The 66,131-nt window shown below is 50.5% G+C and overlaps 10 protein-coding genes across 12 annotated transcripts in view; 6 read left to right on the top strand and 4 right to left on the bottom strand.

Moving 5' to 3' along the window:
* Window positions 1–1,371, top strand: part of DNTTIP1 (deoxynucleotidyltransferase terminal interacting protein 1) — a 24,989-nt gene extending 23,618 nt beyond the window's left edge. Inside the window, exons 10-11 of one of the 2 annotated variants that reach the window (XM_023724409.1) lie at window positions 834–889; window positions 1,008–1,371. In XM_023724409.1, the coding sequence (XP_023580177.1) occupies window positions 834–889; window positions 1,008–1,143 (192 nt within the window). In that variant the 3' untranslated portion in view covers window positions 1,144–1,371. The remainder of the gene's footprint in view (window positions 1–833; window positions 890–1,007) is intronic. The other variant, XM_023724414.1, reaches the window with a different exon arrangement.
* Window positions 1,372–2,193: 822 nt separating this feature from the next.
* Window positions 2,194–5,641, top strand: UBE2C (ubiquitin conjugating enzyme E2 C). The gene is made up of 6 exons (XM_004370298.3): window positions 2,194–2,414; window positions 2,846–2,873; window positions 3,594–3,680; window positions 4,365–4,569; window positions 4,677–4,736; window positions 5,346–5,641. Exons 1-6 carry the CDS (start codon window positions 2,314–2,316, stop codon window positions 5,402–5,404), a joined length of 540 nt encoding a protein of 179 aa, XP_004370355.1. The 5' UTR covers window positions 2,194–2,313; the 3' UTR covers window positions 5,405–5,641.
* A 5,198-nt stretch (window positions 5,642–10,839) lies between these two features.
* On the bottom strand, window positions 10,840–13,591 carry TNNC2 (troponin C2, fast skeletal type). The gene is made up of 6 exons (XM_004370297.1): window positions 13,524–13,591; window positions 11,978–12,029; window positions 11,666–11,809; window positions 11,459–11,573; window positions 11,185–11,321; window positions 10,840–10,929 (listed from the first exon to the last, which is right to left on the bottom strand). Exons 1-6 carry the CDS (start codon window positions 13,524–13,526, stop codon window positions 10,898–10,900), a joined length of 483 nt encoding a protein of 160 aa, XP_004370354.1. The 5' UTR covers window positions 13,527–13,591; the 3' UTR covers window positions 10,840–10,897.
* Window positions 13,592–18,607: 5,016 nt separating this feature from the next.
* Window positions 18,608–24,472, top strand: SNX21 (sorting nexin family member 21). Its single transcript, XM_004370295.3, has 4 exons — window positions 18,608–18,661; window positions 18,897–19,155; window positions 19,643–19,800; window positions 23,562–24,472. The coding sequence occupies exons 2-4, from the start codon at window positions 18,903–18,905 to the stop codon at window positions 24,234–24,236; spliced, it is 1,086 nt and encodes a 361-aa protein (XP_004370352.1). The 5' UTR covers window positions 18,608–18,661; window positions 18,897–18,902; the 3' UTR covers window positions 24,237–24,472.
* A 143-nt stretch (window positions 24,473–24,615) lies between these two features.
* On the bottom strand, window positions 24,616–35,166 carry ACOT8 (acyl-CoA thioesterase 8). The gene is made up of 6 exons (XM_004370294.2): window positions 35,031–35,166; window positions 33,678–33,814; window positions 30,077–30,302; window positions 26,887–27,044; window positions 26,173–26,367; window positions 24,616–24,836 (listed from the first exon to the last, which is right to left on the bottom strand). The coding sequence occupies exons 1-6, from the start codon at window positions 35,147–35,149 to the stop codon at window positions 24,718–24,720; spliced, it is 954 nt and encodes a 317-aa protein (XP_004370351.1). The 5' UTR covers window positions 35,150–35,166; the 3' UTR covers window positions 24,616–24,717.
* Window positions 35,167–35,601: 435 nt separating this feature from the next.
* ZSWIM3 (zinc finger SWIM-type containing 3) lies at window positions 35,602–49,619 on the top strand. The gene is made up of 2 exons (XM_004370555.2): window positions 35,602–35,809; window positions 47,675–49,619. Exons 1-2 carry the CDS (start codon window positions 35,655–35,657, stop codon window positions 49,617–49,619), a joined length of 2,100 nt encoding a protein of 699 aa, XP_004370612.1. The 5' UTR covers window positions 35,602–35,654.
* Window positions 49,620–53,776: 4,157 nt separating this feature from the next.
* On the top strand, window positions 53,777–55,490 carry ZSWIM1 (zinc finger SWIM-type containing 1). The gene has a single exon (XM_004370293.3). The coding sequence runs from the start codon at window positions 54,120–54,122 to the stop codon at window positions 55,488–55,490; it is 1,371 nt and encodes a 456-aa protein (XP_004370350.1). The 5' UTR covers window positions 53,777–54,119.
* Window positions 55,491–56,631: 1,141 nt separating this feature from the next.
* On the bottom strand, window positions 56,632–57,712 carry SPATA25 (spermatogenesis associated 25). Its single transcript, XM_004370292.1, has 2 exons — window positions 57,658–57,712; window positions 56,632–57,283 (listed from the first exon to the last, which is right to left on the bottom strand). The coding sequence occupies exons 1-2, from the start codon at window positions 57,710–57,712 to the stop codon at window positions 56,652–56,654; spliced, it is 687 nt and encodes a 228-aa protein (XP_004370349.1). The 3' UTR covers window positions 56,632–56,651.
* A 1,084-nt stretch (window positions 57,713–58,796) lies between these two features.
* On the bottom strand, window positions 58,797–61,411 carry NEURL2 (neuralized E3 ubiquitin protein ligase 2). 2 transcript variants are annotated; one of them, XM_004370291.2, is made up of 2 exons: window positions 60,506–61,411; window positions 58,797–59,215 (listed from the first exon to the last, which is right to left on the bottom strand). In XM_004370291.2, exons 1-2 carry the CDS (start codon window positions 61,245–61,247, stop codon window positions 59,100–59,102), a joined length of 858 nt encoding a protein of 285 aa, XP_004370348.1. In that variant the 5' UTR covers window positions 61,248–61,411; the 3' UTR covers window positions 58,797–59,099. The 2 variants fall into 2 exon arrangements, with proteins under 2 accessions (XP_004370348.1, XP_023597531.1); XM_023741763.1 differs by having other exon boundaries at window positions 59,061–59,238; window positions 60,506–61,247.
* Window positions 61,412–61,615: 204 nt separating this feature from the next.
* Window positions 61,616–66,131, top strand: part of CTSA (cathepsin A) — a 6,264-nt gene continuing 1,748 nt past the window's right edge. The window contains exons 1-11 of the mRNA XM_004391228.3: window positions 61,616–61,662; window positions 61,870–62,051; window positions 62,219–62,330; window positions 62,602–62,652; window positions 62,749–62,835; window positions 63,065–63,220; window positions 63,552–63,643; window positions 64,241–64,325; window positions 64,896–64,987; window positions 65,069–65,147; window positions 65,238–65,377. Of these exons, the coding sequence (XP_004391285.2) occupies window positions 61,870–62,051; window positions 62,219–62,330; window positions 62,602–62,652; window positions 62,749–62,835; window positions 63,065–63,220; window positions 63,552–63,643; window positions 64,241–64,325; window positions 64,896–64,987; window positions 65,069–65,147; window positions 65,238–65,377 (1,076 nt within the window). The 5' untranslated portion in view covers window positions 61,616–61,662. The remainder of the gene's footprint in view (window positions 61,663–61,869; window positions 62,052–62,218; window positions 62,331–62,601; window positions 62,653–62,748; window positions 62,836–63,064; window positions 63,221–63,551; window positions 63,644–64,240; window positions 64,326–64,895; window positions 64,988–65,068; window positions 65,148–65,237; window positions 65,378–66,131) is intronic.

The following is a 66,131-nucleotide window of genomic DNA, read 5'->3' as shown; positions in this document are numbered from 1 at the left end:
CAAGGATACATAAAATACAGCATAACTTGAATAAGAAAGAGATGGGGGAAAAAAGGAAAGACAGGACCTAAAATTAAGCCAAGAGCAAGACTATTTTAAAAAAAAATTTTTTTTTTTTTTATTGCCGACCTCAGTGACCTGAGCACTTGTAGGGGTGTTCACAAACTCAGCTCACGGTCCTTCCTAACGACACCGGATCTGTTACATAGTTCACCGGGCCTATAACTTAAAAACAGTCAAAATACTCAAGGGACACACAGTTTCTCCTGACCCTAAGGCTGGAAAGAAATGTCTCCGACAGAAGACTCCAATGTGATGAACAGTGTCCCCTATGTGGGAGGTCCCAAGAGGGCTTCCTCCCAGCCGGCCTTGGCCTTGTGCCACAGCAGTTCTACACCAGGACGGTACAGCCCAGTACTAGACAGCAGTGCAGATTATCGTGGTTTCCTTTTTGCCGTGAAGCTCAAAACCAAATTGTCTTAGTCCCCAGAATTAGCATATAGTTTCCTCTTCCTGGCTTCCTGTTACCATGTATATTTTGTTAGCTCTCCTACCATTTTGTTGTAAGCCAGCTTGGGTCTTTTTTTAAAAGAGGGGGAGGCATAGATAAATAGTCACCAATTTCCACTACTCCATCCATAAAGTTTCTATTTGAGTGAAAGATTATCTCAAGGAACCATTCTCAGACATCTGACTGTCGTTCCCTATGAAATTGTAAAACTCCCCCCTTTCAAGCCTAGTAGCAGCCCTTACATTACGCAGATGTTTAATAAAGTGCGGTTGAGTTGGAGTGAATCAGGCGCATTGACTGCTCTCCTTTGCTGCCGCCCCAGGCCTACCTTCTCATCGAGGAGGACATCCGGGACCTCGCTGCCAGCGATGACTACAGGTAAAGCCAGTGGGTCTCCTGTCCCTTACCTTGCTCCCTTCCTTCAGAGTAGTCCTGGGGATGAGGCTGGGCCCACATCCTTCTTTGCTTCAACTTCCCTCCTCAATATCTGTTGCAGGGGCTGCCTAGACCTGAAGTTGGAGGAGCTGAAATCCTTTGTCCTTCCCTCCTGGATGATTGAGAAGATGCGAAAGTATATGGAGACACTACGGACAGAGAATGAGCATCATGCTGAAGCACCTTCACAGACCTGAGGCTGGGTCCCTGGCAACACTTGGATGCCCTCTTCCAAGGCCCTCTCTCCCATGGCTGAGGCCACCGCTGGGCCTGCTCCCAGCAGGGATCTCGGCAGCATTACGCTGTGCCTGGGCCAGCTTGTAGTGACTCATTGCACAGCACCCCCAGACTGGCATGTGGTTCTGTATTTGTAAAGTTACTGGGATAAGAAGCAATTAAATGGTTTGTAATAAACACAGATGGTGCGCCTGCTCAGTGCGGTCTGCCCTGCAGGGCCTGAGAAACATCAAGGGCGCTAGGAGTGAGTGTAAGAAAAAAGAACCAGCTCCCCACCCCTTCTCAGATTAGACCTGGGAAGGGCCCACTGCTGCATGCATATCTGCTTTATGAGACCAACTTCCCCGTCCTTCTGTTTCTTACCTCTTCACTCACCTAAGGGGTGGAGGTGACCGAATGTGATGGTTGGCCCCATGGCCGTGGATGAGGGACTATATGAAAAAGGCAGAGTGGCATTTACTATCCCCATTTTACAGGCTAAAACACTGACAGGCCCAAGGTCGTGCAGCGAAGCGGCTGGAGAAGCAGGATATGAACCCGTGTTTCCTGATAGGGAGTCTGCTGCTTGGCCGTTGGCCTCTGGTCCTCCCCGCTTGCTGAAATTTTTAGACACCTGGCGCCCCAGCAAAGGTGCCCAGGCCATTATAAGGGGATAGGAGTAGGGGTTTCAGTTTCGGGGGCAAGGTACTGGTTCCTGAAGACTGCAGACACTCCCCCAGAGAAAACTTTAAGGATCACGGCTAGGCGTGCCGGGTGCATCCGAGAGTAGCAAGACGTTTGACTTTAAGAGGTTCATCTCACGTGGACTTTTTCTTGGCCCTTTAATGGTCGGCGTTCTCCAAAGGCCACCAATCCACTACAGATTCGTTAGGTAATGGCAGCCTTTCCTACCAATCGGTCCTCAGAAGCAAGATTCCACCGCCCAATAATGGCGCGTTGGTGGGTGGGTGCAGCAGTTGCGCGGTGACGGAGCGTTCCGGCAAACCTCATTGGCTGGATCAAACCCAAGCGAGCCGCTGATTGGCCGGCGCGGCCAGAGGGTTACAATTCAAACGCGGGCGGGTGGGCCCTCGGCCCTGTAGTTGCCGTCTTGTCTTCCGAGTTTCTGTCTCCCTGCCAGTGCCGCCCGGATGGCCTCCCAGAACCGCGACCCAGCCGCAGCCAGCGTCGTCGCCGCCCGGAAAGGGGCCGAACCGAGTGGGGGCGCCGCCCGGGGCTCCGTGGGCAAGAGGTGAGCGAGGCGGAGGTGAAACACCCGCCGGGGCCCGGCATGCCGGGGCATTGGGGCCGAAAGCGGGACTTCCGGACCCCCACCTCCTTCTGGGGCGGGGGAGGTCTGGCGGGCTGCGGCAGCGACACGCTCGGACCTCAGGCTGCCCTTTGAGACCTTCCGAAGCAGGACGGGAGAAGAGCGACGCTGCCGATATTCTCCGGAGGCGGAGCCGACATAAGGATGCGCCGGGGTCCCTGTGGCGTGGCGTGGCGTGGCGTGGGGTGGGCGGAGAGGGGGAGGAATTGAGAACATGCCAGAAGCTTCCTGCAGAAGCCTGGAATTCGGGAGAATGAGGACTCACTCGGATCCTACGGTGGAGATGAGATGAGGGGGAAGCCTCCCTTACTGCTCCTCCAGACCCCCAGGTGACCCCAATGCTCTCTCTGCAGGCTACAGCAGGAGTTGATGACGCTCATGGTGAGTGACTGAGCCGCCCAGATCCCCAGTCAGGTAGTCCAGTGATCAGTAGCCTCCCTCCTATGTCAGGCCCTTTGCTGGACATGGGGCTAAAAAGATGAGCACCCTCTGCTGACTTCCGAAGTTCACACACTCCACTTACACCCTTTCTTCCGGCAGTTCCTTCTCCCAGTCCCATCCCCTGACAATGAAGTTATCTCTACAAAGCCTTCCTCTGTCCAGCCTGGCTCTCCTTCCCTGCCCTGAGCTTTAACCCTGTGCAACTCCCCACTTTTCTTAGCATTTGTAGTCCTATCACTTCTTGGAGTGCTGTCTTCCTAGACGTCCTTTTCTACATCATCCATGAATATTTAGTTGAAATCCTCCAACTCCCACACTGTATATCTCCCTGGTCTGTGAAGCCTTTTCTATAACCAGTCCTGAGCTTTATATGAAACCAACACTTGATAGCAGGTTAAGTGAATTCCCAGCAACTAACATGATTCTGGGTCCAGAGCTGCCTCTTGCTTCCTTGCATAACCTCTCCCTCCTCAGCCTGGTGACGATTCTCTATAATCCCAAGCTAATCACATCCCCCAGAAGACTCTCTCAACTTGGTCTGGTTGCTTTATTTTGGATCAAAATGTGATCAGGTTGAGGGGAAGGGGCTTGCCCACTGACCTCCATTGCTATTCCCAAAAAGTGTACTTAGAAGTCCAGTGAGCGTTGTTTCCTCCCCAGATGTCTGGCGACAAAGGAATTTCTGCCTTCCCTGAATCAGACAACCTTTTCAAGTGGGTGGGGACCATCCATGGAGCAGCTGGCACAGTAAGTGTACAGTTGGGGTGCAATCAGTGTGACTTTGCTAAGTCGGGGGTGGGTGGGAGGGGAAATCCAAGTGCCCAGTCTGCTTCAGCTGGGCAAAACACTCCCCCGAGTTGTTCACTGCTGTGAGCCTTGTGGCTTCCTTCTTTTCATGTCTACAAAGAGTGTCAGTTTAAAGCAAAACTTTAAATGCCTGTGGGAGGCCAGACAGCAAAGTAAATGAACGGAGTACAAATGAGCCTTTTGGGAAGGGGCGGGGTGGGGGAGAGGGGCATCACAAATCTCAAAGGGGTTGCTTCCTATTGCTGCAGATCTGATTTGAGATAAATTGAAACAGAGACCTGTGTGCAAAATCTCGGAATTTTTACTTCTTAGCAATTTATTAAAATTCTAATTAGTTTACAGCCTTGGACCAAAGGATCGCTGCTGTTCCCTCTAACTCCTCTTGATTCTCCACTGACGCTCCAAGGGGGCACTTTCACCTCCTGCAGGGCACCTCACAGTTGTAACCAGAGCCACCAGATGGGAGAGACAGCACCAGAACCAACCTGGAGTTTTGTCTTTTGTCTTTAATTCCCAGACAGAAATTCCCATGTCCTAGCAAACCCCCTGGTCTGAGGCTTGGATTGGGATAATGACGCTCAGGGTAGGGCTGCTCACTCTTGCCTCTGTTTCTCCAAATGCCAGGTATATGAAGACCTGAGGTATAAGCTCTCTCTGGAGTTCCCCAGTGGCTATCCTTACAATGCACCCACGGTGAAGTTCCTTACGCCTTGCTACCATCCCAACGTGGACACCCAGGGTAACATCTGCCTAGACATCCTGAAGGACAAGTGGTCTGCCCTATATGACGTCAGGACCATCCTCCTCTCTATCCAGAGCCTGCTAGGAGGTAACTTCTGAGACCACTCCCTCCCTCTGCACACTGGGAACCTACCTGGGACTCCCCTGGGCCAGCCTTTTCTACCCCTTGACCATTCTTTTTCTCTTCACCCACAGAACCCAACATCGATAGCCCTTTGAACACACATGCTGCTGAACTCTGGAAAAACCCCACAGGTGGGTCCTTTGTCCTCAGGCACAGGGTGCTCCCTGCCCAGTCCTCAAACTAAAGGATCCCAGTGACTCAGGACAGTGTCCTGAGGACGGTTGTGGGTCAGCCCAGCTCTGCCCCTACCTTGGTGCTCCTGGTGTGTCTGTTTGTAATGAAACCGGGAAATTAACCCCCACCCCATCCACGTTGGAGGCGCCCTGGTGGCGCAGTGATTAAGCTCTTGTGCTAATTGAAAGGCTGGCAGTTCAAACCCACCAGCCGCTCTGCGGCAGAAAGATGTGGCAGTCTGCTTCCATAAAGATTACTGCCTTGGAAACCCTATGGGGCAGTTCTACTCTGTCCTATATGGTCGCTATGGGTTGGAATTGACTCGATGATGATGGATTTGGTCTGGTATTTTTGAACCCCATCCACATTGATGTAGGTTGCAGGGCTTCTTAATAGAAGGCAAATGACTGCCCTCCCCAGGCTCACTGGAAGCAGAGGCGGTCCAGGAGGGAAGCTAGCCTCTCCCCCACCTCCCGAAGCTTTGTTTCCCTGGTCAAGCTGCCCTCTTGCCCACCTTCGCTCCTCCTGTCCCCATCACTCACCGAGACCTACCTATTCTCTTCCAGCCTTTAAGAAGTACCTGCAGGAAACCTACTCAAAGCAAGTCTCCAGCCAAGAGCCCTGACTCAGTCTGTGTAGGCTCTCTCTTTGTGTTGTCTTTATTTTTTTTCTTTGCTGGTCTGTCCTTTCCTTGATTTCTGTGTAGGACTCTGTATCTTAAGCTGTGGCATCATTTTTGTTTTGTTTGTTTTTTAAATTATGTCTCCATTTGAGCCCTTTGTGAATATATTAAATAAATACATTTTGGGTTTTGTTTTGTTTTCCTTTTGCAAGTTGCTGCCTTGCAGTTACTCTAGAGTTGGAGGTGGGACCCTTGGCTGTGGAGGTTAGGCTTAGGATCTACCTGGGCTCTTCTTGCCCTGCTCTTTTCCCCAAAGACGAGAAGCAGATGCTAAGCTGTAGGGCCCAGCAGTGGGGTGACTAGTATTTGTTCCCTTGTGACCTTATTTTACAACTCAGCATCTCTGTCCTCATTTGTATAATGGGTGTCACAATAATGCCTGTTTCTGTGGGGTTGTGATGTGCACCAGGAATGTTCGTGGAGTTTGTTCCAGTGTGCTGCAGATAAGGCTGAACCAGACCTTAGGCTGAAACAGCAATAGTTGTAGAAAAGTGTGTGTGTGTGTTGAGGGTGAAGTGCGACCAGATATCCACCTTCTGACACTAGAAGGCGTTCTGGCCCTGAAAAAGGAGAGAGAAGGCTCAGGCCACCCTACAGCAGGCCCAGGGTCTGGGGACACAGTGACAGGAAGCCAGTTTCCTGTCAGAAGCCTCAGGACTGAGCGAGCTCTGGGCTCACTTCCAGTCCCAGGTCCCCCATGGACAGCTCCATCTCTGCCAACAGCTCCTCCAGCCCCTGCACTCTGGCCCAGGCTCCTAGCCCCTGGAGTCACTGGCTTGCTGCAGGCTCCAGTCTTTGGGCCCCTGGGAGGAGACACCAGTACTGAGCAGCTGGGTCTATGCTGGGCCAGGGCAAGGCAAGGGGAAGAGCAGGCTGAGGTGATCGGCCAGGCCCAGGTCCTGTAGGAAGGTGGACAAGTACAGCACCCAGGTGTGCTCCAAGATGGCCCGGGTCTTAGGCTCAGCACCCAACCTGGTCAGCTCCCCCAGCAGCTAGTTGTGCAGGCCTGGGTGGGGTGAGGTGGGGGGTGGAGACAGCAGGGGCAGGTCCCCACCCAGCCCTGTCTCCAGCTGCTAGCCCAGGCCCTTCTTGCCCTATCCCCACATCAGGTAACCACATGTGAAAAAAGATCAAGCTGTCGGCTGGAATTGAAACACAGGTGTCTTCTCGCTTTCCTCACTGTACTGTTGGCCCTCTCCTGGGGCTTGGAGCAGTGCTTCACAATCCAAAGTGGGGATCTTGTTAAAATGCAAATTTTTATTAGGTTGGTCTGGGATGGGGAGAAGGGGGGCCTGAGAGTCTGCATTTCTAATCCGTTCCCAGGTGATACCATTGCTGCTGGTCTAGTTAAACAAAGGTTTAGAGCAATTCTCCAGGTGTGGTCCTTCCAGCTGCTCAGGCATCAGCTGGCAGCTTGTTAGAAATGCAGATTATCAGCCCCACTCTGTTACAACAAGCTCTCCAGGTAATTCTGATACTTGATCAAGTTTGAAAATCACTGGCTTAGAGGATGTCTAAAGAGCAGAGCTCAGTACCTGACGCTAAATTGGTTCTTCATAGGTGGTGGCCGAAGGGGCCGGATTTTTGTCTGCCTTTGAGGAAATCTCTCTGTGTGGTCATCGGTCGGTCATGGTGTTTAGTCCCCCAGATTGTCACATGACCTACTTTATGTCAATCTACTCTGTCGTTCAGAACCAATCAGAGTCTTTCTTAGAATTAATCAATGGTAGAGAAATTATTTTACTGATTGGGTTGCTAAAAGATGGGGCCAGCAAGTCTGGGCTGCTGATGGAGACAGCTGCAGACAGAAGCCACACAGAGGCCAATAGCTGAGAGACAGGTGACACGTGAGACTCTAGCCTCCATGCCATGACTTCTCAGTTTCGTGAGCCAAAAAATCCCTTTGTGGTCTGTTTCCATGAAGAGCACAGCCTTGGAAACCCTATGGGGCAGTTCTAGGGTTGCTAGGAGCCGGAAGTGATTCCATGGCAACAGTCTCTATAAAATGGGAAGTACCTGCCTCACAGAATAGTCATAAGGACTGTAGAACAGTGCCTGGCACATAGTAAACAATCAATCAATGTGTACGGGACTCACAAATCGCTATGAAAGCACAGAGGTGGGGCACTTAAGGCAAAATAAGAGGGTCAGGGAAGGCTTTCCAGAAAACGGCGATGGAGCCACAGGGATATATGATAGCATGGGGAGATGAGGAAGACAGGCTGGTGGAATAGCACAGATGTCCGATCACAAGGGGCCTTGCCTCTAGGGTTGTGTGGGTGAAATGAGACAACGCGTGCAATGCATAGCACACAGTAGGCACTCAATACATAGTGATGATAAGTAAACTCGAGCACTGATTCCAGCTAGAAATACAAACTGGAGACTTATGAACTGGACAGAAAGGGGAAAAGAGAACATTAAAGAGAGGGAGGCCTGTAGCAGTGAGTAAGAACCGGAGAGTTCAGAGTTTTAAGAATGAGGATGGTGACAACAGCAACTCGAAAGATTAGACAGGAACCTTAGGGGGCAGTAAGTTTATGTTAATGAGGGAGGAACAGCTCAGAAAAGGAGGGTCAGAATGGTCGCACAACTCGAAGAATGTAATCAGTGTCACTAAATTGTACATGTAGAAACTGTTGAATTGGTGTATGTTTTGCTGTGCATATTCCCAACAGCAACAAAAATAAAACTGAGAAACAAAATGATGATGATGATAATGATGATAACAACTGATTCATTAAAAGCCATCCCTGGGTGGCACAGATTTTTTTTTAATTTCATTTTATTGTACTTTAAGTGAAAGTTTACAATTCAAATTAGTCTCTCATACAAAAATTTATACATACTTTGTTAATTGACCCTAATTGCTCTCCCTATACTGTGATAGTACATCCCTCCTTTCCACCCCGGATTTTCTGTGTCCATTCAACCAGCTCCTGACCCCTCTGCCTTCTCATCTGACCGCCGGGCAGGAGCTGCCCATTTAGTCTCACATATCTACTTGAGCTAAGAAGCACACTCTTCATGAGTATCATTTTATGTCCCATAGTCCAGTCTAATCTTTGACTGAAGAGTTGGCCTCAGGAATGGTTTTAGTGCTGGGTTGACAGAGTCGGGGGGCCATGCTCTCTGGGGTTCCTCCAGTCTCAGGCCATTAAGTCTGGTCTTTTCACTAGAATTTGAGTTCTGCACCCCACTTTTCTCCTGCTTCAACAGGGACTCTCTGTTGTGTTCCCTGTCAGGGCGGTCATTGGTGGTCGCCAGGCACCATCTAGTTCTGGTCTCAGGCTGATGGAGCCTGTGGTTTTTGTGGCCCTTTCTGCCTCTTGGGCTAATGCTTTCCTTGTGACTTTGGTGTTCTTCATTCTCCTTTACTCCAGGTGCTTGGGACCAATTGATGCATCTTAGATGGCCACTAGCTAGCTTTTAAGACCTCAGACGCCACTCACCAAAGTAGGATGCAGAACATTTTCTTAATAAACTTTGTTATGCCAGTTGACCTAGATGTCCCCTGAAAGCATGGTCCCCAGACCCCTGCCCCTGCTACTCTGTCCCTCAAAGTATTTGGTTGTATTCAGGATACTTCCTAGCTTTGGTTTAGTCCAATTGTGCTGACTTCCCCTGTAGTGTGTACTGTCCTTCCCTTCACCTAAGATAATTCTTATCTGCTATCTAGTTAGTGAATAACCCTCTCCCTCCCTTCCCACCCTCGGAACCATCAAAGAATGTTTTCTTCTGTGTTTAAGCCTTTTCTTAAGTTCTTATAATAGTGGTCTTATACAATATTTGTCCTTTTGTGACTGACTAAATTCATTCAGCATAATGTCTTCCAGATTCCTCCATGTTATAAGGTGTTTCACAGATTCATCGTTGTTCTTTATCGTTGTGTAGTATTCCATTGTGAGTGGCACAGATTTTTAAGTGCTTGGCTATTAACTGAATGATTGGTGGTTCAAACCCACCCAGAGGCACCTTAAGAGAAAAGCCTGGTGATCTGCTTCTAAAAGGTCACAGCCATTGAAAACTCTATGGAGTACAGTTCTTCTCTGAAACACATGGGGGTTGCCATGAGTTGGAATTGACCCCACAGCATCTAGTTAGCATTTATTAAACGCTTACTAGGTGCCAGGCACTATTCTAAGCACTTTGCACACAACGCTGTGAGGTAGGTCCTACTGTCATTATCTGCATTTCTCAGATGAGGAAAATGAGGCACAGAGTGGTTTAATGTGTCACAGGCAGTGAAGATTTGAACTCAGGCAGCCTGACTCTAAAGCTTAACTACCACTGCACTTGATTAGTTATGGCCTGATGCCTGCTGTAATTGTGTTGTGTACAAAGGGCTCCAGGAGCCAGAGCTGGGAGCCAGTGCCATCAAGGAAGGAGAAGATGGTATCTGAAGATGGTGTCTTGTGAGTTAGAGTTTGTAAGGAGGAAAGGCATTTCAGGCAAGAACATTTGCAAAGGCCCAAGGCGTTCAAAGTGTATGCACTTCCATATCAGGAATGGTCAATTTCCCAATGTGGCTGCAATTCCGAAAGAGGGTTATGGGGAGGCGGGGAGCAGAGGGAGGAATTTGGATTTGGATTCTAGAAGCAATGGGGAGCCTTGAACTGCTTCCAACTGGGAAGTGGCTCCATCAGACTTCCCTCTAACCTGATCAAGTTGGTGGCCCTCTATTGAGCGCATTGGAGGGGCCATCAGGCAGGGAGACCTGCGGAGGCAGGGATCTAGGGTCGAGATGACAGGTCAGCACCTCCTTCATGGCTGTGTGCCCACCCTTACCCCTACCATCGAAGGCACCTCGCACCTAGTAAGCCCGCGTAAGAACAGGCAGAAACCATTCTGCCTCGGATGAGTGGACACACAACACACTCCCAGCTCCCCAGAGCGGTAGCCTGCATAAGGTGAGACGAGTGCGGCACCCAGTACCCAAAGGCTCCAGAAAGAAAGGTCGGTGGGGAAGTGAGGAGGCTGCAGGGTCCTGCCCCCCGGGTCCAGCCGCCTGACGCACCCTCACCCTACACACACCCTCCCACCCGTGCACCCTCCGCGGGCTCACCCTGACTCAGCTCAGCTGCTGGTAGCCGGCCACCAAACCGCCGAGCTATGCGAGCGCGGCCCGACACTCGGTGGCCGCCGCCTCGGGCTCCTGCGGCCCGGCGCCCTTCAGCATCCCTTAGCTCCCGGCCCCCCGGGAGCGCTCGGGGTGGCGCCTGGACAGCGGCCCAGCCAGGCGGCCCTGAGACCAGATGCCCCGGCCCTCGGGTCACTCAAGCCACGCGCTTTGCAAGGTTTGCTTTTATTCATTCCAGACACAGACCCAGAAGGATCCACACCTCCCTCCCGGGCAGAGGTGGAACTCGGCGGGGACTGGGGGATCCGCCCGCGCCCGAGGGACGCGCGCTCTCGGCGCAAGCAAGGGTCAATTCCTTACTGCACGCCCTCCATCATCTTCAGGAACTCTGCGGGGAAGGAGACGACAAGGGTCAGGGACGTTGGCTCTGGCGACGCCGAGGGGCGCCGTGTTACCAATTGATAAATAGCACCAAGGCGCCCCAGCGCAATACCGGCTCACAGGGGTAAAGGGGACCTGGTCAGGCTATGCCCAGCCCTGCCCTCAAGGCCAAGGACACCCGGGTGGGTACCAACCGCATCCATGCACGCCCTGGACGCTCCCACGTGGCCCCCTTCCCCGTCCCCGCCCCCGCGGCCCTCACCATCGAAGTCAATGCGGCCATCGTTATTTTTGTCTCCGTCTTTCATCAGGGACTCGATCTCCTCGTCCGTCACGTGCTCCCCGGAAGCTCTGAAAATCTCAGCCAGTTCCTCGGGGTCGATGTAGCCATCTGCGTTCCTTCGGGGCAGAGGGGCAAGACCAGGCTGAGGGCCGTAGCAACCTGCCCTGACCACGCGGAACTGCCCTCCCATACCCTCACACCGGGGCAGCTTGGCGCCCTGCCTGCCGACCAGGCCCCCAGGCCCCCAGTGCACCTGTCGAAAATGCGGAAACACTCGGCCAGCTCCTCCTCGGTCTTGCCCTTCGCGTCTTCTTTCATCTGGCGCACCATCATGACCAAGAACTCCTCGAAGTCAATGGTGCCGCTGCCTGAGCGGAGAGGGTGGCTGAGTGGGCCTGAGCCCCGGATGCCCGCCCCTCCCCACCATCACCACACTGGCCTCCAAGGGCCACCCGCTCACCATCCTCATCCACCTCCTCGATGATGGCGTCTAACTCCTCTTTGGTAGGTGTCTGGCCCAGCATCCTCATCACGGTGCCCAACTCCTTAACGCTGATGTCACCGCCACCATCAGCGTCGAACATGTCAAAGGCAGCCTTGAACTCTGCCAGGGAGGATGAGGGCCCAGGGCTGAAGGGAACCTGGCTTCGCTGTCACCTCCAGAGCCCGCATCATAGATACACCTGCCCTCCCACCCTGCCCTGCGCCAACCATGCCCCTCCCCCCACACACACACACACCTGCAAACACCCAGCCCTCCACCCTCACTCACCAGCAATCATCTCCTCGCTGAGGTAGGACCGGGCCTCAGCCTGCTGGTCCGTCTGCAGAAGACACAGAGAGTCAAAGAGCAGAAAGGGCAGGCCTAGCACAGATTCTTGCCATAGCTCCATTCTTCCCAACCCCCATTTCTGTAAGCACACCCCGCCCCCACTTCTCCAGAAGACCAGGTCCAAACTTGCCACATCTCCTTCCTGGCCTCCAGGCACCCAGCCCCATTTAGAAGAGATAAGAAGGAGACAGAGATTATGTTCAAGGCCTCTTCACTGGTCAATCTGAGGCCAAGTCAGGAACACCCCCCACCCCGGTGACCATGGGCAAATCACTCAGATTGAACTGTGATTGAAATTCATCATAGAGATGAAATCATGAACATGAAAGGGTTTTGTAAAGCCCCAGCACATTTCCAGCATGATTTTCCCGTTTTTCATAGGTCCTAATGGTGCCTAGTGCTTTAGGAGGTACTCAGTAAATGTTTGTTCTCCAATAAATAATAATGCAACACAAAGTTCTTGAGCTCTTAGTATGTGTCAGGCCACAACCAGGTACTGGGACCACCAAGAAGAGTGGAACACATTATTCTGAGAACTTGAAGAGATGGAAGATGCAGCTCCAAATGTTAAGATTCCTTCTTATGATTCAGTCATTAAAGACCTCTCATACTGGGCAGAATGGAATGGAGGCCTTCAGGGGGTGAAAACAAGATTGCCGTGGGAGTTTCCAGTCACATCCAAGCCAGACTATCTGGGTAGGCTTCATGGAGGAGGAGCCATTGCACAGCAGCTGGCAGCAAGGAAGGGCTGAGGTGTCCAAGGAGTTCTTCAGCCTCTGGCCCGGCTCCTTGCTTCCCTCCCCCCATTTCCCTAGGCCAGGAGGGCAGGCTATTTTTAGTCAGGTGTGGGCAACAGCAGCTGGTCCCTGGGGTCTGGTTACTCCTTGAAGTGGGGAGGGAAGTCTCAGAGGAAAATGACAACCCCAAATCAGGACCCCTTTCTGAGAAGCTGAAGTCTCTCTAACTCTAGTCTGCTGTCTTCTATCCTTTCCTATCACTCTCAGGGCTCTTGGGTCCCTGCCCCTGAGCTGCTTCCAGGTGTTGCAGGCCTCCTTACTTCCAGGGGAACCTTTTTCTGTCACTGACAATAGGAGGTTTGGGCAGGCTTCTAGCCCACTCCTGCCACTGGCTCACTGGGTGACCTTAGTCAGCTCACTCTGGCTCTCAGTGTCCTCATCTGTACCATGAGAGAGCCAAGCTAAGACCCCCTCACAGCTCTATGACTTACATTGCTGGAAGTCCCAGAAGGTCTGGAAGAACCGGCAAGCCTTGAGGATCAATCCCTGGAACATCCCAGCCCTCCCCTTCCAAGAGAAGTTGAAGGCCTTCTTCCCAGGCTTTCTCCGAGAAACCTGGGTTCCAAGAAACCTTCATGCTCCATCTTCAAACGTCCAAGTTACTGCCCCCCAGAGCACACAGATCTGTCCTCAGAGAAGCCCAGAAGTGCCCTAGCGAGTAAGGGAACAGAGTCCCTCCTTCTCCTTACCATGGTTGCAGGTCACTGGGACTCCTCTGCTGCAGGTCACCTCCTCTGCGCTGTACCACCCAAAGATGTCTTGGCCCACTCCAGCCCACAGGATTTGTAGGGGCACCCTCTCCTCCCACCTCCGTGCTCCCCAGGACTGGATACCCTGGCCAATCAGATCCTGGGGTCAGCGAGCCCCACCCCTCCTAAAGCCCTAACCCATTACCTAATTTAGCCAAGGGCCCTTGCAGAGAAATTTAAGCCTCTGAGCAGGTGGCAAGCCTTGTCGTCCTAGATTCTCATGAGGAGTACCCGCCCCGCTCCACCACCTCAGAGAGCACCCCACCCTCAGGAAGCACACTTGCTCCAAGATGGGAAAGGACCATCAAAACAGAAAAGTGAGTCAGCACGGTGGAGTGGGAAGAGCACAGCCTTGTGGTGCGAAATCCAAGATCCAAGTACTGCCCCTATGAGCGGTGTGACCTTGGGCAGGTGGCCATGTCTCTTTGAGCCTCAGTCTCCTCAGCTGTGAGATGGGGATAATTATAACTTCCCTCACAGAGAGACCGTGGTAAATGGGAACCCAGGTATAAGTCACCCAACTTGGGCCAGGTACTTGGGGTTGGAACTTGGCAAGTGGAACTCCCTGTCCTTGAACCATAGTAAGGGGCAGGGGACAGGATGAGGGGAAAGTGATAGCTACAGCCACCATTTATTGAACCTTTATGGCATGCTGCACACTGTGCTCGGCATCAAGTATTCCTTCTATTAGGTAGCAACTATTATTATATCCCGTTTTACTGAAGTGCTTTGTATATTCTAAATGTCTATACATGTTGGTGATCCTTATTATTGATGCTGACTGGAGAGAAGTTGAGGCAGTCCTAGGAGGTCAGCAGGCATCCAGATCAAGTGTGTGGAGGGGTCAGGGAGAGAGCACAGATTTAGAGGAGAAAGAAAATAAGCACTGAAAGCAAAGAGTCTTCTCTGAAGCATACCCTCTCTAGGAAAAGGGTGTTTGGGATTCACTTTTTTTTGAGGGGGTGGGCGGTCAGGGGAAGGTTCTCTGAGTATGTGAAGGGGCAGCTGGCCCCTTCCTAGAGCTCCATGAAGAAGTCTGGAGGAGCTCGGCTGGCCATCTGGAGGGTGAAGGAGCGGGCAAGTCAAGTCTGAAGGGAGCCCCGTGAATACATACCATCTAGGCTGGGCGTTGTCGGGTAGGAAAGGCTCATGGACAGTGGCTAAGTCAACAGAAAGAGCACTGAAGCAACCGAGTGCAGGTCCTGGGGCCAGGGAAGGGGGCCTGGGCAGCAGGAAAAGCAGATGGACAGTGGCAACTGGGCTGCCCCCTTCCCCCTATATATAGACATTCCAAGGAACGTTGTTCGGAGCCAGGCCAGGCTAAATCAGGCCTCTCCCAGCCCGACAGAGGCCCAGGGGCGACACCTAGGGAACTTCAATTTGGACACAAAGGCTGGAACCACGGGTCCCTTTGGAAAAGAGGTCCTGGAACCCTCGGGGATCATTTGTTCATTGATTTCTCCTTTTGTTTACCCCGGGAAATCCCACCTAACAGTCCAATCTCACTTCCCTCGTTCTCCCCACCTCACCCGTCGCTATACTCTGGTAAAACTTAAATACTTAAGTCCTCCACCCTTTATAGCCTCCAGGCCTATGCACATGCTGTTTGTTTGGTTTTGGTTTTTTTGCTTTTTTTTGTCTTCTGCCAGGATCCCTCCTCCCCTAGCCCCAGGCCAGGCGAGTCCAGGGTGATCTCCAGTAGTTTTCTTAATCACAGCACGGAGCTTTGTTCTGCGCTCCACAGACCACAGACGGTTTCCTATTTCACATTTCATCCCCCAGGACCCAGCACTTGGCACTTACCTGTGCCGTGGAGTCGATTCTGACTCACAGCGTCCCTACAGGACAGAGTAGAATTGCCCCATAGGGTTTCCGAGACTGTAATCTTTACGGAAGCCGACTGCCACATCTTTCTCTTGTGGGGTGGCTGGTGGTTTTGAACCATGGACCTTTCGATTAGCAGTCAAGTGCATAACCACTTTGCCACCAGGGTTCCTTACTTGGCACTTAGTGAGTGTTCAGTAAATACTGTGTTCCATGTAAGAATAACTGAACTGAACGCATCTTGTTCAGTATAAGGCAGAACTTCCTAACAGTCACAGGTTGATTTAGGAAATAATACTGCAGTTATTATTCCCTCTTCTTGAGCATAGAGAATGTGACCTAGCTGGAGCTGGGCTCACAAGGACTCACAAGGACACATCAACTGGGCCCTGAGGTATAAAGAAAATAGCTAAGATAATCTTGGAAAATACCTTTTAGGGAAACTTTCACATAAAGCCGATCAAACACAACACAAAAGACTTTTCCGCGCTTGTCTTTTTCTATTAGCATTTAGTGAACAGAAATTTGTTGGACCAATGAAGACCCTCCTGACTCTCTTTACTGAAACTTGTACCAATGGTTGTTAAGAAAGACAATTCAAAATGTAGGATCACAGTTTCTAGCCAATCTGAGAAGGCTAAACTTTCAATGGTTTTGCCCATTTGCAATATTAATATATACTGATGATTCTGTAATGTTCTTTGGACTCGGGCAGACATGGCTGTGGCAGCATGCTTGTCCGTTTTCCCATTCTTGTCTACTCTGTAATATTCTTTGGACTTGGACAGAGATGGCTGTAGCAGCATGCTTATCTGTTTCCCACTCTTGGCTGTTCTGTGATGTTTCCTTGGACTTGGGCGGACATGGCTCTGGCAGCATGGTTGTCTGTTTCCCACGTTTGCCTTTTTGAGTAAATGTCGAAAACAACTTACTTTTTGTTTTAGTAAACTTTATGATGTTTTTACTCTACAACAAGATGAACGATAATGGGAATGGGCAGCCTCAGGAGGTAGTGAGCTCCCTGTCACTGGATGTTTGTAAGCAGGAGTTGGTGACAATCTCTCAGGGAGGCTGTAGGGAGATATCTGAACAGTCTAAGACTAGTGGAGAACACAATGCAGAACATCAGGAGAACTTCTGCTTCTGGCCCTATTTGTATGAACCAGTGTAATATGAAGGCCTTTCCTTCACTGAGCCTCAGACTTCCCGCCTGTAAAATGGAAGCAACAGACCAGATTTCTGACGGACCCTTCTGCTCTGACAGCCATGGTTCTAGGAACACCTGCGTTGTACCCAGGTCCCTGGGTGACACAAACGGTTTGTGCTCAGCTCCTATGGCGGTTCGAACCTACCCAGTGGTGATGCCTCAGAAGAAAGGCCTAGCGCTCTGCTTCCAGAAGATTACAATTAAGAAAGCACAGTTCTACTCTGAAGCACATGGGGTCGCTATCAGTAGGAATAGACTAGACAGCAATGGGTTTGGGTTTTTTCGTTTTTGTTTTTTATTGATACCCAGATTTATGACACATATACCAAAGTTCAGGTTAATATTCAGCCAATATTTGGTGAATGAGTATTGAATGAATGAATGAGATGTGTCTTTCTTGCCAAAACACCCTGCCTGTAAGCAGAAGGAAGAGGAGTTAGACCTTTGCTATTACATAGACTTGTGCTTAAATCCTAGCTCCCCTATTTCCTAGCTGTGGACCTTGGAGAAGTTAATTTGCCTCGATTTCTTCATCTTGAAAATGGACCGTTATTGTCCTGTAATAGCCTTCTCCCCAGGATGCTGTGAGGCTGATGTGTGACCATGTAAAGTGCTTACAACAAGACTTGGGACAGGGTGGAAGCTCCAGAGATGAGAGTTCCACCCAGGGGTGAGTTAACCAGGAAGCATGGTATGCACGGGCTTACCTGCGTTTATTTATTAATCTGTAGTGCACAGTTTCACAACCCCAGGGTACCTTGCTTATAGGGTAATCTGTCCGTGGCTCCACTCCTTCTGTTCGTTTGTTCATCTCTCCACCCCTCTTTCCTGTGCCACTCAAAAAGGGTAGGTGCAAAATAAATTATATATATATGTATATATAAAGGATAGGCACTACTCTCCGGCTTTACTTATTTAACTGTATAACTAGCAACATCCTCCCTGCAAGGGACTGATAGGCCTTCTGACAGGAAGCGTCCTTGAAGTCTTCTTGACCTACTGCTGCCCTCTGGATAAAACATAAAACCCTGCCCCAGAGGACGTGCGGAGATTACCGGCCTGCAGGGTGGGAAAGAACTGGCTGCAGAACCCAGGAGACCTGAGCTCCAATCCCCCATCCCCAGAATCTGGCAAGCTGTGTGACTTTGGTCAAGTAACTCTGCCGGCTGGATCTCAGTTTCCCCCATTTGCCTGCTTCCTAAGTGTGAAGCTCAAATGGGATTGTGAGAGCCTGTGAACCCTGTGGAAGCCATGATCATTATGTAACTGATGATTTTGTCAGCCCCTCTTTGTTGGCAGGTCCTGGACTGGGGTGGGTCCTTCCTTGAGCTGCAGTGAATAGCTGCAAAACTGATATCATTGTTCCTGTTTTAAGTAAGAGGAAACCTAGGAAATCGAGGTCACAGGCCAACCCAGGTCACGTGTCTTCTCCTGGCCTCAGTTTTCTCACTGGAGAAGGTGGCTTCCTAATGTCACATAGGAGCCCTGGTGGCACAGTTGTTACCAGCCCAGCTGCTAAGCGAAAGGTAAGCAGTTTGAATCCACCAGCTGCTCCTTGGAAACCCTATGAAGCAGTTCTACCCTGTCCTGTAGGGTTGCTATGAGTCGGAATCCACCGGACAGCAACGGGTATGGTTTAACTTCGCTTAATGACTTGGGAAAGTTCAAGAGCATCAGGTGGAAACTGGGGGTGGGGAGCAGGCAATATTGGAGTCGGCCTGGATCTTCGAGAGTGGTAAGAGGACTCGAAGGAGGGTGCGCGCACCTACGGATTGGGGACGATCCGCAGCAGGCGTGGAGTTCGCCCTGGCATGACCCCAAGTCTCTCCTGGAGCTGAAGGCCCGGGATTCCCGGGCGGCTCCAGGCAGCGGGCGGGGCCGGAGGCGGGGCAGCGGCAGGAAGAGGCCTGAGCCGCGCTCCGAGCGGCCTGGGCCTGGCGGAGGCCAGCGGAGCCCAGTGGCGCCCGGAGGCCTCGGCCAGCCGCAGGGGTACTGCACCGGGACCCCAGGCGAGGCGCGCTCCGGAGTGCACTGCGGGGCGCAGGAGGTAGAAGCGCGCAAGAGGGGAGAGAAATGTGGGAGGGGCAGGTCCCCTGAGGAAGAGCGCGGCTCTGCACGCGTGGGTCGGGAAGGCAGCGCGGCGGGAGTCTCAGGAGTCGCTGGACCCCCGGGGCGGGGCGGGGCCTCCGCGGCTCCTCCCCCTCCGGCCGGGCCCGCCCCCTCCTCCCGGCTGGCCGGGTCCTGCTCACCGGTCGAGACCGAGCACCGCGCGCTCCCCTCAGGGTGCCATGGCCTCCCGGCTCCTGCACCGGCTGCGGCACGCCCTGGCCGGCGACGGCCCTGGGGAGGTGGCGGCCGGGCCCGAGGCCGAGCAGTTCCCGGAGAGCTCGGAGCTGGAGGATGACGACGCCGAGGGCCTGTCCTCCCGCCTCAGCGGCACCCTCAGCTTCACCAGCGCCGAGGACGACGAGGACGAGGACGACGAGGAGGCCGGCCCCGACCCGCTGGCCCCCCGGGACGGGGCGTCGGAAGAAGACGCAGGTGAGTGTGGGGGGACGGGGCGGGACCCTGGGGCTCGATTAGGTCTCCATCCCAGCCGCGTTCCCGAGAGCATCAGGGGGCGCTCAGAGTTGATCCAGCTGAAACTCCCAACACTTCTTCAAGTGCCCCAGCCACCTCTTGGCTGTGTGACCTTCAGAGAGTCACAACACCTCTCTGAGCCAAGTCTTCCCCTGCATCAGATAGGGAAAATCGCCCCCATCTCGGGGCTGGTGCGGGCGTTAAACGAATAGGGCCTGGGATATAAATGGTAATGATGTGCTAGCGATGCTCTGGGATGGGAATATTTATTTAGCGCCTACCCTGTTCCAGACACTGTGTTTGGCACCCGGTTCCTCACTGGCCCTCAATTTCCATTTCTGTAAAATGGGGATAAAGCTTGCCTTACAGGTTGAGAGAATGAGTTCCTAGCACGTGGTCACATGCGCCTCGCCCTGGTGACGTGAACAGTACCTGTATGCTTCCGTAGAACCGAGCCCCCCGCCCGATGGGCCTCGGGGCAGTCAGCTCCTGACCCGGCAGCTGCAGGATTTCTGGAAGAAGTCCCGGAACACCCTAGTACCCCAGCGGCTGCTTTTCGAGGTGACCAGCGCCAACGTTGTCAAGGACCCACCCTCCAAGTACGTGGTGAGTGAGGGAGGGTCCAGGTCCTGGGCTGTGAGTCCAGAAGAATGGTGTGGCTAAGAGGGAGTTAGGGAAGGCTCTAATCTCTTGCAAGCGGGAGTGGGGGATGCAGTTAGAAATGGCTGTCCCATTTTACAGATGGGGAAACTAGGCCAGGAAGGGGCTGAAACTTGAGCAGATCCTCAAATGACTTAGCTTTTCTGAGGCTGACTAAAGTGGGGATAATGAACTTGCCTTCTAGGCTGGTTCTGGGACTGAGAGAACTGCAGTGTGTTAAAGGGTTTTGCAAATTGTTTCGGGGTACAGGGGGAAGGACATTATCTGGGTTAGACTTGCATTCTGAGTTGCACAGGCTCGTGGTTAAGGAAGTGGGCTTTGGAGCCGGAACAAGCTGAGTCAAATCCCACTTACTTGATCCCAGATCAGTCTCAGGCGTTTGGTCTTGGGAGAGTCGTGTGACCTTGTTGACCCTCAGTGTTCTCATCTGGGCTGTGGGAGTAATGACAACGGTATCTGCCTGAGAGGATTGTGTAGCAGGAATTAAAGGAGACAGTGCACAGAAAGCCCTTAGCGTTGTGCCTGCCTGTCATTCTGAAGTGCTCAATAAAATGGTAGCTATAAGGAGCTCTGGTGGTGCAGAGGTTAAGCACTCAGCAGCTAACTGAAAGGTCGGGGGATCGAACCCACCAGCCACTCCATGGGAGAAAGATGTGGCAGTCTGCTTCCATAAAGATTACAGCCTTGGAAACTCTGTGGGATCGTTCTACTCTGTCCTATAGGGTTGCTATGAGTTGGAACTGCGGCAATGGGTTTTGTTTTTTTATGTTGTTATTGTTTACTTTGGGTTGAAAATGGCTGGCATCTAGGGCCTCCTGTGGCCTCCTTCCAACCCAGGTGAATCAATTCTCAAGCACCCACCCTGTACAGTATAATCTTGTCCTAAGGGCTAGACTTAAGGAGCCAGTAGTGGGTTGGGGTGAAGAGTAACATGGTGGAGAGGACTTGAGTCCCCATTTTCCTCACTGTGGAGAGGAGGGACTGGCATGAAGAATGAGGTCTGCCAGGCTGTGCTCCCTGCCAGGCCTGAAACCCAGCCTGGCCTGGCCAGTCCTGGCGGCGGTGGTGCCCTGCCTCTCGCATCCCTCTTCACCACCCTCTTCTGCCTCTGACTCAGCAGGAAGGAGGCCTGGAGCTCTGTCCCACATCTGGGCCTCTCCACCCCTCTCTGCTGCTGTTAGTGAACAGGGCCACGCCCATGGGGACACTCCTCCAATTTGAGCAGGGGTTGACTGTGATGCTCAGGTCTTGAGTGGCAAAGGTCTCAGAGCTCTGGGGTGGATGAGGGGTCATGCACTGGAAGGGGACACCAAGAATCAGTCACCTAGGAGCAGCACAGAGGCAGGGAGGAATGGGGGTGACTTGGAATGGGAAGGGAATGACAGGATAGAGCAGGATGGCCAAGTATGCCCTGGCCCATGTCTGGGGAAGCAAGTCACCTCCTCTGTCCGGTGGGGACCCCTGATCCCCATCTAACTTCTGGGGGTTAAGAGCACAGGCTTTGTAATCAGACCTACCTGGGTTTGAATCCCAGGTGGCCACTAATCAGCTGTGTGCCTCAAGCAAGTCTTTGAGCCCTTTGCCCCCTCTGAGCCCGTTTCCTCAGCTGCCTACCAGATAAGGACACCTTCCTTGCAGTGCTGTTGTGATGATTAAATAATGCTGTAAATGCTCAGCACGCAGCACAGGGTGAGTGCTCAGTCCATGGAGCTACTGTCATGATTTCCTGTCTCGGTGGGAGGTTACAAGGATCAGATGAGATAATGGATGTAAAAAAATTTTTTGCAAAAAAATTAAGAATAAAAATAAAAACTTCATGAACATAAGGATTATAGGCCAGTGCTTCCTGAAGCGTGTTCTGCAAAATTAAATAGTTCCCTGAAATATTAATAACTGTTCAAGAAAGGGTTTTGCAGTCAATATGTTTCGGGAATGCAGATTTGAATGAGAATAAAATAGGTTTCTTCATTGTGAGATTTTCGAATCCTTTGTATTAACATACTTAATAAAGTAGAGGGTCAGCAAAGAGAGGAAGACCCTCAGTGAGATGGATTGACACAGTGGCTCCAACAATGGGCTCAGACATAGCAACGATTGTGAGGATGGCGCAGGACTGGACAGTGTTTCATTCTGTCGTACGTAGGGTTGCTCTGAGTCGGAGCTTACTCAGTGGCACCTAACAACACCGAGAATCTTCAAGAGGAATAGAGCAGGCAAACCTAAGTGACCAGGAGTGGCTATAACCCTGGGAGTTCTACAGAACAAACTGTAGAGAAAAAGGTGGGTGTTACTTGTATGGAGTCCCTGGGTGGCGCAAACGGTCAAGCACTAGCCTACTAAACCAGAAGGTTGGTGGTTTGAATGCACCCAGAGGTGCCTCGGAAGAAAGACCTGGTGATCTACATCCAAAAGATCACAGCCGTAGAAAACCCTATGGAGCGCAGTTCTACTCTGACACACATGGGGTTGCCAAGAGTTGGAATTAACTCAATGGCAACTTTTTTTTTTTTTTTTTTGGGGGGGGGTGGTTTGGTGTTAGTATGCCTTTAACACCTAACACTTGTTAATCCCTCTTTTAAACCTGTTGGCTCAGCATTACTATGGATTAAGCCATACTCAGGTTCTCAGACCTGAGGGGAAGCTCAGCGGTCATTTGTTCAGTGTTTCCCAAAGCCTCAGTCATTCCAGTACCACCTTCCCAGTTCTTGTCCTGTCTGAATACCACTTGTACCATTATTTGCTTCATATTTTCTTTAAATGAACTTGCTGTTTTTTTTTTCCTTAAATAAGTTTTATTTTAAAAGACAACTTTACTGTGCTGTACGGGTGGAAACCCTCACTTGCCATAAATAGAAGCTAGCCATCAAAATAAAGGCAGTGAAAATGAAGCCGTGTCCGTCTATCCTACCGAGATGCTGCTGTTGCCTGCAGGGGGCCGTGACCTCAGATTAGCTTTCAGGCTCTTTTCTAAAATTGGAGGTGAGACGTGTTGGGGGCGTGCTTAAAAAAAAAAAAAAAGCACCAAGCAGAGAGCTTCTCAATTTATCGTCAGAAAGATTAAGAGCGGATTAAAGGGGAACCACCTTCTATCTGTGACTCACCGTTATTTACTCTGGTACATAAAAACCCGCTACTACACTTGTACACGTCAAGTCAACACTGACCTGGTCCGACACTTCCACATCCTAGATGGGGACTGTCTTGCCTGAGGTCACATGGTGGGACAAGCTGACCTGAGGTTTGGAACAAGTCCAGTGTCCTTGGCCCAGTGTTGGGGCTATCTGAAGACTTGCCCTCTGGGCCTGGTTTGGAATAACCTGGCCCAGGTGGAGGCTCTGTGTCTGGAGAGGAACAAAGCTCCAGGCTGGTCCTAAAGGTTGGCTCAGAGGCCCCGATATCAGCCTGGGTTTCTGAGGAGCTGTTGGAAGAGCCAGCAGCCCTACAGGGAAGGGGTGCTCCCTAGAAGGGGCGAAAAGGGGCAGCAGCCCCAGGTGCTGAAACTCATCTCTGTCTTTCTCTCTCTCTGCTGCCATGGGCCTGGGTCATTTCAGATGAGCCTCAGGTAAGATGGCTGGGGTTCCCCAGCCACTGCCCCAGCAGCTCCCTCCTTCCTAGGCCCAGTCCTAGGGCTGAAGGGGAGAAGTGCGGGGGTGGGGAGGAAAGGGGCCCATGGATGCCTTGCACTTACCCTAACACTCCCTCCGCAGCTCTACACCCTCACCGTGATGGGCCCAGGGCCTCCAGACCGCCAGCCAGCCCAGATCTCCCGCCGCTACTCGGACTTTGAGCAGCTGCACCGAAGCCTGCAGCGGCAGTTTCGGGGCCCCATGGCTGCCATCTCCTTCCCCCGGAAGCGCCTGCGCCGGAACTTTACTGCAGAGACCATTGCCCGCCGCAGCCGGGCTTTCGAGCAGTTTCTGGGCCACCTGCAGGCAGTGCCCGAGCTGCGCCATGCCCCGGACCTGCAAGACTTCTTCCTGCTGCCTGAGCTGCGGCGGGCACAGAGCCTCACTTGCACTGGACTCTATCGTGAGGCTCTGGTGCTCTGGGCCAATGCCTGGCAGCTGCAGACCCAGCTGGGCACCCCCTTGGGCCCAGACCGCCCCCTGCTGACCCTGGCCGGACTGGCTGTGTGCCACCAGGAGCTGGAGGATCCCGGGGAGGCCCGGGCCTGCTGCGAGAGGGCCCTGCAGCTGCTAGGGGACAAGAGACCCCACCCTTTCCTAGCTCCCTTCCTGGAGGCCCATGTCCGGCTCTCCTGGCGCCTGGGCCTGGACAAACGCCAATCAGAGGCCTGGCTCCAGGCCCTGCAGGAGGCAGGCCTTACCCCTAAGCCACCCCCCAGTCTCAAAGAGCTGCTTATCAAGGAGGTGCTGGACTAACCCTTGCCTAGTCCACTGTGGGAAGGGGCTGCCCCAGGATAGGAGGGCCTGATGAGGACATGGGCCACAGCTGGGAGGCTGCAGGGGCGCTGGGAACCCCTAGAAGTTTCACAAAGAGAATGCAGCAGACCAAGGAACTTTGCTTCTTCTGTTCTGCTGGGCTCAGGATGAGCTTTGGCTGGAGTTGCCCTGGGATGGTGCAGGGAGGAAGTCTGATGCAGCCTCTCCAACACATAGGGGTCAATGTTCCCTTTTCCAAGGGCCTCCAAGCCAGTGAGGCCAGGGACTCTGACCTTGAAGTCGAAGGTGGAAGGAGGGTTGTGGTTCCGGCCCAGGGAAATTAAAGGCCAGCCGCTCCAGTGGTACCAGTCTCTTTATTGGATGCGTGCAGCAGAAGGCCCAGCCTTCTTCTGTAACTCTTGCTTCAGGAGTAGGGGTGGAAGGAAGTCCTTGAAGCCCCAGGTCAAGCTGGTACCTCTGGCTAGAGCTTGCTCTCTGACTTCTGGGGCTTCACTCGGATCACACCCTCCTGGACACAGGTCACAGCCAGGACCCCATCCCGACGCCATAGCCGCCCGTGGACCAGTCCCCGGGAGCCACCTGTGGGCGAGGGGAAGGGTGAGAATGGCCTTCTCTCTCCCTAAGCACAGCCAAGCGCACGTATTGAAAAGGATTCGGCTCGAGCAGGGTCACCACATGCAAGGGCTCCCTTCACAAGCCTATTACGGTCAGTCACTGGAGGTGCCCCTCCCATGGGAACCCTACTTGACAGTCTATAAGCACTTTCACATTATCTGCTGGCTTCTTCAGAAGGATCGTGGAGGGGGTCAGAGAACAAACTCTCAGTGGCCTGGCCAAGCGGATTCACCCACTTCTGATCACTTGTGTTAAGAAGAAGTTGCCTTTATAACCTCAAACCAGGTCCCCTAGGCTGGTAATTCATGAAAGCCTTCACCGCCAAGGGGAAGAAGAGGCCCAGGGCAGAGGACCTGGGCCCATGAAGTCGTGGGGATCCTCCCTTGCTGGCCTTGGGCCTGAGTTTGATGTTTATGAAGGTAACTGCTGGCCTCCCTTACACATAGCTTAGTTCAGTCCTCACAATAGCTAAGTGAAGCAGGCATTTGTTGTCCCATTCCAGACAGTGACACCAAAGTCACTGGGACTTGGGAACTGGGCCCTGAGGAGCAGGGCCAAACCTGAACCTAAGTGTCCTGATGGCAAGGCTGTTGATCCGTATTTTGATGCTCTTGATACTTGAGCAGCCCTTTCCTGAGTGTATCCTTAAGTCCTATCCCTGTTTTACAAAGCAAGGCTTTTCTTCATTTGAAGCGTACCTCCTTGGAACAGAACCCAGGGTTCTGAGACTAGACATTAAGGAAGGAGTCTGGGTTTCTCCTCCTCACATACAAGAATTGTCCAAGTAGTGGAGCCCTTAGGGACCGGTGAATCCCTGACCCACGACCAGCTTAATTGGCAGCATTACTCAGAGCTTTTGAAAAATGCAATTTTCTGGACCTTATCCAAGACATGCTAAGTCAGAACCAACCGAGGGAGTGGAATCTGAGAATCTGTTTTGAAAAAGCTCCCCCAAGTGGCAGTCTGATGAGCCACCACTGCTCTAATGCAACCCCCATTTGCTCAGATGGGGAAACTGAGGCTCAGTGAGGTGTTGGGACTTGCCCAAGATCACACAGAGACTCTGGAATGATTTTGGGACTAGAACTGCATCTCTGTGAATCATATTCCCTTGATCTTCCAGCACGTTAGAGAAGGTATACCATCCTCGAGCCTCACTGTCATTCTGAAGGATGCCAAAGCCCAGGACAGGGCAGGAGAGGAAGTGACCCGTGCAGTGCCCCACAGGAAGGGGGACAGCATCGCCTGAGAAACTAGGCTCCCTGCCACCCCAGGGTCGGTGCCGTGGCCCCACACTCACCAGCCCAGGGGCTTTCGCACTCGTACAGCATCCAGTGGTCCGCTTGGAAGGGGGTGTGGAACCACATGGAGTGGTCCAAGGAGGTCACGGAGAGTACCTCATGCTGCCACTGGTCGGGCAGCAGTGCCGTGCCCAGGAAGGCATAGTCCGAGATATAGGCAGCCACGCAGCAGTGCATCTTCATGTCGCCCTCCCCTGCAACAGGTCCCAGCTCCATCAGCCCTGGGCTCCTGGGCTTTACAGCTCAGGGCTTGCAGGGGGTTGGGAGAAAGGGGCTGCCATGCACAGATGTGCAGACCTCACAGCAAGAGGGCACCTGGCCCAAGGTGGATGTGTGGCAGGACATAAGGGGGGAGATAAGCAAGGACAGGTGCAGTCTTCACTCACCAGTCTCCCACCCGGGCCCCAGAAGGGGTACCTTTTTCTAGTTTGCACAAAGGCACCTTATGGTTAGCAGTAGACCTGGAGAACCTCAGCGAGGCACCCTGCCTTCCCCAGAAAGGGCCTACGTTGGGAATGTAGTCACATCCCCATTCTCCGGGACAGTGCAAAGGGCCAAGAGCCCTGGTGAGAAACTGGGCCAACTTCCCTATCACGCAGATAAGGACACCATCCCAGACAGGGAAAGTACCAGGACCAAAGTCACAAAAGGTAATGAGTTGCAGGCCTAGACCCCTGGAGAGTTTTTTCCTCCAGTCCACAGGGTCCTCTTACCAATATAGCCCTGGGCTCGCACCCAGAACATCTGTTTGGGCTCCTGGCGCTGCAGCTGGCTCAAGGTGGGTGGGTTTATGACCTTGATCTCAATGGGCACCTCCTGGGCAGCAGTTCGGTTCAGCCCCACTTGGTACTTCTTGTAGAGGTTAGGATCCCTGAAAGTAAAAAGGAGAGTGGGGGAGCCGAAGGAGAGGGGAGCCTCTCATCTCAGCTGCCTCTTCTGACCATCTTCTTCCTCCACAGGACTCCTGCCTTGTCCCCTCTGCTTGTGGCAGGCACAATAGTAGTTTTTGAATTCCTTCTTTGCCACTTATAAGCCATGTGGTCTTGTGCAAGTTAGTGATCTCTCTGAGCCTATTTTCTCACCTGCAAAATGTGGATAATCATAGTAACCCGGCTCATGACCAACCACACGGTGAAGACGACACATCACAGCAGTGAGATGCACCCTTGAGAGGCACGATTCTATTCTAAACTTTTCACATTCACTCATTCCTCCCAATAACCCTGTGAGATAGGCACCGTCATCGCCCCCGTTTGATAAATGAAATAAGCAAAGAGAGGCCACACAGCTTGCTCAGAAAGTGGAAGGGGCAGCATTTGGACCCAGGCAGTCTGGCCCCATAGTTCATACTCAACCATGGGAGTGTTCTACACATTCAGGAAACAGGCCGCCCAACTTGGCCTGAGTTACTTAACACTAAGCAGCTGGGAAGACTGTCTCTTCCAGAGAAGGGGCCCATTTCCCAGGAAGGCTTCACCACAGTTACAACCACCCCCAGTGCTCCTCAGGGTGTGGCCATTTTCATCTCTATCCTCATGAATGCTATCCGATAGAACTTTCTGTGGTGATGGAATGGTCTATATCTGCACTGTCCCCTACGGTAGCCACTAGCACATGGTGGCTATTGAGCTTTTGAAATGTGGCTAGTACAGCTGACAAACTGAATTTTTACTTCTTTTACTGTTAATTAATATAGCCACATGTGGCTAGTGGCTACCTAACTGGACAGCACAGCTCCAGACTCAGAACCCCTTAAGAACAACGTCTTCATTTCATTTCAGCAAACATTTGTTGAGCGCTGACTGCATATCAGGCCCCCTGCTTAATCCTCTCTGTCAGTAGTGGTATAACTACAATTTACTGAGGGGGTACTAAGTGCCTTATTTCCCTTACCTCATTTAATCCTCACAGCAGCCTTGTGAGGTGGGAATTATTATCAGCACCATTTTGTAACTGAGGGCATGGGCTCAGAGAGGGAAAGCAACTTGCCCAAGCTCACACAGTAAGTAGGGACACAGTCTAGATTTGAAGACAGGCCTTTTGGGCTCCCAAACCCACATCCATGCCATCTAACCTGCTGCCTCCCCAGTACCCAGCACAAGTCAGAGGAGCTGTCCTTGTGATTCAGCTGTGAAGCAGGCAGCGCAGAAGTGACCACTCCCATTTCTTAGAAACTAGGGCCAGAGAGGCTGGGGAGCTGGGCAAGTCCACAGCAGGTGAGCACTAACTCAGCCCCAGCCAGAAAACACCGTCTGTCCTGAGTGTGGACCCGGCACTCTTTCTCCTGCACCAGCATTTTTCAAATGTTACAGGCTGTGATTCAAGTGAGAAATACATTTTACCGGGTGATACTGGAAATATTTAATACCCAGTAAGGCAAAGGCAAGGGGCCCTGGTAGTGCAGTGGTTAAAGAGCTTGGCTGCTAACCAAAAGGTCAGCAGTTTGAATCCACCAGCCACTGCGGGGCAGAAAGATGCGGCAATCTACTTCCGTAAAGATACAGCCTTGGAAACCCTATGGGGCAGTTCTACTCTGTCCTATAAGGTCACTGTGATGGTTAGGATTGTGTGTCAACCTGGCTGGGCCATGATTCTCAGTGTTTATATATGATCTTTCCCATGATGGAATCTGCTGTGAGTAGCCAATCAGCTGAAAGGGAGTTTCCTTGGGGGTGTGGCCTGCACCTGAATATAAGCAGACATTCTGGCTTTTTGCTCACTCTAGATCCTGCAGCTGCCTCCCGTTTGTCTGGTCTCTGGTTCTTGAGACTTGAGCTATCAGCTTATCTGCTGATCTTGGGATTCGTTGATCTTCATAGCCTGTGAGTGGAAGCCCTGCTCTCCAACCTGCCAAATCTTGGGTTTGACAGCCCCTGCGGCTAAGTGAATCAGGAGAAGCCTTGCAGTCTTGCCTGCCAATCTTGAGATTCATCAGTCTTCACAGCCTGTGAACAGAAGTACTGCTCTCCAACCTACTGATATGGGTTCACCAGCCCCTGTGGCTACATGAATCTGGAGAAACCTCTATCCTGATCCACAGACTTGGGACGTTCCAGCCTCTACAATCTCATGAGCCGTTTCCTTGATATAAATCTCTCTATATATACTTATACTCTTTACTGGTTTTGCTTCTCTAGAGAACCCAGCCTAAGATAGTCACTATCAGTCAGAATTGACTCGAGGGCCAATGGGTTTGTTTTTTGGTCACTATTGCCTAAAGCAATGAGCGCTGGTGGTATAATAGTTAATCACTTGGCTGAGAACCATAAGCCTGGCGGTTCAAACCCACCAACAGCTCAGCAGGAGAAAGATGTGGCAATCTGCCTCCATAAAGATTACAACCTCCGAAACCCTCTGGAGCAGTTCTACTCTGTCCTGTAGGGTCACTATGAGTCAGAACCTACTTGAGGCAATGGATTTTGGTTTGGAAGGCAAAAGCAGTGACCAATCAGAGCAAATCTGGGCCATAGCTCTGCAGCAGGGTTCTAGAGGACTCCCACCCCTGCCAGGCATTAACTTCTAAGCTGCTGGATCATGGGTGACTGGGAGAAAGGAGAGGGGATCGTTCATTGGCCTGAGGAAGTGACTATTTACCAAATGGTTACAGAAGTATTTCAATATTTTAACAACCAGTAAAGCTGTAACAGTGCCTACATGGACTGACTATAAACCCTGCATTTTACATCATGACCCAATACACACACACTCCCGAAACACACACAACTCAAACTAAAGTTTCACAAAAGGATTCTTACCCTTCCTACATACAATATACTCCAATATCTTCTTTTCTAGTCCATATTTCTAAAATACGGGTCAAGACCCATGAAATGATCTCATGACCCACTAATGGGTGAGAACCACCATTTGAAAGCACCGCCCAGGAGTCTCCAGGCCTCTCACCTTAAGTACTGGTCAATGGGGGTCCTGTGGTCAAACAGCTCCTCCGGCGGGGGCACAGCTGGCATGGAGAACTGGTGCTGCAGGGGGCTGGGCTGGATCTGCTGGAAGGAGGCCTGTAAGATGAAGATGGGCCTGCCGTGTTGCACGGCCTTCACGGAGCGGACCGAGAAGCTCGCCCCTGTTCGTGTCCGCTCCACCTGGTACAGCACTGGCACCTTTGGGTCCCCTGCAGTGGGCACAAGGGGCACAGTGAGCCCCACAGGCTCTGCAGTCGGCACAAAGGCCAGGTGGGCACCTCTGCCACTGGTCCTCCATTCCTTTCTTGTTTGGTAGCTACTGACTGAGACCAGGTACTGGGGATAGAAAGAGAGCACCAGGCCCTATCATCAAGATGCTCCCAGGGCAGGTGGATCACTTCCTGTCAACAACACAGAATACCTGGACACGGCCAGATTTCCTGCATTCAAACCCTGGCTCTGCCACTCACCAGCTGTGTGACCTTGGAAAAGTCACTTAACCTCTCTGAGCAGTTCACTCATCAGTAAAATGGGGACCCTCATAGTGCTCAGACCTCACAGGATTTTTATGAGAATTAAATGAGCTCATAGCTATAAAGTGTTTAGAATAATATCTGGCACATAGTAAGTGCTCTGTAAGTGTTTGTTAAATAAAATAAATACTCTCAGTCCTTGTCTTGTTCTGTCTGTGACTGAGATCATGTCATGAGTCCAGAAACATTTCTTTAGATCAGGGGTCAGCAAACTATGGCCCGGGGGCCAAATCTAGTCTGCCACCTGTTTTGGTAAAGTTTCTTTGGAACACAGCTGCAATCATTCGTTTGCATATTGTCTATGGCTGTTTTCGTGAGCTACACAGCAGAGTTGAGGCATCACAACAGACCCACAAAGCCTAAAATATTTACTACCTGGTCCTTTACAGGAAAAGTTTGCCGACTCCTGCTCTAGATTTTCCAAGCTCTAAACCTGTAGCATGCTACATTCCTGTACTACATTCTTTTACCTCCCTAAAAAAAATACTTTTTCTGCCCTGGGCTTTTAGAGTTGATCATATAAATGGGAAAGGATTACCCTCCCCCAGCATCTTTTATAAAAATATATGTATGTATCATTTGAAACATCTTCATTGGTTATATTTGAGGTATGTGCTGGAGGGTCGCATCACAAACTGATGAGAGCCTCCCGTTTTGCCTTGCTGTCAGGGAGTCGAGAACTAAATTCTGTGAGAAACTGAAACAATGTGCCTTAGCCAGTTTTCCGGTAAAGTCAATTTCCCCAAGCTCCCTGTTACTACACGTATGCTGTCCTTTGACCTTTATTTTCATAGTCCTTTGACAGCTTCAGTTATCTTAAGCTGTCTTGCAGCCTTTCCAGAAAGAGTTAAGGGACAAATAATTGGTGATTAATTAACAAATAACTGGTGATTAATTTTGAAATGGTAGCAAGGAAGAAGATCCTTCCCCCAGAACCTGAGACAGGCACTGTGATGGTTAATGTTATGTATCAACCTGGCTAGCCATGATTGTAATTATCCTCCATTTTCTGGTCTGATGTAATTATCCTCCACTTTATGGACTGTAAATCCTAACCTCTATATGTTAATGGGTCAGGATTAGTGTAGGGTGTATCATGAGTCACACCCTTACAAGAGGGTATGACCCAAGTCACACCCTTACCAAGTCATACCCTTACTCAAGTATCTGATGTGAGGGGAGTTTCCTCAGGGGTGTGACCTGCATCCAATATACATGGATGCCTGGCAAAGCTCTCTCTTGCTCTAGATCCTGCATGCAGCTCATCATCATCTGACCTCCAGTTCTTGGGACTTAAGCCAGCAGCCTGCCATCTGACCTGCTGACTTTGGGATTCGCCAGCTTCCGCAGCCACATGGGCCAGCAGCCTGCCATCTGACCTGCCAATTTTGGGTTCATCAGCCCCTGCAACCACGTGAGTCAGGAGAAGCCTCCAGCCCAACGCCTGACCCATGGATTTGGGACTTGCTAGCCTCCACAACCACGTGAGCCATTTCCTTGAGATAAATCTCTCTCTCTCTAGATATATACGCTTCACTGGTTTTGCTTCTCTAGAGAACCCAGCCTAAGACAGGCACCCTGACAGCTCTCTGCTGGTTTGAAATTATCTTCACGAGTGAAAAGGGAAAGGAGCAGAAGGAGAAAAGAGTGTGGAGCTGGAGGCACACAAACCCAGGTTCAAATTGTGGGTGGTTCTGCCTCCCTGAGCAGCTGTAGGAGCTGGTTATAAACGTCTTCAGGTTCCCGTTTCCTTGTACATAGGATGATGACAGGAATTCCCACCCTCATGTTTACCTACCAGGACTGAGCAAGATAATGTCCGTGACTGTGCTCTGTGCCACACAAATACTAATTATTCCCATAAGTTCATCATCAAAAAAAATTAGTGTTATCATTTATGGCAAACCTGCAACATGCCAGGAACTGCACTAGAGGCTTTCACTGCAAAGACGTATAATTCCTTCATCACAGGATGAAGAAGCAGATTCAGAGGGATCAAGTAATGCCCCCACCTCCACAAGACAAAACAAAACAGCCAGTTTTCTCACTAAACTAGGAGGATTACAACATCAAAAGGCCAGCGTCCGGGGAGCTTACAGCCAAACTGAAGAAATAAAGTGCATATTTGCTCCCAACTAGCATAAAAGTAAGAACTGGGCTGGTGAGTAGCAATGATGATGATAAGAGTCAGGGAGCACAGGCAATAAAGGGATGGGGAGTGGAGGGCATGGTAATAAAGTATGAAAAAGTAGATTTATTATTATAACTATTTTTTATTTGTAAAATGAAAGAAAAACGTCACTATTGTTTTCTGAATACAAATCACAGAATGTAAAGTTAAACAAAATCTTCCCAGCTGGTTTGACTCTGAAGAAGACAATGACTCTAAAATTGAGGGCATCCGCCTTAGGGCTCAGGGAGAGGAAGGGAAACCAAGTGAGATTTTTGTTTTCTCAAAAGAGAGTATGGGTTTTAAAAGACTGCCCCTTGCTCCTCCTTGACCTGATCCCTGAGCCATAAGCAACTATAGAGATCATCCAACTAAAAGCCCCCTAGTCCAACCCTTCCTCTCCTCCACCCTACCTCCACTCTACAGAGGGGACAAACCAAGCCTCAGGGAGGGGAGGTAATCTGCTCAGTGTCACAAGTTATCGGCAAGGCTGAAGCTAGAAGTAAGACTTCCTGATTCCCAGGCTGGTGCTCTTTTCTCCATGCCAGGCAGCTGTACCCCCACCCCCTAGCAGAGGTTACTGAAGATCTGAGGATCTAGCACACTACTCGCACCAACAGGGAGCAACTAAGCAACAGGTCTTGCTTAGTTAGGGGCCAGAGAACAAGTTAACAGTGAGTTTCAGCAACTGTAAAGTCCAAGGCTCTTTGGTGGCCCCAGGCCTTGTTCCTCTCTTGGCTGCCCTGAGACTGGAATTCTCTCTCTGTCTCCATTCTTCTCTTCCCCCTCTTCCCCTTTCTCCTCAGTCAGCCCTCCAAGGCCAGGAGGAAATGGCTGCTGGGTCCCCAGTACTGGGTAGGGGCAAGGAGGAGGTGGTTTACCTGCCCGGACAAAGTAGCAGTGCAGGGAGTGTACGTGGAAGTCTTCAGTCACAGACTTGGCTGCAGCTACCAGGGCCTGACCCACGATCTGGCCCCCAAACAGACGCTGGGTGATGGGTACCCAGTAATGCCTTCCTCTGTGGGAAGAGGGGGAAAGTGGAAGAGACTTGGGTAGGGGGCCGAGTCCTACGGATCTCAACGAGTCTCTAGCACAGGACCTCTTAGCCTTACTGGGGTTTGGGATCCCTCTGAGAAACTGGTGAAAGCCATGGACCCTCTCCCAGGCAAATATCCTTACACATTACTCTGCATACAACTTCATGGCCTTCATGACCACCCAAAGCCCTTCTGTGGATTCAGTTAAGGATAACAATCCAACTCACTTATTTCACACTAAGAGAATGGTGATCAGAGGTCAAGTGACTTGAGCAAAGGCACAAAGCTTAAACATTGCAAATCCTGGACAGTTCTGGAGTCTTCTGATCCCAAGTCCAGTGTTTCTTCTATTTCCCATGCCAGGGTAAGGCCGAAGCCTCTCAAGGCCTTGGGCGGACTAAGGTGAACCCCAAGGGCTGAGCTGGAGGTGGACTGCCTTAAGGCCTGCCCCCTATATTCCTCAAACACAACAGCCCAGTTCTTCCTAGAACCGGATTCAGAGCTGGAAGTGTACAGATGAGGAAACTGCCCCCCACCCCCAAGAGAAAAAACTTACCTGGCATGTGAGCCCCAGCCCCAATTTAGCATTTTCCTTAGCAATGTATTGCAAATAACCCTCCAGGAAGTTATATGCAAGTCGTTAAGTGAAGGGGAAGGGAAGTTAAAGCCAAAGATACCTTCCAATAAAGCCAGTAGGAGTTTTGGAGGCCAAAGCAGTCAAGAGCTTAAGTGACGCTCAACAGGCTCAGACTCTGGATGAGCAATGAGCTACCAGACCCCACCAAGTAGTGGTGAAGGAGTATGTAAGAGGAAAAGGATGGTAAAGATGCAAGAAGCTGCGAATCAAGGGACTTAAATTTTAAACCAGATCTGCTGTGTGCCCTTGGGCAAATCACTGCTCTCTCTGGGCTGACTCTCCCAGGGACCCCAAGGGCAGACTGCCGTATCTCAGGTCACCACTTTATTTGCCCAGATCGCAAGGATCTCCTAGGGATGGAGCTGCGCAGTCCCGGCACGGAATGGGAGGGAGGAAGCCGGGGCAGTGTGGTCAGGGCTGTGAGGGACAAGCCCTCTCTCGGTCGCAGCAGAGCCTGCAGCCCGCGCAGAGCCCACCCTCGTTCCGAAGCTGGGGGACAATGAGTGGCAGCGGTCGAGATCTGTCCAAATGGGGGTCGCGGGCCAGGTGCTGCAGGCTACCTGAAGAGATCCTCGTCCAACGGCTCAAGGTTGAGCACGCTGGTGACCAGGACGCTGCGGAGGTCCCCGGGGGGATCGTCGCCTTCCTGCCTGTCCTCCAGAGCCTGCGGGGACGACATCTTAATCAATGCCTGCAAGCCCTGGTCACTGCGCTGGGCGGGACAGCGGAGACCTACTCAGAGCCCGCAGCTTCCGGCAAATTGCTCTAGTAACCGGAAGTCCCCTGCGGGGCCGTGAGAAGGAGGAATTCTGGCTATGATTGGTTGGCGTTCCTGTCTGTCTTCTGGTGGGCGAGGCTGGATTTCTCTAACGATTGGAGGAAATGAGCGCCAGTCTGGGAGCCCCGTGTGTGATTGGATGTGATAGTGAGGGGGCGGAGCCTCGGGACTGAATAATAAGGGCTGAGTGTCAATTTCCCTGTCAGACAGCAAAGACGCCCCTCGCCTTTAAAACCCCTCAGGCCTAGGGCTCCTCCTGAGTTCCATAATAGGCACTCAAGTGAGGCCGACCTCTAAGGGTCCTGGGCCTAAGCCAGCCTGTAGACCTTCATAGTGACCTCTGACCCCCAGTGTGATCTTGGGCTCACGCCTGGACCAGCCCCTGGTGTGGACTGAGGGGGCAGCCATGGAGCTGGGCAGCTGCTTCAAGACCTACGAGGACTTCAAGGAATGCTTTAGCGCCTACAAAAAGGAGAACAGGTGCTCCTTCATTCTCAAAGACTGCGTCTCCGTCCGCTTCCACAACCTCAACCATGGCACCTCCATCCGTGAGGACATCCTGTAAGGGCGGGGCGGGGCGGGGGCAGGGCAGGAGGATGGGGAGGAGGGTGGCCGCCCCTCTGGAGGGCGGCCTGGAGGAGGAGGAGGGAATGCTGTTGGGCCTTTGTCTCAGACTTCCGCAGCCGTTCCTTCAGCAGGCACTTATTGAGCACCTGCTGTGTGCCTTGTGGAAATAGAGCAAAACCTCCACAGGCATTGCTTTTTGACCACCCACTTCACCGTCACTCACTCATTCCTTTATTCAACAAGCTTTTCTGAAATTCATAAAAACTGCAATCTGTCCCATTTTTGGAGCACCTACAGTATTCCAGACACAAAATATGGCCTTCACAGATGGATAAAAACCCTTTAGCGTTCTGTTCTTTACAAAGCAGTAACAGGTCAATTGGTGATTGTTTCATTCATTCATTCTATAAATGGTTCTTGAGCTCCTAATATTAACAACTGTTTCTCAAACACTTTGCGTGTCCCAAGCAGCGTTCTCTACTTTGGGCATGCTTTACTCCTCAGGGCTATATCAAGGATTTGATGTTATTTTTCCTCATTTGACAGATAAGAAAACAGGCTTAAAGAATTTAAGACAGGAGTTGAAAACTCAAATACCTTCAGGGCTCGGGTGAAAGAGCTCTGTGTAAGAAAATGTAACATAACTTTTTATTTTACCATGAGAATAAGAATGATGAACTAACGCCACTAGGCCTCCATGCTCAGGACAACAGAGAGGAGTGTGAACTGGGGCAAATCAGAGAGCAGGTCCCATCTAATCGACTCCAGCTGATTACTGCCGTGTGAAAAATGAAGCTCCATTGTTGCCAGAATTTTGGGCAAGAGGAGTGAGAAACCCAGACTTTTATGTGGATTTGCCCACTTTTTAAAAAATGGAAATCAATTCAAATTTTAACACACACCATGTGGGCCAACTCTGAGAATCAAAAAAGTGTATCTGAGGGCCACCAGTTTGAGACCTCTGGGTTGAGATGTTGGCCAGAGCTCCCCAGCTAGGGAGCCAGGCTGTGTTCTTTCCGCTACTCAGAAGTCTAGTGTATTGGGTACAGATGACATAAAGATGATTAAAAAATCCAACCTACCCTCGAGGAGCTTAAGGTGGAATAGACTTGGACTCAGATAAGCTAACCATAAGTGATAATTCTTTAAAGGAGGCGTGTGCAGAAGAGGAAGTGACATGCCTGGGACGTATGGAAAAGCTCCACTCTGGAAGTAATGGTTTCTCTGGGCAGTGAATACATGCAGAGGGCTAGAGTAGGAGTCTCAAGGTCCCTAGGTGGTGCAAAAGGTTTGCTCTCGACTACTAAACTAAAGGTTGGTAGTTCGAACCCAACTCATATGTTAGTCATTTTGTGTGCTATCATCTCGCTCTTGCCATGTCCTGTACTACAATTTACTTAACATTTTTCTTTAAATTCACTCAGTTTTAATATTCAAAGAAACCTATTTTAGACCTAAGCTAGGCAATAATATACATGAAATAACAGTATAAACCCATTGCCGGAGAGTCGATTTTGACTCATAGCGACTCTATAGGACAGGGTAGAACTGCCCTGTAGGGTTTCCAAGGAGCAACTGGTGGATTCGAACTGCTGACCTTTTGGTTAGCAGCCTGAGCTTTTAACCACTGTGCCACCAGGGCTTAAAAAAAAAAAAATGTGTTCTGGAATCGGACTGGCTGATTCCATGTAAAGTGCAGAGCATTAATGTGAAATGAATGCTATGTATTTATAAATAATTATGAAAATATCTGTTCTTGTGCAATCTGAGATCATTTTGGACCCCTTACGGGAAACTCTGTCCTAGCTAGTTGTTCATTCTTCAGGTCTCAGCACTTTTCCAGGAAGCCTTTCTTAACTTCCCCAAGGTTAGGTTTGATGTTCCTCCTATGCTCCAACAGCACCTGTTACACCGCTTCGCATATTGCTTTGCAATACAGTTTGCAGAGGTTTCCCCATTGGCTGAGCTCTTCCAGGGAGGGACCCTGGTTCACCATTGTATCCCCAGGGTGTAGCACTGGGTTGGGCCCATAGCAAGTCATTGTTTATTGAATAAATAAATCACCAAGTGCTAAATGTGTGCTTCAGGAAAATAGGTGCTGCAGGAACTCAGAAGAGAGAATCATCACTGTGGGCTGGAGAAGTAAGAGGAAGGGAGGCATAAGCTGGACCTCTAATGATGGGAGGGGGTGCTTTGGGAGGTATATCAGTTTTATTTTTGCTGCTATAACAAATTACACAAACTAATGGCTTAAAACAACACAAATTTATTATCTTTAGATTCTGTAGGTTGGAAGTCAGACATAGGTTTCACTGGGCTAAAATCAAGGTGTCAGCGAGAATTGATTCCATTGCCTTTTCCAGCTTCTAGAGACTGCCAGCCCTCCTTGGCTCGTGGTCCCCTTCCTCCATCTTCAAAGCCAGCAATGGCAGGTGGAGCCCTCCTCACATTGCATCACTCTGACCTTGCTTCTGTCCTCACATCTCCTTCTCTGACTCCCCTTTTCTGTCTCCCTTTCCCACTTTAAGGACCCTTGTGAGGAAACCTATTTAGCTAGTAGGAGGATTTATGCCGGAGAGCAGTGGGAAAGAAAACTGGATGGGCCCAGATAAATAGACTGGAAGGTTAAGATTAGTTTCATTTATTTTTGTCTTTGAAGGTTGAACAATTTTAACAATGAATTTGTTTTGGTTATGGTTAATATAACCACTTAATTAAAAAAAAACTCAAACAAAAGAATCCAAAAGTCAGTGTCCCTTCAGCATTATCTAGAGGCAACCACTGTTACCTTCCTGAGATGCCTGTGCCTGAACAAGCATATCTTATGTGTTTATTTATTTATTTATGTTTACCGCAAGTGGGAGCATACTGTCGATACACATCATTCTGCACCTTGCTTTTCTCACTTATTCGTGTATCTTGGAGATTATTCCACACCACTTCTTCCACTTGTATGCGCGAATCATCCTTACTGAAAGTTCCCTGGCTTATTCATTGATTTCAGCATTGGTTTACTGAAAACTTAGTCCATGCTAGAGTCTGGAGAGACGGTGTTGAAAAAGATAAAGTCCTCCTGGAGCTTACCTTCTAGTCAGGGAGACAGATATTAATCTATAATCACAGAAGTAATTATTTACTTAAAATTGTGGTAAGGGCTGCAAAGGAAAAGTCCAGGGTGCTGGGTGCTGGGTGGTGGAATGACAGGGAAACAACCTAGTCGGGTGGCCAGGGGGGAGTGGTGGTGGTGGAGGAAGAAGGTGTTGGTTGACACTTGATACCAGTTCAGACTGTTAATTAGAAACGTGACATTGTCTTCCCTGATACTTTGCAGAGATCATTTGCAAAGCACACTCACCTTCATTATCTGACTTGTTAAACTCTGAGTAACCCTGCCAAAGGCCTTTTGTTAACTCCATTAAGTGAGTTAATACATGTAGAGTGCTTACAGGAGTGCCTAGTTCATAGAAAATATTCCATTAATATAAGCTGCTATTATTATTATTATTTTGCAGGTGAGGAAACACAGCCAGGGGAAGTCAAATGTTAAGAAGAGACTAAGTCTACCTCTCTGCTTTAGGTTAAAGGGCCCTGGTGGTACAATGGTTAAGCGCTCGACTGCTAACAGAAAGGTGGGAGGTCCCAACACACCAGCGGCTCCTTGGGAGGAAAGACCTGGCCATCTGCTCCTGTAAAGTTTACAGCCTAGGAAACCCTATGGGGCAGTTCTACTCTGTCACATGGGCTTGCTGTGAGTTGGAATTGACTCAGCAGTACACAACAACAGCTGCTTAAGGTTAAGGCACTGAGTTCATTTACGTAACTCTTGGAAGGCTCTTTTGCACGGAGTTCCAAATGTACGAGCAAAGGCAGATGACAGGAGAGGTACAGTCAAGGGGCGGACAGGAGCAGGTACTCAGGTAGTCAAGGCATGGAAGAGGAAAATCATGAGAATCTGTGGCAAAAAGCACCCTCACCCCCAAAAGCACCTGGGCATGAGCCAGGGAAGTCTGAATCTGGTACAGTCACAGCCAAGAAAAATGGGAACGGGCAGAAAGGAGGGGCAAGTCGGAGCAAGGAGCAGGGTAGGATTTCAAGAAGCTGTGAGAAAGCACTTAGGTATTAGGACAGAGTAGAACTGCCCCATAGGGTTTCCAAGGCTGTAAATCTTTACGGAAGCAGACTGCTGCAGACCGCCACATCTTTCTCCCGTGGAGTCACTGGTGGGTCCAAACCGCCAACCTTTTGGTTAGCAACTGAGTGCTTAACCACTGCACCACCAGGCCTCCTCCCTTAGCCTCACACAGTTAACAGATGAGAAGGGAAATCAACAAGGATGATAATAGGATTGGAACTTGAAAAGCAAAGGATTTGCATAGCAAAGAATTAAGATAGATCCTTGGGAAACTTAATAAAGCCCTGGAATATTTTGGTAAAACTGACCTTTGCGTATTGCAAAAGTGAGACAGGAAATGAAGTATCATAGTGTTTGGAAAAATTATACCAGGAAAAAAAAGTTGACACTTCAAGTTGTTCTTTTGTTTTTGTTTTTTCTTTGCCTATTCACCTATGCTTTGTTGTTCTTTGATTAGTCTAAGAATAAGCATATAGTTGTCATTATAATCTACATTTTATTAAACATAATATTAACTTCATAATTTTTGTCTTATTTTTTAAGGTGAAGTTCCACTCAAATCTTTTTTTTCCCCACTATTTACTGTGAAATGTTGCTTCCAGGGATATTGTTGACTACAACGAACTGAAAACCTTACTCAAATTGGCTTATTAGTTCCCACTTAGAAGCCCAGAGGTGAGCCTCCACAGGTGACTGTCTCAGAGGCCCAGGCTATTTCCGTCTTCCCACTCTGCCATCCTCAGGTCTCAGCTGTGCCCTCAGGTGGCTCCCAGCGTGGCACATCCAGAAGAAAAAGCCTTCCTTGGTGTCCCGAAGAATTTCTACCATGTTTCTTGGCCAGAATGGAGGCAGTATCCCTGCCCCTTCCTAATGGGATTACCTTAATTGGCTTAGACTAACCCTGAAGCACAGAGCTCTGTGGAGGAGGGGTGGCAACCAGAATAAAATGGAAGTTCTATTAGGAAGGAGGAAGAGAGGGGACAAAGTTCTGCTGGCTTGGCAACAACCAACCATAACCTGCCATAACCTTTTAAATGGATTCACTTTAAGTGGTTCTGATTATTCTTGGATCAGGAGGGACCTGTTCTATAGTTATTTCCATATTCATGACTGTGGAAATAGAGGTTTAGAGGAAGTGAGTTGTCCCAGGTCATATAGCTAATATGTGGTAGAACTGGGATTGAAACTAAGATCTTCTGACTCCTAACTCAAACTATATCATCTAAGATGTCTTTAAGGAGCCCTGGTGGCATGGTTAAGCACTCGGTTGCTAACCGGAAGGTTGGCAGTTCCAACCCACCCATGGGAGAAAGACCTGGCTATCTGCTCCTGTAAAGATTACAGCCTAGGAAACCCTATGCGGCAGTTCTACCCTGTCACATGGGATTGAAATGAGTTGAAAATCAACTTGACAGCACCTAACAACAAAGATGGCTTTGCCTATTCTTTTTTTATTATTATTATTATTGTTCTTTAGATGAAGGTTTACTGAACAAACTAGCTTCTCATTAAACAATTAGTAAATATTGTTTTGTGACATTGGTTACCAACCCCACGACATGTCAACATTCTCCCTTCTCGACCTTGGGTTCCCTATTACCAGCTTTCTTGTCCCCTCCTGCCTTCTAGTCCTTGCCCCTGGGCTAGTGTGCCCCTTTAGTCTCGTTTTGTTTTATGGGCGCTTTACCTATTCTTCATCTATAAAAATCTTACTCATTGTTCAGGGCCCAATTTACATACAACAAAGGGCACAAATCTTATGTAAAATTAATCGAGAGCCTTAGTTAATCAGTACCAATTCCCATAGAGTGGATCACTTGTTATTCAATAAGTATATTGTTTGTGCCTCTATTTAACATTCACTTGATTTTGACTTTTACTGGCCACATGTGTAATAATCTCTCTGCTCACGAGACTTTGAGAGTAGAGTATCTAATTTGTCTTGGTAGCCTTCTGAGCAACTAGAAGTATTTCGTACTTAATTGTTGTTGTTAGTTGCTGTTGAGTGGTCTCCCGCTCATGCCGACCCTATGTATAATAGAACAAAACATTGCCTGCTCCTGCACCATCCTCACAGTTGTTGAAATGTTTGAGCCCATTGTTGCAACTATTGAGTTATTCCATCTCATAAGGGGTTTACCTGGTTTTCTCTGACCCTCTACTTTACCAAGCATGATTTCCAGCCATTGGTCTTTCTTGATGTCCAAAGTAAGCAAGACGAAGTCTCATCATCCTCACTTCTAAGCAGCATTCTGGCTGTACTTCCTCCAAAACGGATGTATTTGTTCTTCTGTCAGTTCACAGTATATTCAATATTCATCACCAACACCACAATTCAAATGCGTCAATTCTCTGATCTTCCTTTTTTAATTGTCCAGCTTTTGCATGCATATGAGGCAATTGAAAATACCATGGCTTGGGTCGGTGCACTTTAGTGATCAAAATGACATCTTTGCTTTTTAACACTTGAAAGAGGTGTTTTGCAGCAGATTTGCCCAGTGCAATACATGGTTTGATTTTTTTTTAATAATATTTCATTGTGTTTTGATGAAAGTTTACACAGCAAATTAGGTTCTCAGGTAACAATTTCTATATATATTGTTCAGAGACATTGGTTACGTTTTTCACAATGTGTCAAGATTCTCATTATTTCCATTGCGGTTGTTCTGTTTCCATTAATCTAGCTTCCCTGCCCCCCTTATATATTAATATCCACTAGAAATTAGGCCCCATGCTTGAACCCCACTATATTCTCAGCCTCATTGATGTCTGACCAACAGTGAGCACTCAATAAATATTTGTTGAATGAATCAAAATCTTGTCTTCTTTACAAAGATTTGCCAGCTGATCCTAGCCTTTTCTTTCTTTCTTTTTTTTAAACTGTACTATACATGAAGGTTTACAGAGCAAACTAGCTTTTCATTAAACAGTTAATACACATATTGTTTTGTGACATTGGTTGCCAACCACACGACATGTCAACACCCTCCCCTTCTCGACCTTAGGTTCCCTATTGCCAGCTTTCCTGTCACCTCCTGCCCTTTCGTCTTTGCCCCTGGGCTAGTGTGCCCGTTTAGTCTCGTTTTGTTTTATGGCCCTGTCTAATCTTTGGCTGAAGGGTGAACCTCAAGAGTGACTTCATTACTGAGCTAAAAGTGTGTCTGGGGGCCATACTCTTGGGTTTTTTTTCCAGTCTTTGTCAGACCAGTAAGTCTGGTCTTCTTCTTTTTTTTTTTTTTTTTTGAGTTAGAATTTTGTTCTGCATTTTTCTCCAGCATATCTGGGACCCTCTATTACGTCGTTTGATTTCTTGACTCAGTAAATGTTTGAAATGAAATAAAGAACTTATTCAAAGTAATAGGAATAGTGCCAGTAACAGTAATAGCCAATGGTGCTTGGCTGAGAGTAGCCAAGCTGTCTGCTTGTGTTGTAGAAAGAACTTTCTATGTCATACATTCACTCATTTAACGTTCATTCAGTGTATGTAAGAACCTGTTGCCGTCGAGTTGATTCCAGCTCATAGCAACCCTATATGTATGTACCAGGTACAGTGCCAGACACTGGGAGTACAGTGGCGGCACCAGCAGGCCCTTGTCTTCTGGGGTTACAGTCCAGTAGGGGAGTACGGATGCCTAACGTGTAGATTGGAAGGAAGGAAGACTGACTGACTTTCCCTTCCTCCATGTTGTGGCTGAGCACTCTTAGATACTGTTGTTTTATACCATCAAGTCTATTCCAACTCATAGCAACTCTATAGGACAGAGTAGAACTGCCCCATAGGGTTTCCTAGGCTATAATCTTTACAGGAGCATAAGGCCAGGTCTTTTCTACCATGGAGTGGCTGGTGGGTTCAAAGCACCGACCTTTCGGTTGGCAGCCAAGTGCTTAACCGTTGTGCCACCAGGGCTCCTTCCTCTTAGATATAAACACTTAAATGTAACAGAATGTTTTGTTGCATTATACATAAGGTTGCTATGAGTTGGTGCCAGCTTGATGGCACCTAACAACAACAAGGGAGATTCAGAAAGAATAATACCTTGTCCCTGTCTTGAAGCGAATCTATGCTTTTACCAGGGAAACAGAAATAAGTATAGATTGAAATAACGACAGCACTTGGTGAATTTTTACAAAAGATTTGTGTGCTTCACTGTACGTAAATTGTATCTCAATCCAGAATAATGAAGGAAGCAGAAGAAAATAACAGAAGCTTAACCTAGTGTCTATTAAGTATGAAATGCATGATGCCAACGAGGACAATGTATTTAGTGACCATTAAGGAAATTGTTGAAACCTTCCAAGGTGAGGAGGATAAAAATGGGAATTCAAAGAAAAGAGTCAAATCTGAGAAATATTTTTAAGGTAGAAAGGAAACATAATGGTTAATTACTCAGACTATAGCCAAGCCGACTTAATGTAAATGCCAGATCCTCCAGTCTCAGCTGGAACAACAAATCCCAACGCCTCATCCTTGAGGACATTACTGAGCTTCTTTAAGCCTGTTTCCCATCTGTAAAACGTGAGTGATAATAGCACTCCTTTCCTAGTATAAAAATGATGCATGTTAACAGCTTAGTATTGCTGGCGTGTATGTGTAATAAATCCTCAACACATGTAGTAGTGGTAGGAAAAGAATTAAAAAGTCTTGGGAATTAAAAAGAATGCCAAGGTTCCCACACTGAAAGGTGTGGTCATTAATGGAGCCAGGAATGGTTAAAAGAACTATTTGTTGGCAGTCACCGCTATCTTTCTTTGGAGGAGCTCAACGAACATTCACCAAGTGCACATACCAAAACCAAATCCCCTGCCGTCCAGTCGAATTCCGACTCATAGTGACCCTATGGGACAGGATAGAACTGCCCCATAGGGTTTCCAAGGCTGTAATCTTTACGGAAGCAGACTGCCACATCTTTCTTCCATGGAGCAGCTGTGGGTTTGAACTGCCAACCTTTCAGTTAACGGCTGAGCACTTAACCACTGCACCACTCTGAGTGCACATAAAGTCAGTATAATTTGATGAGCTAGAGTTATGCTAAGATGTTGAGAGAACAGAAGAGTAGAACCCAATCTATGGGCTGGGGGAGGCTTCTAGAAAAGATGATGGTTGCATGTGGTCTTGAAGGATGAGTAAACTTTGAGAAGAAGAAAGGTGGAAAAGGCTCTCCAGACAGAGGGACAAACATGAGCAAAGTCACAAAGGGGAGACACAGCATAGTGAACACAGGAAGCGGTGGGCAGTTTGTCTTTCTAGGGCCTAAAGAACAAGATGGGTGAGGGGTGGGAAATGCCGCTGGAGCGATAGGCAGAGGCCCCGTGGTGGTCACCCCTCACTGGCCTTGCCATACTACTGGACTGCTCCAGCCCCTTCCTGGCCCTGAGCTGAGGATGGTGGCACTACCCCCGCACTGTGTACACAACAGGTAGGGACATCCTCAGCCCCAGGCCCCTCCACCCTGTCATTAGTGGGCCTGACATATCCTGTTTTTCTAAGCTTGCCCCACAGGATGGGCAAACAGGACCAGCTGGATTAGTGTTTGGAAAAGGATAGGCGAGGTTCCCTGGTTGTGCTGTGTCATGCCAGAAGCTGAGATCTTTTCCCCCTCCCGTGGTCTTTGGGTGACACAAATGATTTGAACTCACCTACTCACCTAAAGGTTGATGTGCGAACCTACCCAGCGATGCTGCTGAAGAAAGGCCTGGCAACCTGCTTTCATAAAGATTACAGCCAAGAAAGCCCCATGGGGCAAATCTACTCTGTCACACTTGAGGTTGCTGTGGGTGGGAACGGAGTCAAAGGCAATGGGTTTGGTTTTCATGTTTGGTCTCTGGGTTGGAACCCTCCCTGAGGAGGCAAGGGTGTGACCTGTCCCACCCACCAGTGATTCATTCATCCAGGAAGTCATTGATCAGCATCTGATGAAAGAATAGCATTGGGTTAAGCATTGGAATACAGTGAGGAATCTCTCAGTCCTAGCACTTGAAGACTTCCCCATCCAATTGGAAAGGCACTGCATAAACATTTGAGAACTTAAGTAGCAGGAAAAAAAGAAAACCCATGAGAATGTCATAAGGCACAGGAGCTATAATAATAGCAGTAGCTAACTTTATTGAGCATAAATAAGAGGCTGAACCAGGCTCTGGGCTGAATGTTATGCCTGTGATTCATTTATTCCTTGCAACAACCATAATAAGATAGCCTTGTTTTTTGATGGAGCCCCTGGGTGGTGCAAACAGTTAACACATTTGCCTGCTGAACAAAAAGTTAGTGGTTCAAGTCCACCCAGAGGCACCTTGAAAGAAAGGCCTAGTGATCTACTTCTGAAAAATCAGCCAGTGAAACACAGTTCAATTCTGACACATATGGGGTTGCCATAAGTCAGAATCGACTCCATGGCAACTGGTATTTTTCTATGAGGAAACTGTATACAGAGAAGTGAAGTGACTTGCCCCAGGTTAAACAGCTACTGAGTGCTGGAGCCAGGATTCAAATCCAGGCTGTCTGCCTCCAGTGTCCCCACTGGTTAACCACTAGGTATACTGCCATTCAGCTAAGGCTTTTAGATAACCCATTGCCATCAATCTGATTCTGACTCATAGCAACCCTACAGGACAGAGTAGAACTAACTGCCCCATAGGGTTTCCAAGGCTGTAATCATTAAGGAAAGACACATCTTCCTCCTGCAGAGCAGCTGGTGGGTTCAAACCACTGATCTGCAATGAGTGCTTAACCACTGCTCCACCAGGGTTCCTTGCCTTTTGGATTAAAAAAAAAAAAAAGTTGCTGTTGAGTGGATTCCGACTCATAGCAACCCTATAGGATAGAGTAGAACCGCCCCGTGGAGTTGCCAAGGAGCAGCTGGTAGATTTGAACTGCCAACCCTTTGGCTGGCAGCTGAGCTCTTAACCACTACGCTTTTTAGATAAATGCTATGAATTCAGAGAAAGAAGCAATTACTGTTGCTTGGAGGCATCAGCAAATGCTCCCTGGAGAAGGTGGGACCTGATCTGGGCCTTGAAGTATGGATAGAATGAGTATAGGAAGAGAGAAAGCACAGATATTCAATTTAATTACCCCTCTCCTTTGAATCATCACTTTCCACCTAGAATGGCAAAGCTAGAAGAACCCTAAAGATCATCTAGCCCAGTGGTTATCAGACGTTTAGGATGTGAACATTTTTCTTTACATGAAACAGATGAGCAGAGCTCTTCCCCTCTTAGAGAGGAGGCCCGACATACCCAGCCCTGAAGAGCTCAGCTCAAAACCACCGATCTAGACCAGTCTCCTTAATGTCTCAGCTTTTCTCGCTGATGTCTGGAGAAACAGGCAGTGGCTCTCCGAGTACTGGAATGAAGCGGACATTTTAGACAGTGAGGAACCAGCTGGGCACACTGCTGCCTGCCTCTTGTCTATTTTCCCTTGTATCTTGCCTTGGATTGAATTGTTGGCAGCTAAAATGGGCCACAGTGAATGAAAGTAGTTGGGGCTTAGAGCTGCTGTAGATGAAAATGTGGAGAGTTGTAGCTGGTGAGGGTCTTGAAGAAAGGGCTGGATTCTTTGGGACTTGAGAGGGTAACCTAAATCTTCCTTCCCTACATCCTACACTACCCTGTGGTCTCCAGGAAACATATCAGCCAGTATAAGTCCCTCCGAGTGTTAGCTACAGGGCCTTATCCTATAAGAGAAAGGGGGTGGCCGGCAGCATTCTCACTGTAACCTCTACCTTCCCTAGATATGTGCAGGTGAAATTTGTCTGTATTCGGACCCAGTCAAACAGGAAGAGAACAGCAGAGGCAGACACATGCCCAGCATACTTGTCCCTGCGGTATGATGAGAAACTGGATAGACTATTTATCAGTGAACTAAACACCAAGCATATTCATAGTGACTCCAAAACTGCGAGTCCTGGAGGAGACACTGCTGGCAAATCTCAAAAGAGAATGCGTCTGCAGAAACCCCAGCCTGTGTGGCCCCCAGTCAACAAAGACCTTCACACTGAGAAATCCCCAATTGAACCATCGTTTTGCTTAGATAAGGTTCAGGTGCCCCCAAAGCCTGAGCAGGAGGTCATCACTCCTTCTGACCTGGCCAATATAGCAAAAGTGATGAAGAACTTTCTCAGGTTAGATGTAGGCTCCATGGCCTCCCTCAGTGTGGGCAACAGCCAAGTCCTGGACCGGCTCAGCTTCCAGAGCAGCAAGATGAGCGACCTGTTCATCCGCTTCCCAGAGAATCTCCTGCTGCACCGGGTGGAAAATGCCCAGGGCCACATCCTCTATGCTTTCCTGGTGGAGAACAAGGAACGAGAGGGGCGAGTGGTACACTTTGCTGTCCTCAAGGCTGAGACAGCCACCTCTGTGGCCAAGATGCTGAACATCTTCACAGAGTTTAACTCCGACTGGCCCAAGGTCAAGGTGGTCTTTGTGGACCCATCCTTCCCTCACCGGGCCATCCTGCAGGAGATCTTTCCTGCTGCCCGCATCCTCCTTTCCATATACCACACCACCCGGCTCTTGGAGAAAAAGTTGCATCGTAGTTCAGCAAATGCATCCTTTAAAAGGCTCATGAAGGAAGCCCTGCGGGAGGCTGTGTTTGTCACTTCAGAGGCCAGCCTGCAAAATCTCTCTCACATGTCCCAAGCCCTGCTGGATGAGGAGCTCTTCAGCTTCCTGCAGGCCCACTGGTTCTCCTGTGAACTGCTGTGGTACATGCACGTCAGGAAGGGCCTGCATGCATGTAACACCTACATGGACAGCCTTGACGTCGTCACCAGCAAAGTGTCAAGCCTCTTCCGGGAACAGCAATCCCTACTGGACTGCATCCTGCGCTTTGTGGATTACATGGACTTGTTTAACATCAAAGGCTTGAAGAACTTGCCCACAGCTCCTCTCAAGCTGGCTCCTCCTAAGCTAAAGAGGGCCCGGCCAGCAAGCAGCATGCTATCAAGGTCCAAGAAGACTTTGGAAACCTGTGGAGGGAACCTTACTAGACATTCCTGGCTCCCTGTGGCGGAGATGAAGCCAGACTCACAGCAGCCACCACAGGTGCCATCTCCCCAGGGTGGCATGCTAGCCACTTTGCACCAGAGCGGCTCCGAGCTGGCCTATAAGCTGTGCCATAGTGAGTGGGAGGTGGTAGAGAACTCCACCCACCTGGTAGAGGTGGTTGGTTCCTCAGTGAATGTTCAGCTGCTAGAGGACTCCCACCAGGCTAGCAAAGATGGCTGTAGCTGCAGCTGTTCCTTTCAACAACGGTACCACCTGCCATGCAGGCACATTTTGGCTCTGCTACACACCAGCCAGCAGCCTGTGAGTGAAACCATGGTCTGCTCCCGGTGGCAGAAGAGGTACCAGCACCTCCTTGGGCCCAGTGGAGAGTTCCGGGACCCTGTTCTGATCCCAAACACAGGCCAGCATGAGAAGCAAGGACGGAATGACATGATCAAGGACCTAAGCAGGGAGTTGGCCAACCTGCTAATGCAGAGTGAAGGACCAGAGCTGGAGGAGCGCTGCTCCACCCTGCGCAAGATCGTGGACATCTGGGCTGACCCCTGCCAGCTGCCTGAGCTCAGGCAGCAGCCCGGGGACTTCAAGGATGTGGGCCACCTCCCTTTCCTCTGGGGAAAGCAGGAGGAAGGAGAGGGTCTCCTTCCTGCTGAAGCCACAGTTCATGATTGAAGCACCTGCACTGGAGCACTGGCCCCATGACCCCACTTTTTAGAAGTCAGAGAGCTCAGAGTGGCAGGATATATCAGGGGCCAGCATTTTAGCCAATGTCTTCCTAGGTAGGGCTAGAAGGAGTGTTACAATAGGGAGGAGTGGAACCCCACTGTGTGTGAAGGCCCTTTGGATCTGCCCCTTTTCTGCCCTGCCTTTGACATTCCTCAAGAGCCTCATTGCTTGTTCAAGGCCAAAGTTCTCTCCATGCTGAAAGGTTACCCTCCTTTCCCCCGACCCCTGAGATCAGATCTTATTCACCCTACAGAGATAAACCCCTGCCCCAGGATAGGTGAGACAAAATGGGCCTGGCAAAAGGGCCTGTTTTCAAGGACAAAGGGAGGGAGGGTGATCCTTGGCTGTTGCTGCTCTTTATGAAGAATCTGTCCTTTATACCTATTTTTATTCATATTAAATAAAGGTGTTTGTTTTAATAAAATCAAATACGCAGGAGAAATGTGTTCTGCTTGAACAGGGAAGAAAGGGGAGTTGGATTGCCTGACAGGAGGACTCCTGACTTCACTATCAGGAAGTGGGTGCTCTATGTTGGATTTATTAATTTTAAAGGAAATTGAGTATTATCAATCTAATGAGGTTACGGAGCCAAATAGAACCTGATGCCTCAAATTCAAAGACTTACCACTCTACCACTTCACCCTCTCCCTACCAACCAAGCCTTCAAATTGATTTCAGGTTACCCCATATGCTAGCTGTTAGGTGCCATGGAGTCAGTTCCGACTCACAGTGACCCTATGTACAACAGAATGAAACACTGCCCAGTCCTGTGCCATCCTCACAACCATTGCTATGTCTGAGCCGATTGTTGCAGCCACTGTGTAATTCTGTCCTGTTGAGGATCTTCCCCTTTTTCGCTGATCCTTTACCAAGCACGATGTCCTTCTCTAGGGACTGGTCCCTCCTGATAACATTTCCAAAGTAAGTGAGATGCAGTCTCGCCATCCTCGCTTCTGAGGAGCATTCTGGCTATACTTCTTCCAGGACAGATTTGTTTGTCCCTCTGGCAGTCCATGGTATATTCAGTATTCTTCACCAACACCATAATTCAAATGCATCAATTCCTCTCTGGTCTTCCTTATTCACTGTCCAGCTTTCGCATGGATATGAGGCTATTGAAAATACCATGGCTTGGGTCAGGCACACCTTCGTCCTCAAAGTGACGACTTTGCTTCTCAACACTTTAAAAAGGTCTTTTGCAGCAGATTTGCCCAGTGCAATACATCGTTTGACTTCTTGACTGCTGCTTCCATGGCAGTGGATTGTGGATCCAAGTAAAATGAAATCCTTGACAACTTCAGTATTTTCTCCATTTATCATGATGGTGCTTATTGGTCCAGTTGTGAGGATTTTTGTTTTATGTTGAGGTGTAATCCATACTGAAGGCTGTAGTCTTTGATCTTCATCAGTAAGTGCTTCAAGTCCTCTTCACTTTCAACAAGCAAGGTTGTGCCATGTGCATATCACAGGTTATTAATGAGTCTTATGCTAGCAGCAGGAGCCAAATAGACAGGGGGAAGAAACCTGAATTACAGACTTGAATGCCAGCACCTTGCTCGGTGACAGTTTCTTTGGCCTCAGTTTCCTCATCTGTAAAAAGTAGTATGTTGGCCTGGTCTAATTCTGAACCCCCACCCCCGACTCCTGGACTTATATAAACAGAACGTTTTCCTTGCATTAATAAGCACAAACACTGGTGTTTCTCTTGTGCTAGTTTGTAATATTAATCGCCCAAGGCCTGGTAGCCACCCAGCTTTCCAAGATTGTTGGAGGGCTAGATTGACATCTTCAGGGAACTGAATCCAACACAGCAGTCAGTCTTGGTTCTTGCACTAATTCACCATGACCTTGAACAAGTCACAGCACCACTCTGGGACCTGTTTCTTCTGTGAAATACTGGCGGTGTTTGGGCTGGAGAACACCAAGGTTCATGTCTTTCAAGGAGATCTGGATTTGCCCCACTCTTGAGGGTGGAGCCCCTGAGCCCTGAGGGAGAGGCAGAATTTGAGACCTGGGCTTCAGTTTTCCCGTAAGGTGGAAGACGCAGTGCAACTACATATTCACCGTCTCCTAACCCCTCTGAGCCTTTGCGGTTTGAATAAAAAGATTTCCGTAAAACACTGGTATTTATTTTCATTTTCGGCCTTTGAGGGAGTTTGCATTAGTAGCTGCCCCTTTCAGTCGTCTACCCAGACGGGAGGCTCCGGGATTCCAGCCTCAAGGCTAAGACTTAAATGGATGTAAATATCCTCAGGTTCTCATTGGTTATCTCCAACCGAGCCCCTAGTAACCCTGGTAACAGTGCCGGCCCACAAAGCACTGGGCGGTGATTGGTCCATGGCACCAAACGCCAAACGCGAACTCCTCACGCCATTGGCCCGAGTCATTTCGAAGCAGGCGCCGCAGTTGGTGAACCTAGAGGTCAGTCAGAGTCGGGGGCAGGGTCAAATTGGGAGCAATGGCGACGGAGCTAGGCTGTGGGTGAGTGATTTCGGAAGGGGTGGAGGTGTGAGGGAACAGATCACCGGGGTCGGCCATGACACAGCTCCCACAGGGATGGGAAGTTGGCTTGTCATCTGGCACTGGCCTGACTCCGAGTGGGAACGTCAGACGTCCACATTCTCCCACCTAGGGTAGAGGTAAGAGGTCAAAGGCCGCGACCCCACCCCTTCCCTGGCCGTTGAACTCCAGGTACTATGCAAAGCAGTCAGCCTCCTGAGGCACAGACTCGGTTTCCACCTACTTAGAGTGATGGTGGGCAAGTCATTTAATGTTTCTGAGCCTCAGTTTCTCATCTGTAAAATGGAGGCAATAACCCGGTTTGAACTCAAACAGGAAACATTTGCAGTTAATTGTGGTTGTTAGGTGCCGTCCAATCGGTTCTGACTCATAGAGACCCTATGTACAACAAAACGAAACATTGCCTGGTCCTGCGCGGTCCTGCGTAATCCTCAGGCGTTGCTATGTTTGAGCCCATTGTTGCAGCCACTGTGTCAATCCATCTTGTTAAGGGTTTTCCTCTTTTTCGCTTACCCTTTACCAAGCATGATGTCCTTCTCCAGGGATCGATCCCTCCTGATAACGTTTCCAAAGTAAGTGAGATGCAGTCTTACCATCCTCGCTTCTGAGGAGCATTCTGGCTATACTTCTTCCAAGACAGATTTGTTTGTCCCTCTGGCAGTCCATGGTATATTCGATGTTCTTTGCCAACACCAGAATTCTAAAGCATCAGTTCTTCTTTGATCTTCCTTATTCATTGTCCAGTTTTCGCATGCATATAAGGCAATTAAAAATGCCATGGCTTGGGTCAGGCGCACCTTAGTCCTCAAAGTGACATCTTTGCTTTTCAACACTTTAAGGAGGTCTTTTGCAGCAGATTTGCCCAATGCAATGTGTCTTTTGATTTCTTGACTGCTGCTTCTATGGCGTTGATTGTGGATCCAAGTAAAATGAAATCCTTGACAACTTCAATCTTTTCTCTGCTTATCATGATGTTGTTTATTGGTCTAGTTGTGAGGATTTTTGTTTTCTTTACGTTGAGGTGTAATCCATATACTGAAGGCTGTAGTCTTTGATCTTTATTAGTAAGTGATTCAAGCCCTCTTCACTTTCAACAAGCAAGGTTGTGCCATGTGCATATCATGGGTTGTTGATGAGTCTTCCTCCAGTCCTGATGCTGTGTTCTTCATATAGTTCAGCTTCTTGGATTATTTGCTCAGCATACAGATTGAGAGGCTATGGACATTTGTTAGCCCCATTTTATGGTTGACAGGACTGAGGCACAGAAAGGGTCACTGATTTGCCCAAAATCACACAGCAAGTTTGGAGCAATTGCAGTTCTCTTGCATATACCAGGACCAAATGAGAGAATGGATGCCAAAAAGCATGTTGTAAATATAAAGTGCTATACAAATACTTAAAATGCTATATATTTTTAAGGCCGTATGCAGCTCTGGCCTTCATATCCATTTAAATTCCATGGAGCCAAATCTTTCCGTGGCTGGCTGCTTATAATTTAGGTCTCAGCTCCCGTGTCATCTCTTTCCCTCTAGAGATGCCTTCCCTGACTACCTAAGCTAATGTCTTCCTCCCTCCCCCACCTTACTGTCTGGCCTGTTAGCTAGAGTTATGGTCTTTGTAACCTTCATTATCTGATATATCCTTGTTTGTTTACATGTTTATTGCATATCTTCCCCCAGAACAGTGCTGACACACAGTAAGTGTTCAATAAATATTGGCTGGATGAATACTTGAATCTCCAAGTCCCCACTGATTCCTTAAACCTCTCTTCCTCTCTGTAGGCCCATGTTTGGAACAAGATCTTAAGACTACAGTCCAGCCTCAAGCCTAGACTTAGTTAGAGCTTGAAAGACTGAGAATCTCTGGACAGTAGCCTCAGGGGCAGAGCATTTTGACCTCAACAGATAGACACTCCCCGTCTCCCCCATGGCCCTGACCATGCTGATTGAGCCCCCAATTAAGGACCCAACCCCACACATGCTGCTGTACCAGCTTAGTAAGACTTCCCAGGTAGAGATCCTCAACTACCAGAGCTGCTCTATGCAGGGCATCTTTGCCCAGTTCCCCGAGATCTTATTTATCCACCGGACCTATAATCCAATAGGCAAGGTACTGTACACCTTCCTGGTGGATGGACCACAGGTGCGGCTGGAGGGTCCCCTTGCCCGGGCAGTCTACTTTGCCATCCCTGCCAAGGAGGATGCTGAAGGCCTGACCCAGATGTTTCAGGTGTTCAAGAAGTTTAACCCAGCATGGGAGAGAGTCTGTACCATCCTAGTGGATCCCCACTTCCTCCCGCTGCCTACTCTGGCCATGGAGTTCCCTGCTGCTGAGGTCCTGCTCTCAGCCTTCCACATCTGTAAGTTCCTCCAGGGAAAGTTCTATCAACTGTGCCTTGAGCGGCCAGTGGAGAGGGTGCTCCTGACCTCCCTGCAGAGCACGATGTGCTCGGCCACCACTGGCAACCTGAGGAAGTTGCATGCACTCCTGAATAGCTGCATCCCCCCGGCCCAGCTGCCCGAGCTCTACTCACACTGGCTGCTGAATGACCGCATCTGGCTGGCCCACCGCTGGCGGAGCCGCGCTGAGAGCAGCCTCTACTTCCAGGGCCTGGAGGTCACCACCCGCACCCTCAGCCAGTTCTTCAGCACCACCCCATGTGTGGAACAAGGCATGGCCTCTCTGCTCCAATACATGCAGCAGAACTCTGGAGACAGGGCAAGCTTCAGCCTGTGTCTGAGCCCCCAGAACAGTCCTGCCCCCTCAGACACCACCCCCAAAAGCCCTCACGTAGTACAGCTGGTAGAATCCCGCATCCAGCACTCCCTTAATGCCATCTGCACGGAGCCAGCCGCACAGCTCTGCCTGGGCGAGTTTGCTGTCGTCCAGAAGTCTGTGCACCTCATTGGCTCTGGCTCAGAAAAGGTGAACATACAGATCCTGGAGGACACCCACAGGGTGCAGCCCCAGCCCCCTGCCAGCTGCAGCTGCTACTTCAACCAGGCCTTCCACCTGCCCTGCCGCCACATCCTCGCCATGCTCAGTGCCCGTCGCCAGGTGCTACAGCCTGACATGCTGCCGGCTCAGTGGGAGGCAGGCTGCGCCGCTAGTCTAGAAGGCATCCTGGGCAGCCAGTGGAGCGAGATGCTGGAAAAGCGCCTGGTAGTGGCTTTTCTCACTGAGGAGGTGAGGCGGCTCTTGCAGCACTGCAGCCAAGAGGAGTTTGAGCGGCGGTACAACACCCTGCGGGAACTCGCCGACAGCTGGATCGGCCCTTATGAGCAGGTCCAACTCTGACCACCCTCAGCGCCCAGACATGTTCATGCACGTGTGCATGCTCACGTCCTCCCTCCACACACACACACACACACACACACACACACACACACACACACACACTCACACACACACTCTCACACACACACACACTCTCACACACACTCACACACACACTCACACACCCCTGGCTGTATTTCTGTGGGCCCTCTTCCAGGAAAGGAAGGACAAGGGTCTTCGTGACTGCAGCCTGCTACCTACAAATCTTTCAGAAGGTAAAAACCATTCTCCACTGGAGGGTCTTAAAGACAGACAACCTCTGCACTAAGACGAGATAGGACACTGGGTGGTGAGGTTGAAGGCTGGGCTTGGTTTTACAACTTCCCAGGTCATGAGGTGACTCCTCTGACCCATTTCCCAAGAGAGAGTGGGCCTAGAAGCCTTCCCTCAGAGGAAGAGGGCCCTCGGGAGGTGGCCCAGCCAGGCTCCCAGTATTTCTCTCCCTTCCCCATGCTGGGGTCATTAAAGTTGGATACTGCACATTCCAACTCTTACGTTTTTTTTTTTGTTTAGGGTATATCCTGGAAAGAATATAAGCTTAGGAGTCAGACACTACATGCAAGTCCTGGTTATTCCTTGGCCTGATTTTTGTGTCCTGGTTCAGCCCTTTACTAGCTAAGGGACCTCAGGCAAGTCACCTCTTTAAGCCTCAATTTGTTCATCTGTAAAAATGGGGATCCCCGCAGGGTCGTTAGGTTCAAAGGAGAGTGGGCATATACTGGGTCTGATGCCCAGTGGGTACTCAAATAAGTGCTCGTTTTCCTTCCTTGCCTGCAGTCCCATCATCCGCCCTCAACAGGCTGGGAAATTTAAGAGAAGAAGGAAGTTCACATAGCCTAGCTCAGGACTTAGTATGAGACCTTTTGATTGAGTTTCCAAAAATGATATAAAAGCCTCCAGTCTCCAAGCAAGGCCTCCTATACCTCAAGTAATTTTACTTATAACTACTGATAAGACCTATCTCCTGGCCTAGCAGTATCTGGAGAAACTTCCTGGGGTCTGGGCTCTCACGAAGGACTGGTCAAAGTGGCTCAAACAATCACCCTATCCCCATCATTGCCATAGGCACCCCCAAAAACCATACAGAAAGCCACCCTATGTGTCTGGTGCTATTTCATCCAGCTACAAGCAGGAGCCAGGAGGCGGGCCCCTCCTGGGTCTCACTAGGGGCATCTGCCCAGAGGCCGTATGGGCGGGCACCTGTTCCCACCGCATCCCTTCCACAGCTCCCTCTGGCTCTGGATAGGCCATCATGAAAGCTTGAGCTGCCCGGATCAGGTCCTCTTCCCGCAGGCCTGGGACGGGCACGGTGGGGATGCCAGCAATCATCATGGCCAAGGTTAGGATGCAGATGTTGGGCTGTGAGCCGGCCTCCTGCCCCCCTGCCTCAGAGGGTACCTGCAGAACCCCTGGTGACACCCTGCACAGCAGCAGGGGCCTGGGCCGGCTGGGGCCACCCAGCTGGGGTGCTCGGCCTCTGGAACAGCCATCCTCCCAGCCCAAGCTCTCCGGCTGCCTCATGGTGGAGAGTTTGTGGCAGTATTGGCTGTACTCCTTCCGCGGCAGTGGCTCCCAGCTAGCCCCGTCAGGGCAGCCCCTGGCTTCTGGCATGGCTAGGGCGGAGCCCCAGGCCTGGGCAACAGGTGTCAGCCGCTCAGCTTTCTGGCTCAACGGGCCCAGCCCACCAGGGGCCACCACCACTGGCTCTGCAGGGCTACAGAGGCCAAGGGACAAGCCCGGAGCAGCAGCCCCACCTGCAGAGATAGGAATGAGATGGAATGTTATTCTTGTACTCCTTGAGGAGGCCCTGAGGGGCAGGGCATAAGGGTGGAGCATTGGGAGCAGGAGCAGTTAAGAGCAGCTCAAGAGGGCCACCTTGAGGTTGGGGACTAGGTGTTATCCATACCCCCCGCGCTGAACACTGAGTAGGTGATGGAGAAGTGTTGAATGAATGAATGAGCAAGTGGGCAGCTACTGGTAAGGATTTTTGGAAAGGCTTTTCTTCTAAGAGAATTGGTTCCAGGGCCAGCCCAAAGATGCCCAGCAGAACCCCCACCTCCCCAGAGCCAGAAAGCAGCTTCTCAGGGGGAAGGTGTACCCCCTTCAGTTCCAGGAGCCCCTCTCTCACCTTGGCCAGAAGGCAGAAGACCCAGATGAGTTTGTGGAGACATGAAGTAGGACATGGCCACCCCAAGGCCCCTGGCTGTGAAGGAACAGTCATGTGCCTTTTGTCCTACCCTCTCTACCCTTCTAGAACCTCACCTCACAGTCCCTCCCCTTTACACCTGGAACCTACCTCATAGCACTGACTTGTTCATTCTAGAGCCCGTCTATGACAATAGGACGGGGTTGAAAGAGCACTGGTCCAGGAACTGGGTGTTCTAGGTTCTTGCCCTTACCTTGGGCAAGTCACCTGGATATCCTCACCTGTCAAGTGTGGGTGGCGACTCTGCCCACTACCTCACCAGGAGTTGTGAGGATTAAATGAAATCGTTAGTATGGAAGCAAATGAGCAGATACAAATAAAGAAGTCTAGTGCTTTGTGCCCTGTAGTGTGAGAGAAGGAGCACTGTGCATCTCTGCATTCGTTCATTTGCTGTGTGATCTGGGGCAAATACACTTCCATCTGTGGGCCTCAGTTTCCCATCTGCAAAATAATTGGGCTAGGGCACTGGTTCTCAGCCTAGGCTGCATGTTAGAATCTCTTGGGGAGCTTTTAAAAATCCTGATGCCCAGCCTCATCCCAGACCAGTTAAATCAGAATCCCAGGGTCGGATCCAGGCTGAAGACCTGTTCTAGGGAAATGCTTTTCTACCCTGGCTGTACATTAGAAACTCCAGCAGAGCTTTAAAAAAAAGTCCAGGCCTAATCCCCCAATGGAGCCCTGGTGAGGCAATGGTTAAGCATTTGGCTGCTAACCAAACGGTCAGCAGTTCCAATTCACCAGCTGCTCTTTGGAAACCCAATGGGGCAGTTCTACTCTGTTGTACAGGGTTGCTATGAGTCAGAATCAACTAAACAGCAGTGGGTTTGGTTCGGTTTGAATCCCCTGACAAATTGCACAAGAAGCCCTGATGCCCATGGCATTGGCACTCTTTAAGTATTGCAGTGACTCCAGTGAGTAGCCAGGCTAAGAACCACTAGGCTCAAAAAAAAAACAAACAAACAAAAAAAAAAAAAAAAAACCCCATTGCCCTCGAGTTGATTCTGACTCATAGTGACCCTATAGGACAGAACAGAACTGCCACATAGGGTTTCCAAGGAGCAGCTGGTGGATTCAAACTGCCAGTCTTTTGGTTAGCAGCTGAATTCTTAAACACTGCACCACCAGGGCTCCCACTGGGCTCCATGACCTCTAAAATACTCTTGCTCTGACCTGCTGACCAGTAGTGATCCTAAAGGAAGTGCCCCTCACCAGCTGCAGGAGCAAGGAGACCCTCCAATGATCAGCGTGTCAGCATTGGCTGTTTATTTCTGGCCCTGGCCGGCAGCCACGTGGCCAGCTGCGGACAAGCCGCACTCTAGGGCCAGCACATGCTCTGTGGCCCTGGTCCTGGCGACTGCAGGCCTTCACTCGAACTTGCAGAAATCCTTCAATCCTTTTGGCAGGTGGAGCCCATCAATGGCCAGCCGGTGCACCACACTCCTCTGGATCACGAGGCGGCACAGAGTCTGCAGGGATGGCACTGGGAAAAGAGGGGAAACGGAACTGGAGGGTGGGTCTGAGGCTGAGTCCCAGAAGATGGAGGTCTTGGCCTCTACTTTGGTGTTAGCTTGGACAAGTCCCTCTGCTCTCCAAGTCCAGCCTACTTCATGGGCTGTTAACATGGCTGAGATAAGCACCTTTCCCAGCGAACTCGGTGTTGCATTGGGTTTCTATTACAACACTTAGTGCCCTGTCTGCCCCTCAACCGAGCAGCTGCCAGGGGTTGTGTCTGGTTAACCTCTGCAGCACCAGCCTCCAGCACCCACTCCACACAGACTGCGTTCAAGTTCACTGAATTCATGCAATGAGATCAGAGGTGTCAGTTAAGGGCTTCACAGGACTGCAGTGCACCAGACCTCAGGATTAAGAAGCTCTCAGTCTGGGATCTGTGAATCCTCTAAACTGGTCTACCCAAATCTATGAGTATTTTTCTAATAAGAGCACACATTCTCAAAGAGGCCCAGGATCTGAAATCAGCTCAGAATCCCTGCCATAGATTAATACAGAAAATATTACCAAAACCACAACTATCACAGACTCCGTCAGACTGAGTCCAGCACAACTAAATGCCTGGCTACCACCACTCACTGCCCTGACTGGGATCACAATAGAGGGTCCTGGACAGAGCTGGAGAAAAATGTAGAACAAAATTCTAACTCACAGAGACCAGACGTACAGGCCCGACAGAGACTGGAGAAACCCCGAGAGTATGGCCCCCGGACACCCTCTTAGCTCAGTAATGAAGTCACTCCTGAGGTTCACCCTTCAGCCAAAGATTAGACAGGCCCATAAAACAAAATGAGACTAAAGGGGCACACCCAGCCCAGGGGTAAGGACTAGAAGACAGGAGGGGACAGGAAAGCTGGTAATGGGGAACCCAAGGTCAAGAAGGGAGTGTTGACATGTTGTCGGCTTGGTAACCAATGTCACAAAACAGTATGTGTACTAATTGTTTAATGAAAAGCTAGTTTGTTCTGTAAACCTTCATCTAAAGCACAATAATAATAATAATAATAAAGAAACTATTCCCAAAGCCAAAAGGGAACTTGCAGGGTATCCTATCAATCACAGCCAAGATGAGTAAACTGAGGCCCAGAGCAGGGGAGTGACTTGTCCAAGCTCACAAGCAGAGGAGGAATCTGAAGACAGATTCCGTGACTTTTAAATTAATGCTGAACCAAGGTCGAGTTAGCTGGCTAGGGAGTCCTAGCAGGATCCCGCCCACACACTGGGCCTGGAGGGGTCGCTGCCCAGGGGGCGGGATACCTACAGCCATACTCCAGCTGGACCAGGCGCAAGCTCTTGGTGGAGGCAAACACGTCCACCACTGCGTAGAGGGGCTGGGTGGCTGGCAGCCCCCGGGCGCTAGGGCCCATGTCCTCGCCGTTAATGACGATGTGCATGTCGGCCGTGCCATCGGGGCGCGGGCAGAACAGGACGCCCAGGCGGCTTCGGCGCGCGGTCGGAGGCAGCACGTTTAGCTCATAGAGCTGGTCCAGTAGGTGACTGTAGAGCCCCGGCCGGCTGCGGCCCACCAGCCGGTCCCGGGGAATGCGAAACTGCTCAATGCACAGATAGGGTTCCTCCAGGAGGGCCGGGGATCGGCTGGGGAACATGGCCTCAGCCTCCGGGTGGCCCTCGGGGGGCACGCGGTTGTGGTGGCGCGTGATAGCGAAGACCCAGGTGTGGCCGAGGCTGACCAGGTCGGGCAGCGAGAACTCGGGCACCGCAGGCAGGCTGTCGGGGTCCAGAGCAGTCAGGCCGAGGCGCAGGTGCCCGCACCAGCCCAGCTCCTTCTCCTCGATCTCGACCAGGAACACCTGGCCTGGGGCCAGCGGCTCGCGACTAAAGCACACGCCGTGGGCGAAGCTCTCCACGCGAGTGGCCCGCGTCCCGGAAGGGTCCACGCGGATGTGGGCACCGTGCACCCGGTGGAAGCGGGTGGGAGCGGGCTCGGGGCGCCCGGGTCCCCAAGGCGCACCCAACTCCACGGTGTCGGAGGCAGAAGCCATCTCTCAGGCAGGAGCAGCGCCGGAGTCCGCCGGGAGCTATTTTGGGCTACTGGCTCAGCTGGTGACCTCGGGGGCACCATGTAGGGTATTTCCCCCCAGATCCCTGTCCCCGGGGCTCTGGCTAGGGGTCCTAGCGCCGCTGGCTCAGCCATGCAGCCGAGAACGGGGCCCCCAGAAGGCTGGGGGAACCTGGCTGTCCACACCTGGGTCATGCTATCTCCCGAGGTACGACCCGCGAAGCCCATCGACCCTGACCGGGCGTGGACCGCCTCCGCCACCGCCCCCGAGGCCAGCGGAGACCAAAGGAGGGCCCGTGAAGGCTGTCTGTCACGTGGCACCTGAGTTCACGTGACAAGTACGTATGACTTCTACTCGCCAGGCGCCTCTTGGAGAGTAAAGACGTGGGGGAGCAGAGGTGAGGGGAGTCCGGAGGCTGGAAGGGATCCCTGAGTCGCCTGTCCGTGCGCGGCGGAGGAGGCTCAGCGGGTGGGGAGCTGGGTCTGGGACCAAGGCTTCCGTCGCCAAGGCGCCGCCAGGTCCTCCCCAGGGCGGCTATACGGAAGCGCGGAGGAGCAAGGGAGGGAGCTAGTAAACTGTTGGCGCCCGCTTTTTCCTCCCGCAGATGTTCAGAGCTGCGCTATCCCTGCCGTCCCTACTGCTGCTGCTCCTGTCCTGGGTGCCCCGAAGCGAGGCAGCTCCCCAGCAGGACGAGATCCAGTTCCTCCCCGGGCTCGCCAAGCAGCCGAGTTTCCGCCAATACTCCGGCTACCTCCACGGCTCCGGCTCCAAGCGCCTGCATTACTGGTTGGCGGCCCTACATTCCAGGGCGGGTTTGGGGGGCACTGAGATGTACCACCGAGGGAGATGACAGGTGGGGGTTGATTCTGAAGATTCCTGAGAGCTCCTGGGAGCGGAGAGAACTCAAAAGGGCCCCTCCACCTGCAATGACCCCACCCTGACCCTCATCCCAGGTTTGTGGAGGCCCAGAAGGATCCCAAGAGCAGCCCTGTGGTGCTGTGGCTCAACGGAGGGCCAGGCTGCAGCTCCCTCGGTGGGTTCCTCACAGAGCATGGCCCCTTCCTGGTGAGTGGAAAGCAGCCCCCTCTTCCAATAACCCGGGAAAGGGAAAGGGTGGTGGCAGTTCTCAAAGGAAAAGGATCGGGAAGAGGGCGCAAAGGGCTTTGTGATTTTTCCAAAGATCTTCCCTTCTTCCTGAGCCTCCGTTTCTTCATCTGCACAATTGGTTTGACCACTCAGGGCTTCTGTTCTCGTATAAAGTGCCTACCTAGCATGGTGCCCCTTCCCTCCACCCAGTTGCCCTTGGGACTTACTCAGCCATCTCTTTCCTCCTCAGATCCAGCCAGATGGTGTTACCCTGCAGTACAACCCCTATTCTTGGAACCTGGTACAGCTGGGGCTGTGGGTCCGATGGGGAGTGGGAGTGTCTGGGGAACTAGATGGGGTGCAGAACATCTCCAGCTGGTTTTCTCCTCTCCTGTAGATTGCCAACATGTTGTACCTCGAGTCCCCAGCCGGGGTGGGCTTCTCCTACTCTGATGACAAGTATTATGTGACCAACGACACTGAAGTGAGTTTGGTACCCACCAGCTGCCCCAGCCTTCTTGGCTCTCTAAGATGGCGTGATAGGGGGAGAACATGTGGCCTTGGAGTCCATTGTTGGCTCTGCCACAAGCTATGTAGTATGGTTTTGGCCAAGTCACTTCCTCTTGCACAAACAGGGTGGGTTGATCTCATTTCTGATGTTCCTTCCTGCTCAAATACCAGTCTTTTGATTCCCTCTGTCTTGCCTTCCCCAGGTTGCTCAGAGCAATTATGAGGCCCTTAAAGATTTCTTCTGCCTCTTTCCGGAGTACAAGGACAACGAGCTTTTCCTGACAGGAGAGAGCTATGGCGGCGTCTACATCCCCACCCTGGCGGTGTTGGTCATGCAGGACCCCAGCTTGAACCTGCAGGTGCAGGGCAGCTGTGGGAGGGGTGGGAGGCAGTGGTGATCATAGCCTTGCAATTAGCAAGGTCAGAAAGGTCAAACCCCTCCTCCCATCCAATCCAGTCTCCTTCATAACATCCCTGCCACTAACTGACCTGTCTCCTACGACAGGAAGCTCACTAATACCTATAAGGCCCAAAGTTCTGTTCTTTATATTAAGTGACCTTGCCCACCCCTAAAAACCATGCTGGGTTTCAGCTTCCAGATTGCTAAAGGTCTAAGTGTAGGTCCAGCAAGGGAGGCTTCTCCTCCTCCTCACCCTCCAGATGAACTGAACACCCTTGGGTGTTTCACAGGGGCTGGCTGTGGGCAATGGACTCTCCTCCTATGAGCAGAACGACAACTCCCTGGTCTATTTCGCCTACTACCACGGTCTCCTGGGGAACAGGTATGGGAGAGGGGCAGTTGGGCAGTCTCCAGGGTGGGGCTGATTGTGAGCTCTCAGGTCTGACCCTGAAAACCCAGGACCTTGCCCTGGTTTATGAGCAGGAGGTGGGGGCTGGGGTTGCTGGAAGGTTTTGGTGCTGAAAGGCCAATGAAGAGAGATCAGAAGGGACTAAGGAGGACTAAAGGAGCCCTGGTGGCGTAGTGGTTAAAGCATTCGACTGCTAACTGAAAGGTCAGCTATTTGAACCCGCCAGCCACCCCCGAGAAGATGTGGCAATCTGCTTCCATAAAGATTTACAGCCTTGGAAACCCTGGAGGGCGTGCGGGGGTGGGGATAATTCCACTAGGTTCTGTAGGGTCACTATGAGTCAGAATTGACTCAACAGCAGCTGGTTTGGTTTTGATTTGGAAGGAAGGCTGGCTGCATGGCCCAGGGCAGGTCCTTGGAAGCTAAGTTTGGTCACCTACATACCACACCCTGTGATGTATTTCTAGTCCCCTGGGATCAGGTCCTGACTGGGGTTGGAGGGAGGAGCTGGGATGTTCACCTTCTCTGCCCACTGGGGGCCTAAGCACTTTTCACTCCGGTTTCCAATAGTCTCTGGTCTTCTGTCCAGACCCACTGCTGCTCTGAAAACAAGTGTAACTTCTATGACAACAAAGACCCAGAATGCGTGACCCAGGTGAGGTTCTGTGTCAGCCCTGCCACCCCTCATCCTGGGTAGGGGACCCCGTCTCCTCCTTGGGGACTCCCTGTCCCCATCCCCCATTGCTTTCCTGTCCTGCACCTTTCAGCCATCAGGTGCTCTCTGGGAGTCGTGACGTGTGTGTTCCCACCGGCACTACTAGCTATGACTTTTTGGGACAATCCTCTCACCCCTGTGAGGGGGAAGGGACATCTGCGGTATGCCAGGCACTGTGCTAAACCGGATCCATGCAGACTATACATAATCTTTAGGATTCTCCTTCAAGAAAGAGCTTACTGTCCAATTTTCCAGATGAGGAAACTGAGGCGAAGAATGTTGAAGTCACTTGCTCCAAGTTCCAATGCTAGGAAGTAGTGGGGCTGGGTTTTGGACTCAGGGCTGGCCAATTCCTTCCACTGAGCCTCAGTTTCCCTACCTATGAAAAAAGTGGAGGAAGGGGAATGACAATAGGTGGAGTGTGAGAGAGTTGAATCTTGGGGACACGTTGGTGAGGTCATGGAGAGGCCAGGGATCTGCAAAGTATGGCAGCTTCGTGTCTCATTGCAGCTTAACGAAGTGTCCCGCATCGTGGGGCAATCTGGCCTCAACATCTACAACCTCTATGCCCCCTGTGCCGGGGGAGTGCCTGGCCATATCAGGTAGGACCTGCCCTGTGCCCCTCGGGCCCACCCCAGCCACATCTGGAGGCTCGGACACCCATGTCCCCACCTCCCCTGCAGATACGAGAAGAACACCATGGTGGTCCATGATTTGGGCAACATCTTCACTCGCCTCCCACTCAAGCGGACGTGGCATCAGGTGTGCACGTGCATGGGCTTCCTCCCCAGGTGGGGCGAGGGGTGGGCCAGCGCAGGAGAGTGAAGGCTCTGACCCTATCTGTGCCCGCAGGTACTGCTGCAATCTGGAGGTAGGACACGCCTGAACCCCCCCTGCATCAACAGCACAGCCCTGTCCACCTACCTCAATAACCCTTACGTGCAGAAGGCCCTGCACATCCCCGACCAGCTGCCCCAGTGGGACCTGTGCAAGTGAGGCTCCGGGGCTGTGCTGGCCTGGGAGTGGCAGGCCAGCGGGGCTCGTGGGCATCAGAAAGATTCCGGGGATACTCTGGCTAGTGTTGGGGGGTTCAGGGTGTGACATTTGTTGTTGTAAAGGATGTTGAACGTCCCAGACCCCTGACTTGATTGATTTTCAGCCAGTTTTTTCTGAAATGGCAATATCAGTTAGTAAAATATTGATTACTTCTGTAGTATTAATAAACAGACACTGCCCCAAGCCCCCCTGAGCTCCTACCCCAGATCACCTTTGAGCCAGCAAGTAAAGGGGTGATACCTGGCACAACAGGGGCCACTCTGATTGGTTGGTGCCCACATGCCACTCTCCTGTGACTCTCATACCCCCCTAGGCACAAAATGCTAGGTGCTTCCCCAGTTATGGAGCCCTGGTGGTGCAGTGGTTAAGAGCTTGGCTGCTAACCAAGAGGTCAGCGGTTCAAATCCACCAGCTGCCCCTTGGAAATCCTATGGGGCAGTTCTATTCTGTCCTGTAGGGTCGCTATGAGCCACAATCAACTTGATGGCAACAGGTTTAATTTGGCAACAGGTCCCCAGTTACTGTGACAACCCAAAATGTCCCTACACATTTCTAAATGGGGGTGGGTTAAGGATCGCTGAACTCCAGCCCCCATCTAGGAGAGGTGAAATGCCCAAAGAGGGCACTGAAACCCAGCTGCATGCCTCTGAGGCTGAAGCTTGGGATGGGAGAGGAAATTCAGTCAGTTGA

The sequence above is a fragment of the Trichechus manatus genome, unplaced genomic scaffold (assembly GCF_000243295.1).
Source record: "Trichechus manatus latirostris isolate Lorelei unplaced genomic scaffold, TriManLat1.0 scaffold00008, whole genome shotgun sequence".
Taxonomy (NCBI): domain Eukaryota; kingdom Metazoa; phylum Chordata; class Mammalia; order Sirenia; family Trichechidae; genus Trichechus; species Trichechus manatus.
The sequence above is the reverse complement of the archived record's forward strand: the minus strand, read 5'-3'. Positions and strand labels throughout refer to the sequence as shown.

Bases quoted from the DNA above. Each gene is read 5' to 3' on its own strand.
- ACOT8 (XM_004370294.2), bottom strand. From the start codon at position 35,149: ATGTCGTCCCCGCAGGCTCTGGAGGACAGGCAGGAAGGCGACGATCCC. The intron at 27,045-30,076 runs GTGAGAGGCCTG...TTTTACTTTCAG, and splicing joins CCCATTGACCAGTACTTAAG to GGATCCTAACCTCTACAAGA. The intron at 26,368-26,886 runs GTAAGAGGACCC...GACCTGTTGCAG, and splicing joins GCGAGCCCAGGGCTATATTG to GGGAGGGCGACATGAAGATG.
- ZSWIM3 (XM_004370555.2), top strand. From the start codon at position 35,655: ATGGAGCTGGGCAGCTGCTTCAAGACCTACGAGGACTTCAAGGAATGC. The intron at 35,810-47,674 runs GTAAGGGCGGGG...TACCTTCCCTAG, and splicing joins TCCATCCGTGAGGACATCCT to ATATGTGCAGGTGAAATTTG.
- SNX21 (XM_004370295.3), top strand. From the start codon at position 18,903: ATGGCCTCCCGGCTCCTGCACCGGCTGCGGCACGCCCTGGCCGGCGAC. The intron at 19,156-19,642 runs GTGAGTGTGGGG...ATGCTTCCGTAG, and splicing joins GGCGTCGGAAGAAGACGCAG to AACCGAGCCCCCCGCCCGAT. The intron at 19,801-23,561 runs GTGAGTGAGGGA...CTCCCTCCGCAG, and splicing joins ACCCACCCTCCAAGTACGTG to CTCTACACCCTCACCGTGAT.
- NEURL2 (XM_004370291.2), bottom strand. From the start codon at position 61,247: ATGGCTTCTGCCTCCGACACCGTGGAGTTGGGTGCGCCTTGGGGACCC. The intron at 59,216-60,505 runs GTAGGTATCCCG...CTCTTTTCCCAG, and splicing joins GGTCCAGCTGGAGTATGGCT to TGCCATCCCTGCAGACTCTG.
- TNNC2 (XM_004370297.1), bottom strand. The intron at 11,574-11,665 runs GTGAGCGGGTGG...CTCTCCGCTCAG, and splicing joins CGAGGAGGTGGATGAGGATG to GCAGCGGCACCATTGACTTC. The intron at 11,322-11,458 runs GTGCACTGGGGG...TCTGCCCCGAAG, and splicing joins TGTTTCCGCATTTTCGACAG to GAACGCAGATGGCTACATCG.
- ZSWIM1 (XM_004370293.3), top strand. From the start codon at position 54,120: ATGGCCCTGACCATGCTGATTGAGCCCCCAATTAAGGACCCAACCCCA.
- SPATA25 (XM_004370292.1), bottom strand. From the start codon at position 57,712: ATGTCCTACTTCATGTCTCCACAAACTCATCTGGGTCTTCTGCCTTCT. The intron at 57,284-57,657 runs GTGAGAGAGGGG...CTATCTCTGCAG, and splicing joins TCTTCTGCCTTCTGGCCAAG to GTGGGGCTGCTGCTCCGGGC.
- UBE2C (XM_004370298.3), top strand. From the start codon at position 2,314: ATGGCCTCCCAGAACCGCGACCCAGCCGCAGCCAGCGTCGTCGCCGCC. The intron at 3,681-4,364 runs GTAAGTGTACAG...TCCAAATGCCAG, and splicing joins TCCATGGAGCAGCTGGCACA to GTATATGAAGACCTGAGGTA. The intron at 4,737-5,345 runs GTGGGTCCTTTG...ATTCTCTTCCAG, and splicing joins ACTCTGGAAAAACCCCACAG to CCTTTAAGAAGTACCTGCAG.